This window comes from Callorhinchus milii, unplaced genomic scaffold, assembly GCF_018977255.1.
Source record: "Callorhinchus milii isolate IMCB2004 unplaced genomic scaffold, IMCB_Cmil_1.0 Scaffold1, whole genome shotgun sequence".
Lineage (NCBI taxonomy): Eukaryota > Metazoa > Chordata > Chondrichthyes > Chimaeriformes > Callorhinchidae > Callorhinchus > Callorhinchus milii.
The window spans coordinates 58,191,492-58,245,259 of NW_024704742.1; the positions used below are offsets into that span (position 1 = coordinate 58,191,492).

The 53,768-nt window shown below is 41.5% G+C and overlaps 3 protein-coding genes across 5 annotated transcripts; 1 reads left to right on the forward strand and 2 right to left on the reverse strand.

The window, feature by feature from the left end:
- The first annotated feature begins 15,074 nt into the window (after positions 1 to 15,074).
- LOC103187409 lies at positions 15,075 to 29,131 on the forward strand. Its single transcript, XM_007906897.2, has 11 exons — positions 15,075 to 15,187; positions 16,379 to 16,626; positions 17,951 to 18,119; positions 20,814 to 21,015; positions 21,673 to 21,803; positions 23,010 to 23,185; positions 24,372 to 24,526; positions 25,155 to 25,361; positions 26,113 to 26,207; positions 28,532 to 28,656; positions 28,884 to 29,131. The coding sequence occupies exons 1-11, from the start codon at positions 15,075 to 15,077 to the stop codon at positions 29,129 to 29,131; spliced, it is 1,869 nt and encodes a 622-aa protein (XP_007905088.2).
- Positions 29,132 to 30,505: 1,374 nt separating this feature from the next.
- ing2 (inhibitor of growth family, member 2) lies at positions 30,506 to 33,935 on the reverse strand. Of its 3 annotated transcripts, none has more exons than XM_007906852.2 (2): positions 33,638 to 33,935; positions 30,506 to 31,693 (listed from the first exon to the last, which is right to left on the reverse strand). In XM_007906852.2, the coding sequence occupies exon 2, from the start codon at positions 31,686 to 31,688 to the stop codon at positions 31,038 to 31,040; it is 651 nt and encodes a 216-aa protein (XP_007905043.1). In that variant the 5' UTR covers positions 31,689 to 31,693; positions 33,638 to 33,935; the 3' UTR covers positions 30,506 to 31,037. The 3 variants fall into 3 exon arrangements, with proteins under 3 accessions (XP_007905043.1, XP_042192903.1, XP_007905046.1); XM_042336969.1 differs by lacking the exon at positions 33,638 to 33,935 and adding an exon at positions 33,160 to 33,316; XM_007906855.2 differs by lacking the exon at positions 33,638 to 33,935 and adding an exon at positions 32,854 to 32,869.
- A 4,502-nt stretch (positions 33,936 to 38,437) lies between these two features.
- On the reverse strand, positions 38,438 to 52,784 carry LOC103187389 (CDKN2A-interacting protein). The gene is made up of 4 exons (XM_042342597.1): positions 52,483 to 52,784; positions 43,857 to 43,990; positions 43,593 to 43,667; positions 38,438 to 42,422 (listed from the first exon to the last, which is right to left on the reverse strand). Exons 1-4 carry the CDS (start codon positions 52,743 to 52,745, stop codon positions 40,996 to 40,998), a joined length of 1,899 nt encoding a protein of 632 aa, XP_042198531.1. The 5' UTR covers positions 52,746 to 52,784; the 3' UTR covers positions 38,438 to 40,995.
- Between the last annotated feature and the right edge of the window lie 984 nt (positions 52,785 to 53,768).

The window sequence follows — 53,768 nt, forward strand, 5'->3', positions numbered from 1 at the left end:
ATGGGGTCACAATTTCACCTTGGCTCTAGATTTGCTCTATAACATAGCATTTCAAAGTGTCCAGTATTTGGCAACTTGTTGAATTCAGTCTTAATTTCAATTAATGTAACTTTCTTCAAAGGATTCACAGAAAAAAAATCAAAATTAAAATTATATTTCATAATTTGTCAAATTCTGAACGCTCAGAAATGTTACATTCACAAAATAAACCTCGGCCCAGGTAGAATTGTATCCCTTAGTGACGAGGGCATTATTTTCGTAGAATTGTTAACATGATAAGTAAATGAGACAAAGATGTTTCCATATTTAAATCATTGCCTTTTTGTGCCAAAAGCTTTTATTTGTTATTTAGAAGTTTCATGGTTTGGAAATAATTTTCTATAATGTTCATAGTCTAAAGATGGTGCAGCCTCATTCATCAATGATGTTACAGGGTAGGTAGGGTACTTTTTAAAAGCCTGGAATTCAGAATTGAGTCAAAAGGTTCCAGTTGTGGAAGGATACTATATATATCCAGGTTGTTGTTATATGGTTTCCCTCCATGCACCCTCTCATTTTGAGAGGTAAGGGAGAGAAGGAATTTTGTATGATCTCTAAACAATGGCAGTTAAATTGCAAAGTTAGGATCTGTGTAATGGAGGTATATGTTGACAGTTTACGACAACAATAACAAGATTACATTTGTATAGAGCCTTTCATGTTGGGAGGACGTCCCAAGCGTTGGACAGAGTACAGCATTTCAGACCCGAGCTGGGTGGGGGGGGAGGGAGGGGAAGGGGGCTGGCCAATGGCATGGTTGAAGAGGAGGGTTTTAGGGTTAAATTAGGATTAAGACTTGAAGGAGGCTAAGGAGGAAACGAGGCAGAGTAACTGGGGATGGAATTCCAGAGGTTGGGGGAAGAGTGGCTAAAGGCTCTCCCACCAATGGTGGGGCGGGTGGGTCGGGGACGTGGAGTAGGCCAGAGCCGGCTGAGCGGAGGGAACGGGCGGGTTGGTAGGGGGTTAGGAGGTCGCAGAGGTAGGGTGGGGCGAGGCCATGGAGGGCTTTGTATGTGAGGACTAGGATCTTGAACTAGATCCTCTGAAGCATAGGGAGCCAATGGAGTTGGGCGAGAGTGGGGGAGATGGGGTCACGGAGTTTGGTGCGGGAGAGGACACGGGCTGCAGAGTTCTGGATTATCTGCAGCCTGTGGAGGGAGGAGTTGGGAAGGCCGACAAGCAGGGAGTTTGCATAGTCGAGCCTGGAGTTGATGAACAAGAGTTTCAGCGGCCTGAGGGGTGAGGTAGTGGCAGAGTCGGGCAATGTTACGGAGGTGAGGGAAGGCAGAGCGGGTCATGGCTTGAATGTGGGAGAGAAAAGACAGTTGAGGTTAGATGTTCATCCAAGCCTTCTACAACAATAGAAAAGGTATGAGAAAAGCAGGGAATTGGAAATAGAGTGGGTTAGTGGAAGGAGGAGCAAGCAGAAATATAAGATCAATAATTCAAATGGTCTCCTTCTAAGCTGTGATTTGTATGATTCTACACTCCAAAGCAATTAAAAAGTGATTTTTTTCTCACCTAAGCAATTTGAACCCAGCAATCACAACAACTTGCATTTATATAGCACTTTTCACACAGATAACATCTCAGAGCTCTTCACGTTATAATAATAATAATCCTTGCATTTGATATAGCGCTTTTCACGTCGGGAGGACGTCCCAAAGCGCTTCACAGAACAAACTGTAAAGTGAATTGACTGTATATTTGTGGGCGAACGCGGCAGCCAATTGCGCACAGCAATGTCCCACAAACAGTCGTAGATTGAAAATGACCAATTTATTATTATTTGGGGTTTTGGAGGGATTATTATAGAGGAAGGAAGAGGCGAAGGGGAGGTGATGATCAGCACAGATGAAGAGATTGGCTTTTAGAATAAATTTAAAGACAGATGGGGCAGAGGTGAGATGGATGATGGGTAGGATAAGGGAGTTCCCGAGGTTAGGAGCATAGTCCATGAAGGCTTGCCACCATTGGAGGGTGGAGGAGGTATGGGATGCCCGAGTTAGGTGAGAGGAAGGCCCAAGGGGAGGACACTCCACCTTACTAAGCCAATCTGGAACCTTGGCGTCTTGTTTGACCCACATCTGCGTCATGACCTGCTCTGCCTTCCCCCACCTTCTCAACATCGCCAGGCTCCACCACTGTCTCACACCCCCGAAACCTTCATACATGCTTTCATTACATCGAGGCTCGACTATGCAAACTCATCGCTTGTCGGCCTCCACAACTCCTCCCTCCATAGGCTGCAGATCATCTAGAACTCTGCAGCCCACATCCTCTCCTGCACCAGGGTCTGTGACCCTAATAACCCCATCGTAGCCCAACTCCACTGGCTTCCCATCACACAGAGGATACAGTTCAAGATCCTGCTCCTCACCTTAAAAGCCCTCCATTGTCTTGCTCCCCCCTACCTCTGCAACCTCCTAACCCCCTACCATCCTCCTCACTCCCTCTGCTCAGGGGGCTCCGGCCTGCTTCACGTCCCCCGCTTCGCTCACCCCACTATTGGTGGGTGGGCCTTCTGTCACCCTGAACTCCATTCCGCAGTCCTTCCATCTCGCCCCCTCCCTCGCCACCTTCAAGACCCACCTCAAGACCCTCCTCTTCAACCATGCTTTCGATCTTCCTGATTCCCCCCTGCCCTTCACACTCCCCAATCCCGACCCCCAGCTTGGGTCTGAAATTCTCTCTGTCCAGAGCCTTGGGATGTCCTGCCACGTGAAAGGCACTTTACAAATGTAATTTTGTTGTTGATGATGTTTTTGTTGTATTGAGGTAGGAGAAGATCAGCGAGAAAGGGAGGTGCTGGGTGGGAAGGGTTTCCAAACCTCTATTCTAAACAGAATCAGTTGACAGGATATACTTAATCATAAATAGCATTAGCTTGGTATTGTTAATCTGAGAGGTGAAAGGATCAGCTGGTGTTCCAGATCAGGTGTAGCATGTGTTAGATGCAGTTTGTTCCCTGCACAGTATCCCAATGAAAGCATTTCAGCTCCTTGGCACATCCTCCCGATATGAAAGGTGCTATACAAATGTGATTTTGTGTAGTTATTTTGTATTTGTCTTTACCACAACACTTTAACCAGAATAATACAAAATAGTACAAAAAAATATTTTCTAACTTTTATATTTAACTTTATTTAAGGTTTATCGGTTCACAGAAAGTTGAGAGTTCACCAAGTGCAAGAAGATGTGACCTGATTAAGAGCTGGGTTAAGGAAGATACATTGGAACACGTGCAGCACTGTCAGAGGCTGTGAGTCTTCTTACAGATAATCCACAAAACTCATCAGCAAATTAATAATGCTTGCATTTGATATAGCGCCTTATCACATCATTGAGACATCTCAAAACGCTTCCCAGAATATACTGTGAAGTGAATTGACTATATATTTTGTGGGTGAAACGTGGCAGCTAATTGCGCACAGCAGTATCCCACAAACGGTCGTGGATTGAGTTACCAAATTATTATTATTTTTATTTATTTACTTTTATGAAAGGATTATTACCCCTAGAAAGTGATTTGTCAATCAACAACAACTGGATTCATACTTAGTGCTAGGTAAATAGAGGTTTTTGGAGTAAGGAAACGTGCCCTACATTTTGCCCTGCCCAGGAATCAAGCCTGGGTCCTCTCGCTTGCGAGGCAAGTGCTCTAACCAATATGTTATTGTATCACCTTCATACCTAAATTGCTTTCAAATAGAACCTGTCCAGTTTCCATGTAGAGCGGATTAAAATATTCAAAGAAAGCATGAATAGACAATACAAATATAGAATTTCTTATGCTGTGTTTGTACGACTGGGAAAAAAAGCCACTTTGCTCCTATGGTTTTAGTGAGGTTAAGCTGGAAGCCCAATTTATACAGTACTTTCCACTTTATATCTTTGTGAATTGTAATACCAGCTCCTAATAACGTTAAGAGAGGTCTGTTCATACTTCCTGAACTCTCCGATGGGCCCTTGTGGTGAATGGTAATTCTGAAATGCTTGTAATTGTTACTGTTCTCTGAGTAAAACATAAACTTACCTTAAAATGTTATACCAACAATTTGTATTTCCACTTTGTTATCCAGATGAAAATCCACATTCAAAATGCTGATTCAGGAATGAATACATAGCAGAGGAAATGTTTCATTGAGAACACAGGGGGCTGAGGAGGAAGGGGTGTGTTGGAAAGGGATAGACTCTGTAAGAAGTCTGCAATGACTTCTATAATAATTAAGAGGTTTGGTTTTGTTTTGTTAAAGGGCTTCATTTTTCATGGGAAGAGAAGCTTGTTTGCTTGACCTGAAGAAATGCCTGCACCATTCAAAACAAAGGCCGATTGTACTCGTTGGGGAAGTGGGATGTGGAAAGAGTGCTCTCGTGGCTAAGACTTCCCTTCTGGCTTCCGACTGGATCTCAGGGTAGGACATATTTACATCACATAGGCTAATTGATTACACAAACAAAACACATCTTTACATTTCCAAGAATTAAAAATTCACATCTGCTTGCTGTTGTCCATTGGGTTTGTCTAAAAGTATTGATAACAACATGTTCCAGTAAAGGAAGGGAAATGAACTGACATTTGTTTTCTCCTAATCCAATTTTCCTTTCTATTTGAAAGTGTGAATTTCATTCTTCCTATTTTCAAGGGATGCCTAAATCTAAACCCAAAACATTGGTCTATTTCAATGTGTTGATATGTTTCCATGTGATATAACATTACAAGATCCAAACTTTGCAAAATTGTGTATTTTTACTGTGCTGCACTCGAGTTTTAAAACTAACATTGTAGGGGAGAAATTTCTCTTGGGTCTATATTTATTCTATTTTCTTAGTATTTCAGAGCTTCCAGAATTTAGCATTTTTAAAATTTTTTGATAACTTTGAACCTATTTTATTCTGTTATTCTTGAAAGAAACTTAAAGATAACTGGCTTAAAAATTAAAGCTATATTTAAGAATTTGCCAAATTCTCAGTGTTCTGAAATACTACGAAAATTTAATAAATCTACACCTGAGTGGAATTTTTGCCTCTGTGTGTCTGTTTCAGTGACTTGCGGCAAATCGTTCGTTTTGTTGGGATCACTGGAGAGAGTAGGGACATTCGTTTGCTTCTCCAGAGCCTGTGCTACCAACTTGCTGAAATGTACAATAAAGAAATACATTTCTCAGAGGTATTACAAATAACTGGTGAATACAGTTTGACTGGGCTAATTATAGACATTTCTTGTTAATATGTATATTAGATTGGAAATAAATTCTTATGAGATGCATATCAGACAATTGCATTCAGAATGTATTTAATGGGTATATCAAATGACTTTACGTCTATTAAATTGTTTTGGGTCTTGACATACATTCTATAAATGTGATCTGTTACTAGGACATCTGTGGGATGCTGAATGAGTTTGCTGGACTGCTTGAACTTACAACAGAAGACAAGCCCCTCTTGATCAGTTTGGATGGTTTGCAGGAATTGTCTGATCATGATGCCCGAAGCCTTTCATGGCTACCACAAAAACTGCCAAAAAATGTCTACTTCATCATTTCCACATCTACTGAGGGTAGTCAGGCAGCATTAAAGGTAATTCATTAAGTGTGCTAAACAACTGTAAATTGGTTAATGGCTTTTTTGTAGCCTTTTAAATCGATCAATCTGGACTTTGTAATGACTGCAGCTTTGTTTAAATTTCTAATAATTGGCAATAGTCACAATTCTATCAGATCAGGAAAAGAAGCAATTCATGCTTATATTTACTCTCTGGTTAAACTGCAGTTTTCCTGAATTATTCAGTTTTTAATGTTTCATCTTTTAGATGGTATCACTAATAAAAGACTTACGAGAATACTAAAAGAGCCTAATTATCAAAAGTAACTTTATTACTGTAACATTACCCTAGAAAGCTATAATATGCACATAAAATGAAGCTAAAGAAACTGAGCCTTATCCCATTTGTCTAACTACATACAATTATACAGCTATTTTCCTAATTCAAGGGTGCATATGGAGTTAATTTTAGATATAATATAGCTATCACTGAGCCCAATGTCTAGAAAGTGTGCAAAAGTCTTCTAATCCACTTCATGCTCTATATTTGCCCATTCTGCTTGGCAATTTGGTCACAATGGCAAAGCTGAGACTGATAGTTCAATATGTGGGACAAATCACCATCATTCACTCAGCACACCAATAGCCAGAGGTTATAGAATTATTCTTAAGAAATAAGCAATGGTATTAGCAAAATGTTTGTATTGAATTAACAAGAAAGTGAAGCACATTTGTAATAAACCCTTTTTAAAAAAAACACAGAAGCAGAAGGATGGGAATGTGTTTCATATCCCACCTCTTAGTTCCATTGAAGTAGAGGAAATGATCAATCGATGGCTAGAGAAAGATCAACGCAGACTTACAGCTGATCAATGGCATTTACTTCTGGAAGCTTGCTCTGCTTGTCCTATACCTCTCTACCTCCAGTGTGCATACAGCGAGTCCCTGCGCTGGTGCTCCTCTATCCCAGTCACAGATATATATCTGCCACAACATTTACATCAACTATATTCAGTAATTTTCAGCAGATTGGAAAAAGAACATGGGGAAGAGCTTGTGAAGAAAGTGGCAGCGTTAGTGACTCTGTCGAGAAATGGCATCACGCTGGATGAAATGACAGATCTCTTATCTTTGGACCAGTTGGTGATGCAGGAGCTCCACCAATATAAAAATGAATCTCTTTCCAGGGTCCCTCTGGTGATTTGCATTAAGCTACAAAGAGACTTGAGAGGACACTTGGTAGAACAGAGGACAGACAATACTTATGCATTGAACTGGGCCCATTCAGTGCTGAATCATTTCTGTATAGAAAGGTACCTGATATCCAAAGAGTCTCAACACATGGTTTTAGCAAACTATTTCCAAGGGAAACAAACAACCATCTCAGGACAGTCAAGCAACTCTGACGAGAAAGAGCTGAATACTCAACCTCTGGCTTGGGTTGTCGAAAATGATTCTAAAGTGAACTATGTATACAATCAACGCAAATTGAATGGAATTCCTTACCACCTGCTGAAGTCAAATCAGGTATCGACCCTGATAACTGACTGTCTTTTTAATTTTGAATTTCTATTACACAAAGCATGGGGCTTGTCCATTACCAGTGTGGAGGAAGACTTAAAAGTAGCAATGCTAAAGGAGAGGTAAGCTGACAATATCTTTTTGAATTCATTTGCACTCAGGATGAATGAACTTCAAGCTTACAAGTCTACAAATCTCTTCATGCCATGGCACTTCCCTACCTCTCTAATCTGCTTCCTCTCCACTCCACCACTCGCCACCTCTACTTTGCTGCCTCCAGCCACCTGCTTGTCCCTCATTCCCTCTGCTCCACCATCAGTGGCCGGGCTTTCAGACATTATGCCCGAAAACTTTGGAACTCACTCCCTCAATCCTTCTGTCTCGCCCCTTTCCTTCATCATTTTCAGATCACAGCTGAAGACCTTCCTCTTTGACTGTGCTTACAGTCACCTCCCACCTTCTCCCAGCTTAGCATCTAAGCAATTTGAGATGTTACCCGGCGTGAAAGCTGCTATATAAATGAAAATTGTTGTTGTTAATCAAATTGAGCTCATTATGAGTGGTTGTAAGCGACATAAATCATCCCAGATATCACATAGATTGACTGGTCTGCATCCATTTTCTTACCCTGTGATTTTAAAAATTCACCTATAAATATGAGATTATTACACTTTACATAAGCTGGATGTTGTTTTGAGACAATTTGATGTGATAAGGTGCTATATCAAATACAAAGCTTATTATTTTAAAAATTGTGTTTATATTCTCTAAATAATGTAATGTGAATAAAATGTTTCCTTTTTCATTTGTGATTTGTTTTTCAGAATGCATATCTGTGCAGTGGCAAGTTAATAATCAAACAGAAAAGGCTTAAATATTTTATATTTATAACACAGGAATATTAAGGACTTGAACCTGCTGAGTGAAGCTGTCCAGTTATCCAAAAGAGTCTTGCTTCGAGATCCTGGTCAGTTGGCTTCGCAGCTTTTAGGTCGTCTCCAGCAAATTATTGCAGAGGATAAACCAGTGACTCCAGGTAATAAAGAACAGTGATATACACAGACAGTACAATACAAATTTATATTGATATACTCCCTTTCAAGTCAGAAGAATGTCCCAAAGCACTTAAAAGTACTGGCTAGGTAGTATAACACGCAGCACAATCAGTTCTCTCAACAAACCCAATGAGGAAGTGAAGTTGGAATAAAATCATGGATTATGAAATGTGAAGGAATAATAAAATGAGTCAAATACAAATCTTAGATTAAAGCTTCATTCCGACATGTTCTTCTCTCTGCTGCAAGCGCTCCGATAAACACATATATTAATTATACTAATTATAAAACAAAATTTAGGAGGGCCTTTGTAAATTCTGACATGGCATATGCATTACATTCCCTGCAGATGATCCCAGAAAATATCCCTACCTCCTGAGTCTACTCAGTCAGTGCCAGTCGTCAATTCCTTTTCTTGTACCATCGTTCACCTGTCTACTGTCTCCAGGAGGCTTACTGTATGACACACTGGGAGGTAAGAGGGAATTTATTTCTCGGGCTGTACGGAATATTAAATCTTGGCCTATAAACACATTACTCCCCAGTGGACATAGTTATTTTACAAATCTGAGAGTTGCCCATATGTATGGTCATTTTCTTTTTTCTAGCAGAGGATGTGCACTCTCTCACAAAAATGACTCACCCTGCTTTTCTAAACCTGGAAAGGTTTGATACTTGTTGATAAGAACCAATATCTTGGTTACCCACGATTAGCACAACTTGCAAATTAGACTTCACAGTATTTCTCTGGCATAGAGTCTTGTATGTTAAATCTGACACACCTTACGTGTGTTTAAATGTTTATTTTTATTTAAATGCAACTTTTAAATAAGGATCAGATAATTGTACAGTTCTTGCACAATTGATTATGCAGGTCACACAGACATGATCACAGCAGTAGCAGAAACCCAGAAGAATCTACAAGCGGTCACCGCATCCAGAGATGGGACACTGAAAATATGGGATCTGAATTCCAGCAAAGTGGTACAGACCGTTTATGGAGTCGGAAAAAACATCAACTCCATCACTGTCTGCATGGATAACAGTCTGGTTGCAGTTACTAAGGACAACTTCCTACAAGTTTGGGAGATTCATTCCGGAAAAGAAATCTTTGCAGTCAACGACTCCTTAGATTCTCCAGTAGTGATATCTGCATTGGATGGGCAACTCTTGCTGGCCTTCTACGATGGAAGCCACTGTGTTAGAGTAAGTACATCTCTCAGTGATATAAAGAAGTAGCCCAGCAAAATATTTTTATAGCAATGTCTATTTCAATGTCTCAAAGTGCTTTGCAATAATTATTGTCAACAGTTGATATCAACAATTGAATGTTTTGGAAGGCAAACCCAAAAGCTTTGCAAAACAAAGGTCCCAAAAATAACCATGAGGTGAAATAACTAATTCATTTAGATCATTGGTGGCTGGGACAATAGCAGAAACTTCCTTCTGTTTTCGAACATTGTTATGAGATCTTTAACTTCGATTCTAATTATAGGCTGATGGGACCTCAGTTTAATGTCTCATCCAAAAGGCAGTGCTGGCTCTCCTTGCCCTCCATTGGAGTGTTAACTTAGAATGAGAGCTCAAGACCTTATACGAAATTTGAAGCCATTACCACTAGCAAGAGTGCTACCAAACAAGTCAAGCTGACACCCATATGAACCAAGAAGGCAAACAGTTCTGTCAGGCCACCACAACCTTCCACAAAAAGAAACAAAGTTTGCAAAGCAAAAAAAGTGTTAGAACATTTCCCCAATGTCAAGTGTTATCACTCATTTCAGTCTGGGTATGTTTTTAACATCTGAATTTTTAAACAAATAAAAAATGTCTGCATCTTCTTGTGTTCTTGTGTGAACAAGACAAGATGAGCTTCCATTCTATTTCATTTCTAAAGAAAACTTTCTTTTAATATTTCATGCAGGATTGTTTTGAGGCTCTCAATCCTGAGGCTCAGGAGTACACTCACTGCACTGGCCCAGTGACAAGTGTCAGTGTGGAGGAGATTAGCGAATCGCTTTTTGGGGGTATTAAACCCCCACAAAAAAAATGTAGTCACTTGATCCACGACTGTTTGTGGGACATTGCTGTTCACAAATGGCTGCTGCATTTCGCCCACAAAATACACAGTCGATCCACTTTACAATGTATCCTGTGAAGCACTTTGAGACAGACGTCTCAACGACGTGATAAGGCGCTATATCAAGTGCAAGGATTATTATTATTTTTGAAAACCTCTGCCTTCACTGATAACATTCCCTTCAAAAACCTATTTGAATCTCAGAGATATTTTAACGATATATTAATTTGAGGCCATTGATTTGAGGAGTCAGCCTGGACTCACTTGAAAGTGCTATATCAAATACTAAGATTACAATTATTTTATCTGACCTTGAGTATTGTTTCCTCTCTGTGTTGTACTTCCAACTGTTTACTTGCATCAAAGTAAATTTGTATTCAGTGGAGCAGTGGTGGCCAACCACTTTGGTCAATCAACCAAATAAATATTCTTGATTGAATACTATATTTCTTGATTCATGGCCACACCAGAAACATCACCACTCAGTAGCTACTGGAAACAAAGCATTAGTTGAAACAGATTCACCTAGACTAGTGCGAATATTTGGGGGGCCAATTCTTGACAGCCCCACAGGCCATGGGTTGGCCACCAATGCAGTAGAGTAACGTTACTTTACCCAAGTTCCTCTACCTACAGGACAGCAAGGAAACAATGAACCCTCCTCTCCCTGCTGATCAACTGAGTGCTGAGTGCCCAGACCTCAGATAAGATGTTAACAACTGGAAAATGCGTTACCAGTGAAATTGAGTTAAATGCTTACATAATCCAGTACAGTCAAATTGTTTGTGGTCACTAGGTTACCGGGTTACAGGGTGGTACCTGAAATAATTGATAGGCATCAAATTATGTCATTTTAACCTTCAGCACTTTAGTGCAATGGGGGGTGGATAACAATTTAAATCACAACTCAGGGGGATAAGATGTATGAATGTTACAATATTTTAAAGCTTTATTGTCCCACAGCTATGGATATTAATTTTTCTGATCTACAAGTAGGAGGTAAATAAACTAACATAGAAAATATTTCTGTGATTTTGGCAGGTGTTTGATTTGGTTAACTCCTGCAGTCTGCTGCACCAGGTGACCATAATCCCAGAGGATGACCCTATACATAAAGATCACTCCATTTTAGTGTCCCAGACTTCGGTGAAAGATTATGTTCTTTTTGCCTACAGGTGTGTTTTGGATTTATCTTTTTCTCTTTATTCTCCAGTTCAAAACTAAAGATAAGGTGTTACTTTTTGAGACAGATAATACGATAATTCTATTAATTAGATAATAAGAAGCTTATTCTGCTGTGTTCCACTTTACTGTCTATGGATGGTTCTAGCAGGCTGTTAGTTATAAATTAGCTGCTGCTAACAGCCAACACGTGACTATCCTCCTGCGTGCAAACCCTCAAGTGTTCAGTGGTTTGAGATATCCTCCTGACATGAAAGACCTATATGGTATAAATGCAATTTATTGTTGTTGTTGGATGCATGGAACTTTGGTTTGGTTGGATTGAACTTTGATAAGTTTGGTTTGGGTACTTTTAAGCATGGCAATAGGTTTCCCCGTGGGTCAGACACTTGTCTGACCACAAAAAAAACTCTAGAGAATCTATCCTGTGACTTTGAAACACTTCGCTTTATTCTCCAAACTAAAGTACATTATCATTATTGGAGACCATCTTTACCTCTGAGCTTGCTCTTTTCTTCACCACATTATATGGAGCGTTTGGTTTATTTATTCATGCACTGCAAGATTAAGGGAAGAATCTTTAATTCCATCATTGTGAACATGGCACACAGCATGGCACACACAGTTAGTGAATGATAGCAAGTCAGGTAATATATGTCCATCAATATGATCATTAGAAGGGCAGTTATCTTTGTGGAGAAGTGCACTACAGAACAAAAGAAAACCTTTGCTAGGCTGTTATAGCTATCAGTTTTCGGCCATTAGTAAGATTATCGTGGATCTCTGTATTCTGCTGTGGTAACAGAGACTGTCAGATTAGATCAGCATTGAAGATGGTATTCCATTTGTGTTATTGCTGGAGATCGAATGTGATAACTTCCTATTCACCTAACAATTTAACAGTATCCAACAGATGGTATCATATAGTCATGACATAGGGGGTGGGTTGTTGGGGTAGATCTCCAGTAATGTAGATGAACTTTCAAATTAACTAATGCTTTCTGTCAAATACACCTGCCCTCCGTTTCAGTGAGTGATGTGTAAAGTGTTTGCTGTTTGTTACTGCAACCATAGTAAACAAACTTTTAAAGGTAAAAAAAATATATAAACTGCTGCCTTATAGTCTGGTTGGAAAGGAAAGGATCTGTCACAAATCAAAATATAGGACGTAAGAATAGATGGGAAGCTGAAAGAGATCTAGGAGTATGAGTTGACTCATTAATCACTATGTCAAAACAGTGTGAGAAAGCAATAAGCAAGGCTAACAGGATGCTGTGCTACATTGAGTTGAGAACAGTTGAGTTAAGCACTCCAGACGTCATACTCAGGCTATAGAATGCTCAGGTCAAATTGCTCCTGGAATATGCAGATAGATCCAGTCACCACAGCACAAGTGGAGGGGGATGGCGCCTAAGCCCTGGAGGTGGTGTAAAAGAGAGCAACAAGGGTGATCCCCAAAGTTGGAAGAATTAACTACGAGCAACGATCAGTGGTTAGAGCGCTCACCTTGCAAGTGAGAGACCTGGGTTCAATTCTCAGCAGAGCGAAACCTTGGGCAAATTTCCTTCTTCCACATGTCTGATAATAATCCCTCAAGAAAAGCAAAACAATAAAATTGGTCACTTCAGTCCACAACTGTTTGTGGGACACTGCTGTGCGCAATTGGCTGACGCGTTTCGCCCACAAATATATAGTCAATTCACTTTACAGTATATTCTGTGAAGTGTTGTGAGACGTCTAGAAGACATGAAAAGCATTATATCAAATGCAAGGTTTACTATTATCATTAGCATCTCAAAGCGTTAAACAATGGCGTAGTTTGATGCTGAGCTGGGGAGAAAAGGGAGGTGAAAAGGAAAGTCTTCAGGTATGTTCTGAAGATGGGTAAAGAGGGACCAATGTGATAGGATAGCATCAGGGAGTTCCAGAGGTTCGGGGTGCAGTGGTTGAGGCACGACCTCCAGTGGTGGAGCAGAGGGGTCGAGAGATGTGCAGAAGGCCCAAGTCAGCCAAGTGAAAGGGATAGATAGAGGAGTGGGGGTGTGAGCAGGATGGAGGGGAACAAGGAGCCAGAAGGAGCTTTGGTCACAGAAAGAGAGAGAGAATGTTGTTTGTAACTTTGACGGGGGTGTCTCAGTGCTGCGTCCAGGGCAGAAACTAGGCTGGAGGGCTTCAAGCAGGGAGTGGAGGGAAAGGTGTGAGCACCAGAAAATTGGCCACAAAAGCTGCTGGATTTTACTAATGACAATTTCCCTGACAATCCTCAGGGAAGGAAATCTGCCTTCAATACCCAATCTGTCCTACTAGTCATTCTAGTCCAATTCTGTGGATGACTCCTAATCCTTCTGAAATGGCTCAGCAATCAATAAGTTAGAGATGGTTTTTCACGGCAACTATGGATGGTCAATAAATGCCAAAATTCTGCCAATGTCTCCCACATCCTTAGATTAGTTTTTTTTTAAAAAAAGACAAGTTTCCAAGTTTTATTTTGTTCAAAATGGAAAAAGTTTCTTTCCACAAAACACAAATGAAAAAATTGACATTTATTGATGGCTTCCACTTATACAATTAAACTAAAATGATCCGCTTACCATTAAATACAATAAGCTGAGTGTAAATTATGTATCATTTGGATTCTGTTTGTGACTCTTAAGTAACTTAAAAGTCAATGAGAGTCTGACAGTGTCCGGGGGTCATTGTCAAGTCACAAGTTATGAGTGCTGGTATAGTGTGCATATAACAACCACCTAAATAATTCATCTTTAGAGAAAACAACTCAGGCAAATGTATTCATGGTTATCTTCTGGGTTGCGTCATGCAGGCAATTGATGAAGATTAATTGGGAAATTATTGGGACTGGAATATTTTCAATAAAAAATCAATTAACTTACTTAAATTGAAATAAACATCTCTGAATTTTCTTGGATTTTCTTTGTTCATAACTTTTCCAAAACCGAGGAAAGTTGATATGAGTTCCTTAAATTTTAAAAAAATTCCTTCATTCAAGGAAAGTGGCCAAAGAAATGGATTTGAGGAAAAGTACAGAGTGGATCTAATCAGATTTGTGTCTCTGTTACAGTTAACTCTAATATGTGTCCATAGTACTGACTGATTAATGAATAAGCCCAATATAGTCCAAAATTTGCAGAAATATAAAAGGAAAACTATAAATATTGGAAATCAATCTGAAACACAAAAATATTGGTTTAGAATTCCACAGTTCATCCAATAGCTGAAAATGAAAGATAGATTAATATTTAGGTGTTGTCCTTCATCAGTACAGTACTTCTCAGTAATGCCTCTGCTTGAAGACTTCCTCCTATAAATGCTTGCTGTCTCAGGTTGTCCTGAAATAATTTTGAGTCTGGCAGCTGAAACACAAACAAGTTAGAAGCAGACAAGGAGGCTATCGAAGTGTACTGCAGTGGTAAGCAATAAGTAAGAGGGGAATGGATTTTGCATTCTGTCAGGGTAAGAAGAACCTTTAACAAATCAGACACTCATTCCTTAGAGGTTTTTTAATGGGCTGAGAATATCTCTTTAACCATCTTGGTGAACAATATGATTGTCATATGATGACCTGTTTTAGATTGTCATGCATTAATCGTTTGTTTGTTCTAAATATTATTCTCTTTGTCAGGAGCGCGAAAGAAGCAATGGTATTCAGTGCTAAAAAGGGAACAGTGGTTGCCAAGTTATCAGCCTTTGATGAAGCAGCATCCGTCCAAGGAGTGGCAGTGACTAGCCAGTATTTTGTAGTTGTCTGCAGGTATATTATTCTTCCATATCTGTAACTGAGTCTTGAGAAGTGAGGTGCAGTAATAAAAAAAAGGCATAGAATGGAAGCTCAGAAATTCCACTGAAGTCCTTTAGCTCAGTGTTTAGAGCACTCACCTCTCAAGTTAGAGGAGCTTGGTTCGATTCCCAGCCAGGGAAAAACTTTAGATAAGTTTCCTTACTCCACACACCTCTGCTTACCTAGCAATAAGTAGGAACCTGGTTGTTAGTCGATTAGCGGATCACTTTTCTGGGAGTAATAATCCCTTCAAATAAATAAATAAAATAATAATGATTTGGTCACTCAATCCATGACTGGGACACTGCTGTGCACAATTGACTGCCGGATTTCAAACAAAATATACAGTCATTTCACTTTACAGTATATTCTGTGAAGTGCTTTGAGATCTCTTGAAGACATGATAAGACGCTATATTAAATGGAAGGATTATTATTATTATTCCTATTCACCATATTACAAATGGGTAATAATTTATCGGGGAACTGTGTTTTGTTTTTACTCTCATAGTCATGATTTAAGTAGAATCTCTAGACTCAAACTGAACAATTTCAGGTTCTTTTGATACACAATACACCTTCCACTAACCAGAAGAGTTACTCAATGGTAAATGCCCAGATCTTGTTTGAAAAATGTGATATCACTGGTTATTATTATATATTATATCAATATATATATATAAGCCAATTGCTTCCCCGGGTAGTAAACACTCAAAAAAAAAACTTTTTTTTTTGGTCACTCAACCCAAGACTATTTGTAGAACACTGCTGTACATGTTTCGCCCACAAAATACACAGTCAATCCATTTTGCAATATATTCTGTGAAGATCTTTGAGACATCTCAATGATGTGATAAGGCACTATATCAAATACAAGGATTATTACTATCATTGAAAATTGTGTTCCAAAGTTGACTTTGATTACTGGTTTAGGTATGAATATCTACTCTTAAGTATGAGTGAAATCTTATGGGATGACTCTCTGTTTGATGATAAGTATACTGACCTGAGTGGAGAGCATGTATTATTCCATGTTTGCACCACACCACTTTCACTAAATTCACCAAGCAGAGGATCCTAGGTCTGTAAGTTTACCAATAGCCAAAGACTACCTGGCTACATATAGTGGATTAATATTTTGCTTTTTTGGAATGCTTTATTCCAGGTACCCCTATCTGAGAGTCCGAGAAATAATTCATATTGAGTTGTTTAGCATACAGGACTTTGCATACATCCGCACAGTGAAAGGTTGCTGCAATGATCACATCTCCATCTTATCTGTAAACCACTTGGGTTCTCATATTGTGGCTCTGTGCTCCTGTGTTAAGACAAACATCACTGAGATCATCTCATGGAACTTAGAAACAGAAGAACATAAGCATCTGGCCAAGTTCTCTTCTATAGCTATTGCAGGCAAGTGAGCTTTCATGGAGATATTCAATTGTCTATATGTGTTGCATACAGTGATTTTACTCTCCAGTACCAATGCTTGCAAAAGCCAACATCACAGATCATCAGCAGCTTATATGAGGTGAGGGAATCATTTATCCAAACCATATAGGAAGAAATGGTTAGAACTGAATACAAATTGATCTTAAGAGGTGGCAGCACATTGGTAAAGAACAATGAAGCTGCAACATCTGGTAAAACATGGAATAACTCACAAACAAATCATGAGGTTAAGGCACCAAGCAGAAGCCAGGCACTCCCGATTAAGGAAGGAAGCACTGGCAGCAGGTTGTACTTGGACACCTTGTGGGTACTTTTGATGATATTGCCTGAGATCTGGAGAGAATCGCCTGTCTACCCTGTTGCTGGAACCAACATAAATAATCGGGTGGGATGGGTGGGAGTTTGCCTGTTTTTTGTTTGCTGGAGGATTTTACATGGGTTTCTTTGAAATGCCACATTTAAACAATAAGTAGACAATCACACAGTGTGTGAGGTTAGCTCCATGAGTTGTTTATGTGTGCATCAGATAGGATCAGTATATATTCATGCAAAAGGACTTGTTTCAAATAGTTTATTTTATTAAATTAAACAAAAATAAGGATCTTCCCATTAGAATGCATCCTGGAGGAGGAGTAAAGCAACTGTGACGATTATACAGCTCTGTTACATTATGGATTGAGATAGTGTGGTACGGATAGCATGTTACATTGTAGCTTGTCAAAAGATTTTTCAATCTAGATTTAAGAGTGTTGTAAGATATTCAGGAAAGTCCATGTTTCCTTCTAGCATTGTGATAAAAGGCAGAAGGAATCACGTTTTATACTGTTTGTCCAATGAATGGACAAGAAGGGTTGGTAGATATTTTTCTGTTATTCTGAAAACTTGAAGACAATGCTGAATGTTTAATATTCAATAGTTAAAAAATGTTTCCTGCAGCAAATGTTGAAACAATTTATAAAGTTTGGTTATTTGGAGCATCCGTACTCTGTGCTTAGTTAGTTTATGCTACCAGGGCTACAACCGGTCTCCCTCTTCCTGGACTAGGAAGAGCCCTGCTTGAAGTTTGTCTGTGTGAACATTGGATGAGGACAGCTTTTGTTTGGCTATAATGCCTTCCTTGAGTATACAATATATTGACACTCACTACCAAGGTCCAACATGAAGAATGGCCTCTTGGGTTAGATTGCCAAAACACTCCTACAAAACTGTACCGCAGTACTAAATGATTACTATTAGATATGATAAATATATATGCAGTTGAATAATTGATATCCCAAAAATTTAGGTGTATGTTTTGACTTGCGGTTCTGCCTGGCTGTCTGCAAAGGAGAGAGCTTCCTGCGAGTGTGGAATCTGGCTTCTAAAATAAATGATCAATCTTTGAATGTCAACGTGACTAAGATGAAGAAAACAAAAGGGATTGAGGAAATTTTTCCTATGAAGAACTATCCCAGGTTAGTGCGGGAAAACCAATCACGGTATTGAATTAATATTAGGAAATTCTTCATTTTGCCATGAATTATCACAGCTTTGAAACTGTTTTCCTCCTCGTTGAAGTTCTGTGCACTGTATTTAACAAAAAAATTGTAGTCAGACATCCAGACATCGCTAGTAAAATAGCTTTATTAGCTCTTAGCAAAGCATTTTTGCAAAGTTTGTGCAGTAGAGGTATTATGGTTTTATGTAGAAAGCGGGAGGAGGCATTGTAATTAAAAGGTTTGTCAAGATCTAATAAACAGGCTTGGTGAGTTGAGTGGTATCCTCCAGTTCCTGTTTCCTATATTTCCTCTAATCTGCCAAAATATACCCCAATCACTCCACACAGTTGGACCGTGCTGAACCACCTATCCTATGTTGATAATGTCCTGAAGAACACCATCCCAGACCCCCACGCAATCACCGAGTGATCCATGCGGCATGTAGTCGAAACAGTTCGAAAGGGGGAGAGGGTAGACCCGATCCGGAGGTACCCTTCGGCGACAGCCAGATACGTCTGGCTAAACACCTTGTCACTGGTCCTGACCAACAACCATCAGGACATGGCCTGGCTGGCGATAAAAGGCCCCCGCCCCCACCCCAGGGCTTGCATGCACAGTTGAGATCTGGCCCAGTCAGCACATTGCCCTCAGGCCGGCTGCAGAGGCCTGGAACCGTGGACCACATCTTCCTGGAGTGTTGTTACGCAAAGGCGGTTTGGAAAAAGATGGGATGGATTCTCTTACGGTTTGTCCCTTGGGTCCCGCTGTTACGGCACTTGGTGCTGTACGGCCTGTTCCCGGGCACTCACTGCGAAACCCTCATCGAGAGTGCCTGGAGGATCATAAACTCGGTAAAGGAGGCACTTTGGCATTCCCGAAACCAGGTGTTCTTCTGGCAGAATAAGGGGACAGTGAGGGCCTGCCTCAGGCTCACACACTCTAGGATCAGGGACTATATACTGAGGGACAAGCTGAAGTTTGGCTCAACCACAGCAAATGCCAAATGGGGCCTGACTCTGGCAGGAGCCGCTCCGAAACAAGCCCGCTGAGGGCACACCCACCAGATACCCCACGAGGGCACCCAAAACTGACTGAAGTAAGTGTACAGAAGGACACTCGAGATGTAACCAAAGAGCATCACAAAAATGTATTGCACAGTAAACATGTGCACGTGGTGCACATCGGGGCACCTTCTGAAAGTGGCAAGTGCGTCTTATTAGTGCGTGTGTGGGCGCGCACATGGGGGTGGTGTACACAGGTTTTAAAGGGAGCATCCCAAAAAACGTGTGCACAACTTATGTGTGGTGAAGGAATATACCGTAAACAACGGAATGTTTTTTTGTATCGGGAAGAAGGGAAAAATTGTAACAGAAGATGTGTTTGTTTTGGATTTCTGTTTATAAATAAATATATATTTTCAAAGAAAAGTCAAAATATACCCCAATCATAGCTTATATACATATGGATGTCAATAAATTAAGATAGAATTCCTTGTTGAAAGAGTTTGTACAATAAGTATTTACCAACTCACTGCTTCTGTTAAAAATGTTTCTATAAAATTTCTGATTGTAATTATTGAGTTTAATTTGAGAAGCCTATTATAACACATTGAATGTTCAACAAGGAGACCAAATGTCCATTGTGACTGATAGTTACAGCCTGGTTTTCCTTAGAGGGTGAGTTGCTGATGGAAAAGGATGTCCTGACATCAACTAAATTTTCAACAGGGAATTTGCTGTGCAGTGTACACCGTGTGTCCTCCTGAAACCTTACCGACCTATCCACTCTCTCCATTCAGCGGGTACTGGCCTGCTCTATGTCCCCCCCCACTGCCCCCCCTGCCTGCTCCACCATTGGAGGTCAGGTCTTTAGCCTTTCTGAACTCACCCTCTGGAACTCCATCCTTGGACCCCTCTACCTTGCCCCTCCCTTGCCTCTTTCAAGGCCTGCCAAAACCTTCCTTTTTGACTGCGCCATCAGTCATCTTATAATAATAATAATCCTTGCATTTGATATAGCGCTTTTCATGTCGGGAGGACGTCCCAAAGCGCTTCACAGAACACTGTAAAGTGAATTGACTGTATATTTGTGGGCGAACGCGGCAGCCATTTGCGCACAGCAATGTCCCACAAACAGTCGTAGATTGAAAATGACCAATTTATTATTGTTTTTGGTTTTGGAGGGATTATTATTAGGCATGTGGAGTAAGGAAACTTGCCCAAGCGAGTGCTCTAACCATTGAGCTACAGGACCCACTTCCTACCACCATCCCCCTTGCCCTCCACCCCTCTTGACTCCTAGCCCACAGCTTAAGTGCAAACCCTTCACTATCCAGCACCTTGGGATGTCCTCCTGATGTGAAAGCCGCTAGATAAATGCAATTTATCTAGCAACTCGTGGCTAGTTGATCTAGGATAATGGGAGGTGAGGATTTTGTTTGCACTTTATTCGAAATTCGAAGCCCCCCTGCAGGGTTCTGTATAAAGAATACGATTAGAAACAATCACACCTAAGATTGTGCCTTTCTCTTCACCACAGCTGCGTGATCAATGGAGCCTTTATTACTAACTTCATTTTTTTTGCTAAAGAATGTTTGGGAAAAATTCTAGAAGCAAATGAAAGGGAAATGTAGGTGTTGTGTTTTTTTATTGTTTAAGATTTTTTTTGCAGCTACGTAGTGTGCAGAGGCTTGAATGCTGAAACCTTTACTGTGTGGAACATAAGAAACTCAAAGTGCGAAGGGCTTCCTGTCCGAGTAGAAAGAGGTCTGTTTGAGAGTACAGACATTGTACTGGTGAAGGATATGAAGCTGTACATCCTTTCAGACAAGGGCACAGTCACTTTCACTGGAACACATCGGCCTATCTTCCAGGTATTTAACCTAAGTATGTCTGTCCTCTTATTTCCTTTCACTGGACAATGGGGTTGAAGAGCCACTGCTGATGAAACCGGTAAAAGTTGCTGATGGAAAAATACATCCTGACATCAACTAAATTTTCAACATGCAATCTGTGGTACACCATTTTGACTTTCGATCTGATGAGATATTGGGTAAGAACTAAAGAAGTGGGGTTAGGAATGACTTTGATGGCTCAGTTGCTAGTTCTCAGTTGTTTGCTGATGGCTCAAATTATGCATCATGTTCAAATCTCTGAGAAAACTCAAAACTCAGTTTACATCAGGTGAAATGTGAGGTGAAATGCCAATAATAATTCCAACTTCATCAACCAGTACTTTTTCAACTAAATGTAGACACAGCAGTTGTATGGATACTATTGCACAGTATATTTGAACTGTAAGAGTTGACATTGATATAAGAACTACAAGAAAACAATTTTAAAGTTAAGACTGAATTCAACGATTAGCCACATCCTGGATTATCCAGAACTTTTCATAGAGTAAATCTAGACCTAAGTAGAATTTCTCCCACTTGTGTCTGACTATTGAATGCAGATTAGCTGTTTAACAATCTGGTTACTTTCTGCTTTCCAGAATGAAGTGTTCACTGTTTACCTTGTGTGTTCTTCAGACCCTGTTGGTGTATGATCTCCTTAAGAAGAAATACTTAAAGAAAATATCTTCCCTGTACATTGTGCCGAGTTTTAAACATGAATATAAGATCCTGGAAGGAGATCTGCTTCTAGGGATATCAGAAAACAGGTGGGGATACCTTTGATGAATACATAATGAATGTAATGCAGTGCAGGCTGAGAGTCATAATGAAAACTGCCAAGATCCATTATCTATGTTGATTCTAGGTCTCCGGCTAATAAAAATGCATTTTTTTTTGGATGTAAGTGTGAAACATTAGATCTTGTACAATATTCAGGCAACAGATTAGATAATAGTAATCCTTGCATTTGACGTAGCGCCTTATCACATCTTCGAGACATATCACAGTGCTTCACAGAATATACTGTAAAGTGAATTGACTGTATATTTTGTGGGCGAAACGTAGCAGCCAATTTCATACAGCAGTGTCCCATAAACAGCCATGGATTGAAGTGACAAATTTTTTTTGAAGGAATTATTATCCTCCGAAAAAGTGATCCATCAATCGACTAACAACTGAGTTCCTACTTACTGCTTGGCAAACAGGGGCGTGTGGAGTAAGGAAATTTGCCCAATATTTCACCCTGCCGGAGATCGAACCTAGATCTCTCGCTTGCGAGGCAAATGTTCTAACTGCTGAGATGGCATGTTCCATCCGATTCGTATCTTTAGAGCACTGTTTGACATGACAGATTGTTTCCACCTACAATGTCTTACAAGGTTTCATATTTTTTCCATCTGTTTGTATCAGACAATACATTTTACATCACTCTGCAAGAAATATTTGGAATAGGTATTGCAAGTATACTATGTTTAGGCTTTTTATTAAAAGAAGGCCAGAGTTAGCAACAAAAACAGTTCTCATTGATCCTGTTCATTGTATGCTATTACTATATTTCCAATATTACACACAAATAAACTATGCAGCTCTGTGCTGTGTATCTCACATGTCTGTTAGAGTCTAAGCTATACAACAACAACTTCCATTTTTTATAGCGCACTTCACGTGGGGTAGTGCCTCTCAGCGCTTGACAACAATACTTAAAAGGGTATTGAATAAATACTTGAAAATATATAATAAAGCGTATAGGAAAATAACGAGAGAATGGATTAAAGTAGCTAGCTACAGTGAGGGAACCAAGTTGAACATAGACCCTTTTGTTTTGTTATAGTAGAAGGAGCTTTATACTGCTTTAGGAGGTAGAAGAAATCCTTCTTCCATTCCCTAGCACTGATAGCCCTGATCTTCTTAATAAGCAATTGACTCTAATGTGTATATTTGTATAACAATGCTTGTGATTTGTTTGTCAAAAGAGATCACTTCATTATCTGGAACCTGAAGACTGGAATTATGGAGAATCGGATTCGTCCTGTGTACAAAGACGATATGTCCTTATCGAATAGTCTTCCTTCTCATGTGACTTCAATGGACAATCTGTACAAGGAACTCCTGTGCAAAAGAAAATCAAGAGATATAGAAGGATCAGGAGGTAAAGATGTTTCATGGAGATACACAGGCTGGAAATCTGCAGTGAAGGTCGTCAGAAAATGTTGGAACTAAATAGCATGTCAAGAAAGATAGATTATTATGACTGCAAAGATGCTTAGTATTGTATAGTGAGAATAGGCTATCCATATTGTAATAGCTATGGTATAACCTGCTACTTGATGCTGTAGACAGATATGCCATAAATGAGATTCCTAACAACCTGCTAGATATAGTGAAATATTCCCACAGATAATATTGATCATTTACGTCATGGTTGTTTGTGTGACATTGCTATGTGCAGATTGGCTGTCATATTTGCCTACAAATAAACAGTCACTAACCACACACACTTTTTTTGTGAAATGGTTTGAGAGGTCTCAATAATGTGGTACAGAAGCTATATGAAATGAAAGGATTACACACTAATACTAATTGTCATTATTATTAATATTATTATGTCTGTGCTCTACATTTCTACCAAGCTTTATGATACTCCCCTGCACCCCCTTTCTTCTTTCCCCTCTCCCAGCTTGGACTCCCAGTCAGCTGTGTGAAGCCCTTTGAAACATGCTCCCGACATGAAAGAAGCTACATAATGTAAATTATTGTTGTTGTATCATCCTAGGAGATAATCAGTAAAAAGAATTCCACAGTACACCAATTTTATTTAGACAGTTTCAAGATCTTATTAATTTGTACTTGGCTTTTGCTGTTGACTTTACTTTTTTTTAAACCAATCACACTTTATTCACGTCTTTGTAATATTCAGGAAAGAAAATAACTACTAAAGATGGAATTCAACAAGAATCAGTGATTAACATTCGAAAGGCTTAATAAGTGATTCATTTCCATCTTCTACTTCTATTTAGTTTGCAATGAGGTGAGGAGGAGGCTGAGAAATCCTCTGGCTTTAGCAGAAGAGTAGTGTCAGTGCCAATGCTTGCCCAGCTTGCCTGGTGTTCCCTTCCTTTTGGTGTGACATGATTATAAAAGTGGGGTGAAGAGTTACTCAGTACACCTGGGACTGCTAATGTTGAATACCAGGGTAGCCTGAGCCCAAAACAACAGACCTGAAGGGTAGCTGTGGAGTGAGTATTGTGCTGCTCACAGGTCAGGGTAGCTTGACTTGATTTTCCTATATATAAAAATAATAACACAATTCTGTCTGTGCATCTGTGTAATTTCAGTGTATCTCACGCCCTGGGAAAAGCGTAATGAGACAAAGACAGCTCGGAAGAGGAGGCACGAGAAGGACGTGAGGCAAGAAATAGAAAGATTGCAGCAGTTTGCTGATGAGAAAACAAACAGTATTGATCAGTACCTGCTAAGTGGGAATGAGAAGGTGAGAAACATATTACAGTAAACTCCCAGCTTCCGTTTCACCCCAGAAATGTTATGGTATGATTTTGAAAAAAGTCCAAGTAACATTATTTATATACACTAAAACCCTGGCTAACTGGACTACTGGACTAATGGAAGGAGGGATCCAGAGCTGGACATGATAAGGTGTTGTACCAAATGTAAAGATTATTATTAATTCTGATTTTTGTTGGTTAAATTAAGACGATATTGCACTAACCTGCACTCCAACTCATATGCCAGCAGTCCACTTTTGGAGTTTGTGGTCACATGCCACTGGACTAAAGGTAGATATTGCAAGATCAGAAATTCAGAGATTGAACAAAATCTAAATTTATATATTATAAAGGAATCATGCTTCAATATATCGCAGTATAATGAAAAGTATTTGACCCATTTAAGTGGTTCAGTCCTTTTTTAAACAGGGTCATGCTAAAAGTAGGTATTATATGGTGCTAAAAGGTCTAGAGTTAGCAGAGGAGGAAAGAAGAAAGCAGTATTTTACAACAACAACTTACACTTATATAGCACCCTCCATGCAGAGTAGGGTCTCAGAGCACTTAACTGTGAAGAATACCACATTCTGATTTCAACTGGAATCTTTCTTTCAGATAATTGTCTGTTCCTATTTTGCACATCACCTCACAGTCTTCAGCTTGGACACCAAGTCTCACACTCACACCCTCGAGGACAGGAGGTCAATGCTTTTCTTGCACAGTGCTGCACTGACACACAGTGGCAGCTACCTGGTGCTTTCAAATTACAATGAAGTTCAGAAAGTGAGTTATGTCACTCTATGGAACCTGCACACTGGTAAGGTAATATCAATGTATATACTGTAATACAACATTCGGCAGCGTTCTACAGAGTTTTGATATTGTAAATAGAAAATATTTTTGGCTGGTGAGGCACGTAAGGGCTGAAAAATTGCTCCTCGGGTAAGCTTTAAAGTTACTGTCTATTTACCACTTTCCTCCACTCAACCTAAAAATGCAGAACAATTGTAGACTCCCCTCACTATTCCAGCTGAGATCAACTAACTATCACAGTACAGGACAGAATCCAGGTTACCTCCCTAGTCTGTATGATTTAGTAACACACTGAATGATGGATGTTAAACTATTGATTCACTTTCCATCAATAACATGCTATTTATTTCATAAAATAACATGCTATTTTATGATTAAGTAACTTTCTCTCTCTCTCTACTCTCTTTCCATTATATTGTGTGTGTGACTGTCTCTTTATACACAAAACGTATAAAGAGATAAATTAATCCCTTTAAAAAAGATTAATATGGTCACTCAATCCACGACTGTTTGTGGGACACTGCTGTGCGCAATTGGCTGCCGCATTTCGCCCACAAAATATACAGTCAATTAACTTTACAGTATATTCTGTGAAGCGCTTTGAGACGTCTCGAAGATGTGATAAGGCGCTATGTCAAATGCAAGGAATATTATTATTATTAAGTAAATACCTGTGCATATAAATTGTGGTACTGTACACACATTTACCATTCATCTTTGGAAATTAAAAGCGATATTTTTATTGACATTCTGTGTTCAGGTCACCAAGAGGTTAAGAAATGAACCCGACGTGTGTTGCAGTGCGATCATGGATGGGGCTGATCGAATTGTGTACGGTGTCATGGAAGCAAACAGGTAATTGTGGCAACGTTTTGACAGTCCTATTGTTTCCATTATGCTTTGACAGTTCTATTGTTTCACTGCCCCAGAAAGATTCAGAGACATGACAAAAGACAGCAGCTTTAATTACACTGATCCCAACAGATAGGCTTTCCTCCAACCCACAGCCATGCCTCACCACAAACAGATAGGAAAGATACACTGTAGTGAAGCCTAGAGACGTTCTATAATAGAAAGAGGTTATGCCATATTGAAATGAGCTTCCTGCTCTCTTTAAAATCCCTCACGACCATTTGCAGACGTGAAAGGTGCTATATTAAATTAAAGGATTCTTTTATCTTTTATTTTGTGTATCCTTTTTCTCTCCTGACCACCATATGTGTTCGAGCCTTCATTACATTCCTGACTGCTGGGATTCCCTGCCTCTATTTCTCCACATTGCCACCTCTCTCTATCTTTCTTTAAATCACACCTTAAAACCTATCTCTTTGACCATGCCTATGGTTGTTTCCCCCTCCTCACTTGTTTGGCGTCCAGCCCTCCCACTGTGAATTGCTCCAAGATGTCATCCTTCATAAAGAGCGCTATATTAATGCAAGTAGTTATTGTTTATTTAACAGCCTTCTGAGGCTTGGATTGAGGCACATTGTTAGGGTAGATTAGATTTACCCTGCATCTACCTGTTCTGTATCCTAAATTTATTGGAAATTCTGAAAACATTGTTAATAAGTTTCAAGATTTTATTTTTTTCAAAAAAAATCCTTTTTTNACTGTTCTAGAGTGCGAGTCAAAGATAAGGTACCAGAAAAGCAGCTCTAGTCAAGCGACCAGCCATCTTACACTTAGCTGAACTGTTTTAATTTTGCCCAGTTTTATCTTCATTGTTCTTTCTCTATCCTGAAAGCATCAAATTTTGCTGAGATATGGATTCTGACAGCTCTGGTGTTTTCTTAAACTAGCTATTCTCTATGGTAGACAGTATATGTCAACAGACTATTCAATGCCTACCCCTCATAGACTCCTTCATCATCTCCAGGCTCGATTATTCCAATGGCCTGCACACAGGTCTCCACTGCTCTTCTCTACACAAGCTGCATCCCATCCAGAACTCTGCAGCCTGTGTCCCATCCCTCGTGAGGCTCCGCAAACCCATCAGCCCTTATTCTCACTCGGCTCCACTGGCTTCCCATCCCTCAGCAGATCATATTCAACATTCTCGATTTCAAATGCTTCCATGGTCTATGCGATCTCCTGCCCGGACATTCCCTCGTCCATCAATGATGGGCAAACTTGCAACCATTTTGACCTGCTCTCTGGAACACCACGCCAGAGTTCCTCCACCTTGTCACCTCCCTACCCACCTTCAAATTCTACCTTAAGGCCTATCCCATTGACTGCATTTTTAGCCACACTCCGCTTTCCTCAGCTCTTTTCTCCACACCCCTCCCTCCCAAGACTTGGGCTTCCAGTGAGTTGTGTGAAGTGCTTTGAAACAGCCTCCCAACGTGAAAGACCCTAAATAAATATAAATGCTGTTGTTGTATCATTTTAAAAAATGATCAGTAAAAATGTACAGGACACCAATTTTATTTCAACTGTTTCCAGATCTTATTTGTGCTTACCTTTTGTTGTTGACTTTAATTTTTGTTTTTAACCAATCAACTTTATTACTATTTATAAAATGAAATAAATATTAAAGATGTAATTCAACAAGAATCAGTGATTGACATTCAAAAGGCTTATTAAGTTATAATAATATTAATAATCCTTGCATTTAATATAGCACCTATCACGTTTATGAAGATGTCTCAAGGTGAAAATTAAGCCGTAAACGGGATGAATCAAATAAGTATTCAAAAAGTTAAAAAAAACTAATTGACTTGGATTTAGTCAGTAATGACTGCCTAAATAAAATAATAGAAACAAATTCATACAGTAAATTATAAATGAAATTCCAGTAGAGTATCTCTTGTTTGGGAGTGAATTGTCCTGTGGTGCCACCTATTGGTATTAGAATAATAATAATCCTTGCGTTGGCAATAGGACCTAATGAAGTCGTTGAGAAGTCCCAAAGTGCTTCACCGAAGATATTGTAAAGTGGATTGTGTATTTTGTGGGGGAAACACAGCAGCCAATTGCACACAGCATTGTCCCATAAAAAGTTGTGGGAGTTATAAAATATTGTGGTGTGTGTTAAAATCACAGCTCTCAATTTTTTTACAGCCGTAACAATCAGGTAGTTTGTTTCCAGATTTGTGTTTGCTTGCTATCGTGGTGATCTGTTGCTTTGAGCAAATGACAGCCTTTCAGTAGATGAGTTTTGTTTGCTTTGCTTTAAGACTGAAAGTATGGGATCCATTCAGAAAAGGCCACAAGACTATTTCAGGATATGAAAAGTTTAACCTAAATATGAATAGTAGAGTGCATCTGACAGATAATGGAACAAAGGCTGTGATTCTGGCAGGTATGTGAATTTAATTTTAATATAACATTTTACACAACTGTACATAATATTGTGGGAAAATATCAGGGTGTGAAAATATTTTGCAGGGTGTGCACTTATTCACCAGAAGTGCTACAATTGGCTTGAACACTCAGGATATCGAAGAAAAAAATAAGTGAAATTGTATTTTCCTTAACATATGAAAGTATTTTAATATTTATTATTTCCTTCTCTCGTTTTCTTCTCAGACGATGTGAGTCTATGGGATCTCGAAAAAGGCACAGTCCAGTCCATTTTTACTCCCGATAGTGTGATCCGGTGCATGTCCTTGGCCTTCGAAGATAATAATATTCTTCTTGGCATGAGCGACAACCCTGCCCTCATTGTACTTAAGCTGATGTCGAAGGACACAGTGAAACTGAGTTCAAAAGAGAACTTGTTTGGAGAAGCCAGCAGTAGTGAGGATGAGGACAATTCTAATTTTAGGTCAGGGTAATTTCTAAATAGCCACATTTTTAGTCTTCTTACATTGACTGATTGCTCCACTAAAATAGAGCAAGTCATAAAATAGTCACAAAAATTGGATATTTATTGAAAATATAGTTTAAAACTGTTGCTAGAATTTAATAGGATTGAAAAATTGTTGTATTGTTCCTTATTATTAAAAACCTTTAGTATTGCACAACTACATTTTTTGTGTTCAGCTCAATCTATTTCCCTTTTGTTTAGAACTGCAATTTAGCAATATTCTGCACTTCATACTAGACTGTTCTTAAACATGGTACCATTATCATGTTTGCATGTGTCATTAGATACCCAGCTGACCAGATAAAAATTACTTATTACCCATTTCACTGAAGTCAGCTTGGAGACTTGCTGCTCCAATGTCTTTTAGCTGAACAGGGAGTGTCCCAAAAGCAGCACAAGGTCTCTCCTGATTTTCTTTCCAGTTTGGGAAGGCAGCTGCTTGAGCATCAGTTTCCCAGCAACAGAACTTAATGAAATGGAAGATTGACCTTGGATCCAAGGCCTGTAAGGATGCAGTTCTAGTTATCTTGAACTGAACTCTTGATGGATTTTTTTGTACAAGATTTAGTTCCAGATGAGGGAGTTTAGAACAGCACCCCACCAGAGAACAAGCTGGAAATTTACACCACAGCTATAATTCAAACATTGTTTTGATTACATCACAAGTGAAGGTCATTCAGTCAGATGTCATCCTTTATAACAATATAAAAGTTATATTGAATACGTGAAAAGCGCTATATCAAATGCAATTATTATATTATTATATAGTGGTTGCACATTATTAGTCCTATCAAAATCGTGAACGGATAGTTAGTAATAGTGACAAAACAGGAAGGATTGTTTTAGGTTCTGATACATAAAAACTACAAACTAAAAAACATTTGTGGAGTCCTGTAGCTCAGTGGTTAGAGCACTCTCCTCGCAAGCAAACAGACCTGGGTTTGATTCCCAGCAGAGCGAAACCTTGGGTAAGTTTCCTTACTCCACACACCTAATAATAATTCCTCAAAAAAAACAATAATTTGGTCACTCAATCCACGACTGTTTGTGGGACGCTGCTGTGCGCAATTGGCTGCTGCGTTTCGCCCACAAATATACTGACTTCAATTTACAGTATATTCTGTGAAGCACTTTGAGACGTCCAGAAGATGTGAAAAGTGCTATATCAAATGCAAGTTTTTTTTAATTATTATTATTTCATTCACGCATCCACTGATCAAAATTGTTTTAGATCCATACCAAAACAACAATTGTTATTAGATATTGAATTATTGAGCAAACAGCTTTGTTGAAGGCAGCTTTTTAACCTTTGCAGAAACACCATTTCATAATAAAGATGCAATTTCCTGTCTGACTGTTTTATTCAAGTATTACAAAATTAGGCAACAACTAAAGTGTAAAAATATTACAAATACTGTGGTTCTATTGAAAGCACTATTATCAGACTGAGTAAGGTTATCCTTAATTACGGAATGTACCACAGCATAAAGCAGCAATGACCCATATACAACAAGCACAGAATTATTTGCAATAACTTATTGTGTCCCCCAGCCAAAGCATGATGCTGGTGACACAGAGCGTTACCATCTTTCTACATAATGTATTGTAGTTTAAAAGTTTAGGTTGATACTGTATCACTAATGCAAATCTGATTTGGGTAAACTATTTGAAATATATATATCTGTTTCTTATTTTCAATAAACACACCAGCACACATACTGCATTTTAATGCATCAATTACTTTATATTAATATTTTGCTGAATTATTGCTAAAACTATAGACAAAATATTATTGCATAGCTTTATATACGTTACAGCCCAACACTGAATTTTAAAAATTATACATGGTATTTGATTTTATTTAAAAAAAGTAATCATCTTGATCTTCTATCCTTTTTGGATTTTTCTAGGCATTTGTCCATGGTCTTTTCATTATCACCTCTACACTTTGGACAATACCAGTTTCCTTTTGGTTTATATGTTAGTCCAACACAAGAAAAATGATACCATTCAATCGGACACTCTTCATTGTCGCAGCCAATCATTTCACCATAAGACACTTGGTTACAGAGGCAGTAAGTGGGTTCATCGGGATCTATCAGAAAGTCAACAGGGGAGATTTCTCTCTCTTGTCTACCTTTGGAACGTTTCTTCTTTTTGGCAGATTTGGATTTCTTCTCTTTTGGTTGGTCCTCTCCCTCTTCAGTATCATTATTGATTTGGCACATGTCACGGTTATCTCCATTTCTCAGTCTACGTGACCGCTTGGAAGACCTTTCTGATTGGGGCAGCTCTGCTTTGAGCTTCTCTGGTTCAAGTAGGTCCTCAAAATATTCAGAATGACTTTCCATCTGCTTCGCACGATTTTCCACCTGATCCATCATTTGTGTAACTATCTGAATTTTCTCATCGCCTAGCTCTTGGTTATTGATCAATGCGCGTTGTAGATTATTCAACAATTGTTTTCTTTGACTTGTATCTGTTTCCTTCTTATATTTTTCATAAGCATTATCAACCTCTTTCATGATTTCTGAAACAGAGAGAAAGACAAGATATATTAACATACAATGGACACAGCAAGAATTATACTGAATGTTCAATATTCTAGTCTTTAAAATTAAATTATCCTGCATCTATAAAAAAATAAAAAATTCTATCTGTCAAGCTCTTAAAAAGTAACTACAGACTTATAAAATAAGCTTCCAACCACGTCCTAAATAAATAATTTAATAGGTTTTGAAATCAACTTCAGCATTTTCATCCATAGCAAAATATTAAACAGGGAGTTGCAAATAAAATGTAAAATTACCAGAGAGGATTCAAGGATATATTACACATTAGTCCTGGCTAACCAACTAATGAGGGTGGGGGGGGAAGAATTTGATCGGTATTGCAATTTTTGGCACTGTTTTAATGTGCGAATAAACTATCTTCTGCTCACATAGTCACTCACCAAAGCAGGTTTACACATGGCTACCGTGAAGGCCGGCAACGACAGTGAGGTGGGGAACAAACATCACGTGAGTTGCTCAGCATAGCTTTGGCGCACACCAGGACAGTTGGGGGTCGGGGTCGGGGTCTACCCGCAGGCCCGTGGAAATTTGGGCCTCCAGAAATATTTTTAATCTTTTGGTTTCCAGTCTGGCGAGGTTCGAATTCAGGATACCCATCATCGTGCTTAAAGAGTATCCAAACCAAACTGAGAAGTCCATGCATCCCACCTGCACATGGAGATCCCAGAGATAGTTTGCTGGAGGGAAGCATCCGGCTGCTTACCCAAGTCCAGGAAGTATTAAGCTCAGGTCGGTTGCCAAGAGCCCAGGCTTGGGGACCCCAGTGTGTGTGTTGGGGTAACTGCTGGGGTCTAACCAGCTAAAACCATATAGATTTCCATTGATACTGCTGTCCGGCAAGCTCTCCCGCGGCTTGTCCAGCAAGGACCACTCTCACGGCTTGGGCTTTGGCCGGCGGGAGGACTCCCTGCCCCCGGCGACCGGTCTGCCTTTGGGGTCCCGCCAACGAGGCAGCAGCGCCCCGGAAAACTGCGGACCCCACTGGCTCAGCACATGGACTGGAGACCACCACAGAGGGTCGGCTCCGTTCCCACATTCCGCTGCCAATCCCAATCCCAATCCCAGTCCCAACTCCAGGACAACAACAACAAATTACATTTGTACAGCACCTGCTTACCCAGAGTCTCCCAGCCCAACCCCTCCCCTCAGGGCTGAGCCCCCCACCCCCAGGGGGCCGAGCTCCTCTCTCCCCCCCGGGGCTGAGCTCCTCTCTCCCCCCCGGGGCTGAGCTCCTCTCTCTCCCCCCCCCCCCGGGGCCGAGCTCCTCTCTCCCCTCGGGGGCTGAGCTCCTCTCTCCCCCCCCCGGGGCCGAGCTCCTCTCCCCCCGGGGCCGAGCTCCTCTCCCCCCGGGGCTGAGCTCCTCTCCCCCCGGGGCTGAGCTCCTCTCCCCTCTCGGGGGCTGAGCCCCCCCCCCGGGCCTTACCTTGGTAGCGGGTGTCTATCTCCCGGAGGCGGGACACTCCGCGCTGCAGCTCGAGGGGCAGCGCCTCCACACTCTCCAGATAGTGAGACACGTACCGGGCCGTGCGGGGCTTCTCGGCCGCCGGGCAGTGAGGCAGCATAGTGCGGAGACCTGCCGCCGGGCCGCGCCGGGCCGGGCCGGGCCGGGCAAGGGGCAGGCAGAGCAGCAACCTCCCGGGGCGGGCTAGGCCGGGCTCCCGGGGCGGGCTGGGCCGGGCTCCCGGGTCGGGCTGGGTCGGGCTGGGCCGGGGAGCTGCGCTGCGCTGCACTGGGGGAGGTCGGGGCCTGAACCGCGGTCACTTCAAACTGACTGGCCCGCGCCTGTCACCACGTGATACAGTGCGGGGGGGGGGGGGGGAGAGGGGGGGAATGGTCACTGCCATCAAATAATTAAACAAAAATATACATATATTTTAAAAAAGTCGACGGGACCAACCGACCTCTCCGCTCGCACAGGTTCTCTCCGTTTTTCACCCCTTTTTAAAAAAAAAAGGTTCATTTTTTTTTCCTTCTTCTCTTCAGCCCAGAGCGGTGGGTTGCCATGGTGACCGGCCGCAGCCGCAGCCGCAGCGGCGGTTGGGGCCTAGTACTTTTTTTTCAAACAAAAAAGGCAGCGCCCTGAGAATGAGCCCCGTGCTGTTGGTGCGCTCCCCCCCTCACCGAGGAGGGAGCCACACTACCTGCGTAACTACCGGCTGTGACGGAGGCCCCCAAGTCGGCGCTCACACGCTCGGCCAACTCCCGGCGTCTTGGCGGTGATCGTGAGCTGCGGTGACGGGGGCTGTACCGCCGATGAGGCGGGAGCACTCGCTGCTCTGGGGTCCGGGGACTTTCCCCTAGGCGGGCAGTGATGGCGAGGAACCGAGTCCTCAGTCTGTAGCCTAGTGAACAGGTCTTCAGAGCGCTTCGTTATACAAGGTCGGCATCGCCCGCCTTAAATACCCCCAAAGAGAGGACCACTTCACGCTTGCGGTGCGCTGGGCTTAACTAACGTCGTCTTGTTTTTTTTTAAAAAAAGAGAGGCTTTTTACAACACAAAGCGCACCGGACTCCCTCTTCGGGATGTTTGAAAGGCTTTTTTTTTCCCCCCAAAAAAAATACTTGTGGAGGTTTCGCGCATAAATTATGCTAATTGAGATGCCCTTAAATGGACAGATTCCAGTCGGTCCCTCTGAAACGGTCACAACTCGGGACAAAACTCGTACTGTTTGGCTTTGGGGTTTTTTTTTGGGGGGAGGAGGGGGTTTTGGGGGCGAAAGTAGTGCTCTCTGCAGATTTGTGTCCGGCACCGCTTTCTTCAGCCTTATGGACACGCGGCAAAACCTCGGCTGATCGTGTCGTCAAAACGTCTCAAAATTCCTCACGGGATTTCACTGTGAAGTGTCGGAGGAAGTCTTCTCAAATAGTCCCACGGGATCTTTGACATCCACATGACATCCACATGAGCGGGCGGGCGGGCGGATTTAATCAGATTTAACGTCTAATCTGAAGAATGGCACTTCTTACAAGTGCAGAGCATCTCCTTGAGTTCAAAGTCCCGTTGTGCACCTTTTACTGACGCCCCCCCCCCCCCCCCCCCCCCACTTACTTGAGACGAAAATATCACGAGGCTGAGAACGGACACAATAAAGATGAGAATTGATGAGATGAAGCTGTATTCCCTTTGGATCACCGTGCAAACACACACATCATATTCAAATGTCTCACGAGTTGAGTTGGCCTGCAATAAAACATTCATTTTAGCGCTCTGGGACGTCTTTAAGCGTCCTGTGAGGTCTTTAAGCGCTCTACCCTGCGTAAGGGACGCTATATAAATGCAAATTATTGTTGTTGAAGGGTGCTATACAAGTGTGATTTGTTGTTCTTTATACATTTTATTTGTAAAGCATTTTAGCTTTGAGGCTTTTATTTTATATGAAAGGTGCTATGTAAATGCAAGCTGTTGTTATCGCGATTAGTTACTACAGATAAATTTTGTACTATGCCACGATGGAAATGAGTAGAAAAATACAGTTTAGTATTTTTCTATAATAACGCTGAGCAAATAGATGCAGACAACCACGTTGTCTTCAAATATGAATTTGTGATTTGGCTACCATGTCTTGAATTTTTTTGTTAGCTGGGTATATGATTGGAGAAATCCAATCACTTTGCTCGGTAGTATCTGAATCAAACAGATAGTTCCTTTCAAATGTGTAATATTCCTGTGTTGGGAATGGAATATATACTCTCTCCTAGAGGTCTCCTAGAGTCTTGAGGGACTCACTCTGCTTACTTAATTCTAGAGACTATTAGGCAGAAGTTGGCAAGAGCCAAGATTTGGGAACCTGAAAGTGTATCTGAGGTACTGCTGGAGTTTAACCTACATGAGAATAAAAATAACCATCTAAAGTACTAATTGTACATATTTTTCCAAAAGTGTACAATTTTTGGATGGAACAGACTTTGATCGATTGCATTTCTAACTTAAAGAACCCCCACAGCAATCAAAGTTTCATTTCCACATTGATTTGGAAAACATATAATCACCTATAGTCTCTCTCCCAATTGTACCCTCTGCCCTCTTCCTTCACTATCCAATTCCTAATTCCTCTCGCTCTGCCACTCCACCCTATCGTACCCCTCTTCTCCCACCCACCAAAACAGTTTAATCAACTAAAACAGCAGTCTCATTGCGAGCATTGACTGACAAGATTTCCACTACCTGTCCATTAGTGTAGGGATATTCCTAAAATAAATCAGACTTAGCATTTCTGAAGAGCATCCAGTACCTGATGAAAACTACATACAGTGAGAGGATGAGTTTACCTGGAAGTGATGCCCACCTACACCTATAGTTGAAATGCTTTGTGCTCGGACATGAGGAGTGGCTGGTCATTGCCAGAAATTGCATCCCAACAAAAGTTACCATCTTCAGGGGAGGGGTGAAATTGCCGCCAAAAATTAAGGTACAAAATACATTTTCCGAAAAGTGTACAATTCTTGGCTTAAACAGACTTAGTTAATTTGCACGTCTACAAAAGAACCCCAACTGCAATCAGTTCCATTTCAACATTGTTTGGGATTCACTGAGTTCATTTTGAGCTTTTTAAAAATAAATATTTTGAAAGTCATGCGTTCCAAGTTGCTGATTTGTAGGTTAGCACTGATATTGAAATGCAGTGAAGGGATTTGAAGATTACTTTCATACACAAGAGAGCTCTTTCAACATTTGTACAAATCCTTCTCTTTTGAGCTCCATGATTTTAATCTCAGGCCAACCATTGATAATCTTTACATTTGATGAAAAGCTCTTTACAGAGAATTACTGAAAAGTGACTACACTTCTAGGCAAATAATGCATGCAGAAATGCTCCAGAAACAACCATGAAATAGGTGTTGTTGACCCTGGGACAGAACCCGAGAGCTCAAACGCTTGACGTAGGTCTTGAATCCACAACCTTCTATAAAATAATAATAATCTTTGCATGATACAGTAGTCCTGTAGCGTATTGTTTAGACAGTTGCAAGTGAGAGGACCTGGGTTTGATTCCTAGGCAGGGAAAACATTTTGATTCCCTAACGTTTCACCTCGGCCGGTAATTGAACCCGTGTCTTTCGCTTGCGAGGCGAGTGTTCGAATTTTTAGCTCATTGTAGGATGACACTCCCATACAATGCTGGGGGAATGCTGAATTGTCAAGTGGTGCCGTCCATCAGATGAGACATTAAGCCAAGTCTTATCTGCCTGTTCATGTGGCTCTTAAAAGAACCCTCTACTGGAAAAAAGAAGGCAGTTTCTCCCTGTGTCCATGCCAACAATTGTCCAGATAAAATTGGTCATTCTCTTCATGGTTGTTTGTGGGACACTGCTATGCACAATCTTGCTCAGCAGTGTTGTATTGTGTTTGCCTACAAAATACATGGTCACTACAATGTACAGTAAATCATGTGAAGCACTTTGAGACACTTTGATTATGTGATAAGGTATATCAAATGCAAAAATTAATTTGAAGTTAAGATTATAACAGCTAAAAGGGAATTGAATAAGTACTTAAAGAGCAACAACATTAAAGGGTATAGGGCATTGGGAATGAAGTTGATAGCTCCAGCATAGAGTACTTTAAGTACTTAAATTCTATGCTTCAATGTGCTTCTAAGCAACACATTTACATTTATATAGTGCTTTTTATGTTGGGTTGAAATTGAAACTGCTTTCTTCTGTTAGAACTTCAGTGATCTGGAAACTACGACACACAATATAATCTGATTGGACATTTTGCTTGGCATAAGGAATCCTTTAGGGGAGTATAATAATTAGCAATTTAACAGTAACTGTCACTAAGTTTGGGATTCTTTTCCTATTTGGTTTTGCAGGTCATTTTTTAAGTGATAGATTATTAGTTAAGAGCTCAAAATTGGTTTGTTGAATGAGTAGGTCATAGTGAGTTGAATAAGCTGAAAAGAGTTTAATGTTTACACACTAAAGTGACTGATCAAGCATTTCAATGTTTGCACATTTTGTTTCTCCCTCCCTCTCTTATCCAGTCCGACTACTTAAATTACTTAATGTGTATTTTTTATTCTCAGCATAAAATTACGATAAGAAAAATGGGAAGTAGAAACTAAAAGACAGAAGTCTGTGTCAAACACAAGGAAGATATAGGGAAGAGATAGAGATGACTGAGTGTATAAGAGAAGAGTGAAAGACAGTGAGTGACACAAAATGTGAAGGAATCAAAGAAAGGGAAAAATTTACAAAGACTGACGACGCATGGGAGGGAATTTCTGAGGTTATAGGTATTCTTACTAGAAGTTCTGCCACTAATACCCTGTTGAACCCTTCACTATCTGGATTAATACATGAACAGCTATTTTATATAATATATAATAATAATCCTTGCATTTGATATAGTGCTTTCCACGTCTTATAGATGTCTCAAAGTGCTTCACAGAATATACTATAAAGTGAATTTGTGGGCGAAACGCAACAGCCAATTGCACACAGCAGTGTCCCACAAACAGTCGTGGATTGAAAATGACCAATTTATTACTTTTTTTTGGAGGGATTATTATTTTGTATATTTTGGTGCAATACCACAGGGTGTGGGGAACCTTACCCCAGCATGTGTATTAGAAGAGAAAAATTAGTCATGTAATGCAAATGCAAATACTAAGTTATTCAGTGCAGTACACATAAAAATATTCAGACAGTCCGAATATTCATCACACATTCAGATGTTCAGAAACTAGATTAAATTGTGTTGAATTTATTTTCAATTTCATTGTACAGGTAACAAATATAATCTTTCACCATTTCAATAACATCTATTGCTTGCAGGTTACAATTACCATTTCTGCCGTTTCCTCACCGCAAAGCAGTAAAAACAAATTAAATTATGCACTATTCTTCTGTGTATACTTTTGCTACCATCTGAAACTAGTCACTATTTTCTTAAGTGCATCAGTAGGCATTCAAAACATTAATCCCTACCACTGACAATTTCTGAACAATTGTGTTCTAGGTAGAGACATTTTACAAATCTGGTTCCTGGTGGAAGGCACAACACTTCTGTGCATAGTCTTGATCCAACATAGTAAAATGGACTCATTTAATACTTGTATTTGCTGTCTACTGAATCTTGTCGCTAGAATATCCTTCTAGTAAATGATCCATAAAATTATCTGGATTACATCAAACATATAGAAACAGAACACTGTCACACGAAATATATTACCTGGAGGTTAAATCACAATTCACTTGAAAGCAGAAATCAAACTGTGTGAACGGCATCTCCAAATTCTAAATGAAGATTTGGTAAGACTGTACTTACACCTGAATGAAATGGAAAGGGGGCAGGTGCATCATCAACTATTCAGAATTTGATAAGAACAGTTCTTAAAAAAGGAACTGAAACACAAACATTTTCAGTGTGATAATTAGCAACAATGGAAATATTTGAGGAAATACATTGCCTCAATTTGTTAATAGAGTACAGGCTACCTGCACAGCTTGGGGTTTACTTACAAGCAGAAGCAATCCAGAGTAAAACCCAAAAATGTATATTATCCCCACTGAAATCGCATATAAATCTTGCAGGGTTAAATTCTGGAGTTTTGCTTTATCTTCTAAATAAGGTACTAAGAGACTTTAGCTCATCAATTCAACTGCCAGGATTTCATCAGATTTTGTCAATACCTCTCAAGTGCCTCCCTATTTAAGCTCAACTGTTGATTTTTATAGTATAACTTATAATAATTCTTGCATTTGATATGGCGCTTTATCATAGTTGAGATGTCTCAAAGCGCTTCACAGGATATATTGTAGATTGGATTGACTATGTATTTTGTGGGCGAAACGTGGAAGCCAGTTGTGCACAGTAAGGTCCAACACGGAATGAGTGACCAATTTTATTTGAGGGATTGTTGGCCAGGACAGAGAGAAGCTCCCTTCTCTTTTCGAATAGTGCCATGGGATCTTTAACATCCACCTGAACAGGCAGATGGGACCTCAATTTAATGTCTCATCCAAAGGACCGTAAGTTCCTTGTTGTGTAATATTCAACTGTATATAGCCTTGTTCATATGTTCTGTTATTGCACAGCTTGCTTGGATGCTGCCAAATATGTCATTAAGTGATTAAAAGTTTACCCGGTGTCAAATATCCTGCAGGACAATAGTCCGAGCATGTCTTGTTTCAGGGCCTGAAGAGTTTGCTTAGAGTTTCCATGGAATTCATTTATAACCAGGATTTCAATACACTAAACAAAATCAAAATTCAATAGACACCAGAAGAAAAAATGAAATATTAGAATGAAAGCACGAGGAAGGATGTTAAAGGAGCTTTATTTTCGTACAACTGGCATCAAACTGACAGCAGAATCAGAAAAGTCAATTTTGTATCAAAAAGGAATGCAATTGAAAGATTAGCAGATGAGAAGCTACTAATACCTTACCAGCTTGAGGGAATAGGCCGAGCAGGCAAACTAATGGATTCCCATTAGTTCTGTCATTCTTACTTAACTAAAGGGAGGCAAATTCAAATACATCAAGATAAATACAACATAATTCCTTTTTGGATGATGGGGGGGGGGGGGGGGGAAGAGGTAAATGTTTGTGTTCAAAGTGAAGAATGCCAGTGACGGGTTATGGAATGCCCTTCCATTTTAAGAAGCATCAAGCACTCAGCCATGGGGCAACCAGATTCAAATTAAAGCTCCCTCTTATTCAACAATGCGCCTTATAATAAATCTCTGAAACACACCTTCACTGAAAAATTGTGATTTGATTCCTCCTACATATTCTATCCTATCCTTATGTCCTGAATGTGAATGCCAACTTTGAACAATTTTCTCACAGGTTGTGAGGTCACACACCAAAGATTACAGGTTTAAGTTGCATAACCTTATTTCAATTAGGAAAGAAAAAAACATTCTGTATATCAATTGTTTGAAAATATAAGTTAACACATACAGCCCCTTCAAGATAATGTTGTAATTCAAATGACTACCAGGAAATTTTTGGTACCGTATTTGAACGAGTACTTTTTTCAGAAAAGACCAGACGTTAATTTTCATATTAAACTTGGGCCAGGTATCCAAAAAAAGTTTTAACTTTTTTTAAAAAAACAGTACTTTTAGAAACTACAGGAAGTTATTTCTATCTCACCTTTGAGACAAACTTGTAACCAATAGCTGTAAAATACTTCTTAAACTCATAATAACTCCACAATTATCAATTTCCTGTATTCTTACAAGTGCATTTTTTTTAAATGTTCTATTTTCTTGATCAGAAAAAAAAACATTTACAAGGTTGTTTTTTTACCTTGCACAGGACTCTAAGGGATTTATTAATGCAGGAGCAAGATTTAGCCGATGCAAGTCTTCACATAAAAGTACTAAGTCTTCAATTTCATTTCCTTTAAATCTTCTTTTACATATCTTTACTGTAACTTTGTGTTTCAAGAACAATTTAATAGCTTCCTTAGCAGCCATTTCTGTGGCGCTCACTTTGCATTTTCCGTAGCCTGTAGCCAAATAAACAGATTTACATCTTAGTTCGCAAACAATTCCTTCACGGGCAGAGCTTTGTGGCAGGTGCAGTTCAGATATGTCTTTCAAAGGAACGTACACAGAATCCAAGGTACTCTTCGCCGCCTCAATGCAGTTGTTCAACATCTCAAAGTGTTTAATGTCATTACTGAAACCACCAGCTGAGACAAGTTTCCACGCTATAGCCTTGTAGAGTTTATTGTAGAATGTTTGTTTTTCTTTCATAACTTCAGGAGTTAGATTAACAGTTGTTAAGGAAGTCTTGCAGCTTTGTGAGGTGGGAGTCTGGACAGCTCTCTGTGGGATAGAAGCCTGAGCAGATCTTTGTGGGATTAAAGCCTGAAGATCTCTTAGCGGGACGGAGGCCTGAACAGCTTTTTTGGGGATGGAAGTCTGAACTAGTTTTTGCAAGAGAGGAGTCTGAACAGGTTTTTGTGGAATAGTGGGAACAGATTTTTGTGGGATAATAGTGGGAACAGGTTTTTGTGGGATAATAATGGGAACAGGTTTTTGTGGGATAATAGTGGGAACAGGTTTTTGTGGGATAACAATGGGAACAGGTTTTTGTGAGATAGGAGTCTGTACAGATTTTTGTGGAATGGAAGTCAGAACAGGTTTTTGTGGGGCAGGAGTCTGAACAGGTTTTTGTGGGGCAGGAATCTGAACAGGTTTTTGCGAGATAATAGTGGGAACCATTTTTTGTGAGATAGGAAGAGTCTGTACAGATTTTTGTGGGATGGAAATCGGAACAAGTTTTTGTGGGGCAGGAGTCAGAACAGCTTTCTGGGAACTCTCCACAGATCTGCTGCCATTTTGAATATTTGGTTGAACTTTGGACTTGACTTCTCCAGATGGACCAGGCATGGTCTGTGCTGAAGCCCCAGGCTGACTTGGCACTGCCTGCTGATGACAGACGGGATCTGACTCTTGAGTGACAATTAGTTTTCCTTCACTTTCTCTTGAGGCATCTGTTTGGTTTGAGTTGTTAGTTGGTGCTGAAGCGATCTGGTCATCCTCTTGGGGCTTTGACAAAGCTTCTGATGATCCACTAGGGGAAAAACCATCCAGACCTGGGATTCTGTTCAGACAAACATCATGGTCACTATTTCCGGCGCCTTCAGAGGTCAAAGCAAATCCTCCAGGTGCATCTTCTTTGACTAGTTGTTTCTTTGGGCAAGGTTGTTCTCCTATTCCTTCTGTTGAAATAAACAATCATGTATGGAATCTACATTATAGAATACATTTCAGTTTGAAGCTATAATAATAATAATATAATAATAATCCTTGCATTTGATATAGCGCTTTTCACATCGGGAGGACGTCCCAATGCGCTTCACAGAATATACTGTAAAGTGAATTGACTGTATATTTGTGGGCGAACGCGGCAGCCAATTGCGCTCAGCAATGTCCCACAAACAGTCGTGGATTGAAAATGACCAATTTATTATTGTTTTTGGTTTTGGAGGGATTATTATTAGGCTCTGTGTGGAGTAAGGAAACTTGCCCAAGGTTTCGCCCTCTGCCTGGAATTGAACTCAGGTCTCTCACTTGCAAAGCGAGTGCTCTAACCACTGAGCTACAGGACTCTACTTAGCTATTCACTGTTTAACAGGATTCACATTTTTGCATCTGAAACATTTCAAAGCACTAGTGACACGATATGAGGATATTGAGTGTCAGATGAGCACTGCATTTATAACAACAATAATCCTTACATTTGGTATAGCGCCTTTCACATCGGGAGGATTTCCCAAAAGCATTACACAGAATATACTGTAAAATGCAGGGACTTATTTTGTGGGTGACGTGGAGGCCAATTTGTACACATTAATCACTGACAAGCAGCCATGAAGTGAATGAGCAATTTGATTTGATTCAGAATTATAATTTTTCTTATAATAATTTCATAATTTTAGTTCTCCTCAAAATACTAAAAAGTTACACACGGTATGGTTAAGACAGCTATCATTGGTTTTACAATATTTTTATCATTCATTAATCTGTGCTAAATTTACAAACTGTAACTCATTCAAAACCTGGCAACCAAGTATAGTCTTGAGCTGCCCTGGCTGTTCACTTTGCTCAGATAACACTGGCATGTTTCATGTCTCCCACACAATCTGCCCCACAATAATAGACAGGTTTTCAGCCATTCTACCTCAGGCTACTGGAACTGCTTCCTTCCGTCCCACCTTTAAAGCCCACCTCAAGATCTATCTTTTCAACCTTGCTTTCGGTCACCTTTCCTTCCTCCTCACCTTCCTTAGCCCCGACCTACACACAAACAACTCAACAGTGAAACGTTTTGAGATGTACTCCTGACATGAAAGGATGTGCAATATTGTTTTATATAGCTAATCGCTAACCTTTGCTGTCGGAAAGCTCCCTTTTCTTCACCTTATTGGCAACCTGCTCATCTTTTGTTGTAGCAACTGGAATATCTGTAACAAATATTTAGAAACTATAACAACAAGAAATCAATTATAACTGTCAGAATTCAACCACAAAAATAGTTAGCAACTATATATTTGATAGATGCTGTTCTACCACAAGTGAATAAAATGTAATTAATAATCTGAAATAGCTAAGAAAGATTGGAATAACCTTTAAAGTATAGTTAATCTGCTAACCTTTGCTGGTTGAAACCTCTGTTTTCTTCACTTTATTGCCAACCAATTCACTTCTCAATGTGTGGCTAGGAGCATCTTTAATTTTTATGTCCTCTCCCATTTCCAGCACTTTATCCATCACCTCCTTTGTGTACCTAAGTTACAAACAACAAACAGTGTCAACTGGTTATCGGGTATACAACAAACTCTACAGTGTAGACTGTAACAAGTAGCTGATTGAATCAGGCTGGAATAAAAAGATATAGCCATTGTAAATCATCTGATTCAGTTCTACACATTCTTGACCCCTCTTCTTTGAAAAGTACATCTGGTTACAGCCTGATTCAATTGGTGGCATTCTCACTTATGAGCTGGGCCAATAAACCCTAAGATATTTTTAAAATCTTGATGATGACACTGCCAACTAGATAGAGTTTAGAATTGTGATCTATTGTTTATTGTATAGTTTTGTATACTTCCACTGTGTATATTAGATTTCTGAATAAGTAAATGGGTTTCAGTAAAGTTCACGACTCTACATCTGGATGTAAAAGATGCAAGTATCATTTTTTTTGCAATCTTGGAAAAAGGTTATGTCCTTGCACATTTGTGTTGAATTCACCTGTAACTATTGCACTGTTTAAAATGCTAAAATTACGTTGATACTCTACATGAAAGGTGATTTACAAGTGGAAGTTGTTGTTACATGGACTTGTCAAAAGTAAGATTACAGCCATCTTTGGTGAAATCAGGATTCCACATCCTGCAAATCAGTGTTATGAAGACTCCCTGGTCAATCATGAGCCATGGTAATAAAATAATCGTGCGCCCGTTTTGGTGGAATCAATTGGTTTTCGCCGCCAGAACAGCTTAGAACCTTCAGCAACTAATTCTTCCCTTTACTCCAATTTAGCAGCCCGTCCTGCCCGCAGCTGTGTCACCGTTTCAGTTAGTACAGGGCCATTAGTATAATAATAATAATCCTTGCATTTGATATAGCGCTTTTCACGTCTTCTTGACGTCCCAAAGCGCTTCGCGGAATATACTGTAAAGTGAATTGACTGTATATTTGTGGGCGAACGCGGCAGCCAATTGCGCACAGCAATGTCCCACAAACAGTCGTGGATTGAAAATGACCAATTTATTATTGTTTTGTTTTTTTGGAGGGATTATTATTAGGCGTGTGGAGTAAAGAAACTTGCCCAAGGTTTTGTACTACAGTTAATAGTTCCTGTAACTAACACCTTTGTTACTGGCATCTGTTCATTTCAAAAACAAGCCGAGCGTGCCAGCATATCTGCCAGCTCGTTGCCATTTGTATGTAACCCATATTTATGATGCTCTGAAGTGTGCCAAATGTGCATCACAGGTGTTTCCATTTTTTCGCCCCAAATATCTTTGTATTCTAAGGGTTTTCCCTTATGGTTTGTCCAATTTTCAGTAGCTCAATTAACCAGGTCATCTAAATATGCTTTGCAAACAAAACAGAGTCGGAAAAATAATCACTGCTTTTGTACCCAATGGGAGAAGCTTTAAAGCCTCCAGCAGGGAAATGGCTTCAGCTACATGTGCCAACAAACTTCTGCATGGAATCGCATATTTTCCCAATTCTTCCCACCCGCTGCAGTCCACTTACCCATGGCATTGCCTATCCCTGCCTGTCTCTTTTGGTCTATTTCTTGGGCAGACCCGTCATAGTAAATAAGTCAATCCCTCAACCAGTTCCCAATGCTCAATCTCCACTGGGGGTTTAATCTCCGGTAACAAACACTCCAGTTTAATGGAGAGTTTGCCACTTTTAACTCTTCCTCCTACTCGCACTCTGACCTCTCCATCCATGGTCTCCTACGCTGTTCTGATGAGCCACAGGACAAGCTCAAGGAACAGTACCTCATCTATCTGCTGGGGACCTTACAGTCCTCTGGCTTCAATATTGATTTCAACAATTTCAGACCGTAACAGCTCACCTTCCCCCTCCCCCTCTTCTGTGACCATTACCACATCATCTGGGTCCCAGACACACCTTTTCTCTCTCCTATTTTGTTGCAATTTTCTCCCCCTTTGTTTTGCATTAACAACACCTCTTTTCCCCTGTTTTATTGCATTCCTTCCTTTGTTTTGCATCATTACCATCTTTGTAACCCATCATCCCCTGTCCTCTAGCCCATTTTCCAACTTTATTTTCACCATAGATGCTGCCTACCTGCTGAGTGATCTGAGTGACTTCTGTTTTTACTCCAGTTTAATGTCAGGTTCCTCTTTAGTTTTAAATTCCACTGTGGGTTCTTGCAAGAGACTCTCCCACAGTGCCTACCGCTGTTTCAGTGCTTTTTTTGTCTTACTCTTATACGAGCTGTAGAACGAATCCCCACACATCGAGTAAAAATAATAGTTTTCTCGCAAGGCTGTGCTGGGTTTCTGACTTTAGCTACACGGTAGTAGACGCTGCTAATGTTCTTCCAGGTCAAATGTTTTCGCTGCTTAGGAGAACTCGAATAGTTTTTTTTATCCTGTCCGATTTTTCCAATGGCGTTTTTTTCCCCATTTGAAAAATTTCTATCAAATCCGTACCTCTTACTCTAACGGCTAAAGGGCACCCTTGCAAAACTGCCTTTTGCAATTCCCCAATTTCCACGGGAAACTGGGCAGAAATTTTTACACTCTCAACACCTCACAATTATGTTAGCCTCTGGTAAAGAGGTCACACCATGATAATAATAATAATAATAATCCTTGCATTTGATATAGCGTTTTTCACGTCGGGAGGACGTCCCAAAGCGCTTCACAGAACACACTGTAAAGTGAATTGACTGTATATTTGTGGGCGAACGCGGCAGCCAATTGCGCACAGCAATGTCCCACAAACAGTCGTAGATTGAAAATGACCAATTTATTATTGTTTTTGGTTTTGGAGGGATTATTATTAGGCTCTGTGTGGAGTAAGGAAACTTGCCCAAGGTTTCGCCCTCTGCCTGGAATTGAACTCAGGTCTTTCACTTGCAAAGCGAGTGCTCGAACCACTGAGCTACAGGACTCCACAATGATGGTGTAATTAAGAACATAGTCGTCACGAGTTTAATTGCACAATCCTTAAATCCCTTGGAGTTGGCTCCGATTTTTGAGTGTTTTTAATTTTCTAATTTTCTCCAGATATCCCTCGAAGAGTCCCACTCTGTCATCTGACACAATATGCCCCAGGAATTCTACTTAGAATCTTCCTTTTTGGCTTTTACGTAAATTTATTTTAAAGCCTGCAGTGGTCAGCGGCTGCAGCACTTGTTTTAATTTGTCCATATGCGCGATAGGGTCGTCATCTTTTAAAAAAAACTTAACATTTTTTTTAAAAAATCCCTAAAATCCAGAATGAGAGAGAGAGGAGGATGGCATGGCAGGTGATGTGCGAGGACTGCGGTATGTGGGAGCTGATGGAGGGCAGCCTGAGCCCGGGCGACTTCATCTACAGCAAGTGTCTGCAACTGAGGAAGCTCCGCTGAGCAGAGTAGCTGAGCTGGAATCTGAGGTGCAGACATTGCGCAGTATTAGGGAAAGGGGGAGCTTCCTCGACAGTTTCATCCTGGAGCCAGTCACTCCCCTGAGGCTCAGGGAACGTATAGATTACGTTACTAGTCAGGGACAGGACAGAGTAACTGATAATCAGGCAGGTAAGGGGACCCCAGAGAGAGTAGCGGGGAAGCCCCAAATAGAAACAAACGGGTATGATCTAGTACCCATTACTGAGACGTGGTTACAGGGAGATCAAGGGTGGGAGCTAAATATTCCGGAGTATTCGGCATATACGAAAGATAGGCAATGTGTAAAACGAGGTGGGGGGGGGGGGGGGGGGTAGCCCCGCTAATAAAGGATGGGATAAAAACGGTAGAGAGGAAGGATTTTAAATCAGAAAATCAGGATGTGTATGACTACATACACGTATGGAATTACGAAATATCAAGGGGTAGAAATAACAAGGGAGTAGTTTATAAACCCCCGAACAACAGTCACAGTATTGCGCAGAGTATTAACTAGGAAATTATTGGAGCATGTAGAAAAGGAAATACACTAATAGTGGGTGATTTTAATCTTCATATAGATTGGGAAAACCAAATTGGCAAACGTTACAGGAGGAGCTTATAGAATGCATTAGAGATAGTTTTCTCTATCAATATGATGAGGAACCAACCAGGGAACAGGCGATCCTAGATCTTGTTTTGTGTAATGAAATAGGGCTAATGAGCAATCTGGAAGTCAAGGCTCCTCTGGGGCAGAGTGACCATAACATGATGGAATTTAACATTAAGTTAGAGAGTGATGTAGTTAAGTCTGAAGCAAAGGTCTTAAATTTAAATAGAGTCAACTTTGCAGGTATGAGAGAAGATTTAGCTAAAATACACTGGGGAATTAGATTAAAGGATATGACAGTAGACCAGTAATGGCAAACCTTTAGAGATATAGTACATAATTCCCAGTGATCACATATTCCCTTGTGGAATAAAAATATCACGGGAAAAATGGTTCAACCATGGCTAACTAGAGCAGTTAGGGAAGGTATAAAATTAAAAGAGACCTTTAGTACTGCGAAAAATAGCAGTAAACCCGAGGATTGGGAGGGCTTCAGAGACCAACAAAGAAAAACTAAGAAAATGATTAGGAGGGAGAAAATGGATTATGAGGGCAAACTAGCGAGGAACATAAAGACAGACTGCAAGAATTTTTACAAATACATAAAGAGGAAGAGACTAGCAAAAGTGAATGTGAGTCCATTACAGGCAGAGACAGGAGGAATTATAATGGGGGACAAAGATATGGCATTAAACAAATACTTTGCTTCTGTCTTCACATTAGAAGACACGGAAAACTTACCAAAAATAGAGAGAAACCAAGAAGCTAATGTTAGTGAGCAACTTCGGGAAATTAACATCAGTAAAGAATTAGTACGAGGGAAACTGTTGGGATTGAAAAATGACAAATCCCCTGGACCTGATGGCCTACATCATAGGGTTTTAAATGGCTGCTGAGATAGTGGATACCTCATTTTTGATCTTCCAAAATTCTCTGGATTCTGGAACGGTTCCCATTGAGTGGAAGATCGCAAACATAACACCACTATTTAAGAAGGGTGGGAGAGAGAAGATGGGGAACTGTAGACCAGTCAGTCTGACATCGGTGGTAGGGAAAATTCTATAATAATAATCCTTGCATTTGATAAGCACTTTTCACGTTGGGAGGACGTCCCAAAGCGCTTCACAGAACACACTGTAAAGTGAATTGACTGTATATTTGTGGGCGAACGCGGCAGCCAATTGCGCACAGCAATGTCCCACAAACAGTCGTAGATTCAAAATGACCAATTTATTATTGGTTTTGGAGGGATTATTATTAGGCTCTGTGTGGAGTAAGGAAACTTGCCCAAGGTTTCGCCCTCTGCCTGGAATTGAACTCAGGTCTCTCACTTGCAAAGCGAGTGCTCTAACCACTGAGCTACAGGTCTCCACAAAGGATCCTTAATTAGGGACGTTGTGGGGTACTTAGAGGACCATAACACGATTAAGCAGAGCCAACATGGCTTTACAAAAGGGAAGTCATGCTTAACAAATCTTTCAGAGTTTTTTTGAGGATGTAACTAATAGGTTAGATTGGGGGGAACCAGTAGATGTAGTATATTAAGATTTTCAGAAGGCGTTAGACAAGGTGCCACATATAAGGTGCTATACAAGATTAGGGCCCATGGAATTAAAGGCAATATATTAGCATGGATCGAAGAGTGGCTAACGGGAAGAAAACAGAGAGTAGGGATAAACGGGTCCTCAGATTGGCGGGATGTGACTAGTGGAGTGCCACAAGGATCAGTGCTTGGGCCTCAACTATTCACAATCTATATCAATGATCTGGACGAGGACATAGAACTTAAAATATCTAAATTCACGGATGATACTAAGCTAGGTGGGAGAGTAAGCTCTGAGGATGACACAAAAAGATTGCAAAGAGATATAGATAGGCTAGGTGAGTAGACAGGAAGGTGGCAGATGGAATATAATGTGGGGAATTGTGAAGTTATTCACCTAGGTAGTAAAAGCAGAAAAGCAGATTATTTTCTAGAAGGGGAAAGACTAGTTAGTGTTAGTGTTCAGAGGGATTTGGGTGTCCTTGTACACCAGTCACAAAAAGTTAATATGCAGGTACAGCAAGCAACTAGGAAGGCTAATGGCATGTTGGCGTTTATTGCAAAAGGGTTAGAATACAAGAGCTGGGAATTCTTGCTGCGACTGTATAGGGCCTTGGTGAGACCGGGCCTAGAATATTGTGTGCAGTTTTGGTCTCCTTATTTAAGAACATACTCGCCTTAGAGGGGGTGCAGTGTAGATTCACTAGATTAGTTCCTGGGATGAGGGGGTTGACCTATGAGGATAGGTTGAGTAAACTGGCCTATATTCTCTAGAATATAGAAGAATTAGGGTTGATCTTATAGTAACATATAAGATTCTTATGGGGCTTGACAGAGTAGACAATGTGAGACTGTTTCCCTGGTAGGAGAATCTAGAACTAGGGGTCACAGTCTTAAGATTAAGGGACAGCCCTTTCCAAGAGTTGAGGAAACACTTCTTCACTCAGAGGGTAGTGAATTTATGGAATTCTCTACCCCAGAAGGCTGTAGATGCTCAGTTCTTGAATATATTCAAGACTGAGATTGATAGGTTTCTAAAGGATAGAGGGATTAAGGGATATGGGGATAAGGCGGCAGATGGAGTTAGGTTAGAAGATCAGCCATGATCTTATTGAATGGCGGGGCAGGCTCGAGGGTCCGAATCGCCTCCTAATTCCTCTGTTCCTATCTGCCAAGAATATATCCCCAACGTAACAATTTATCCCTGGTATCCCTATTACCGTTTACAAAACAGAAAATAGGTGTGACCGAACACCCGACATCTGGACTTTCACTCGCTCTGCTTTCCCTCACCTCAGAAACAGTGCCCACCTTTACCACTACTTTTCTCTTGTGATGCTTAGCTGAGATGATGAATTGCTCATCGCCTCAGTATTTGATTACTCCAAACCCTTGCTTACCAACCTCCCCCGCTGCAGACCATCCAGAACACTGCAGCCTCTGTCTCAGACCAGTTTCTGAATGCGCTTGGCTCCACTGGCTCTCCATCTCCCAACAGACCAAATGAAACATCCAAGAACAAATTATTCAACCCTCCAACTGGTGGAACCATCGCTCAATGGAGGATGTGTCCGAGCTGTGGACAAGAATACGGTAGCAATGCTCTCATGCCTTTCATGTTGAGATGTGTTGCCCACCGGGAAGGTTGCAGGGAGTTCCTTGGGGTGGGGAGAGGTAAGCGCTGTCTCCTTGGAGGTGAAGTGGCTCCAAGGTGACTTGCCTGGCAACGGAGTGTCAGAATTGAGCCAACTCTCTGTAGTCCAGTTCCTGAGCCAGGCAGGTCCACTGTATTCCAGGGCATTACTGATGACAGCACAACCAGTCTGGCTCATTGGTAGGACCTGGAAGGGCAGACCAGTCACTGGGGGCAGTCATCCCATTCAGCTCTGTTAACTCTACAAGCCAAGGCCCTAATGGGTAGAGTGGTCATAGCTGCACAAGCAGTGGCGAGGTACGTGGTTTTAGCTACTCAGAACTCAGCAGTACCCCAACACACACACTGGCGGCCCCAAGTCTTGGCTCTTGCCAACCTGCGGAAAATAATTTCCAGAATTAGGTAAGCGGGATGTGTTCCAACAATGTATCTCTGGGATTGTAGATTCCGTGTGTAGATGGGATGCGTGGAAATCTCGGCTGGGTTTGGATACTCTTAAGCACGGTGATGGGTTTCTGCGCGTGGCAGACACGCGGCCGACGACAACAACAACAACAAAATTGCAGACCATCACAATCTGTTACTCCGGGCGACCGTGTTACAAGGAGCTTTGGTGTAGTGCGGTTCCGCTTATGACGTGGGTGGGATCGTGGTGGTCCCAATCCCGGCTCCAACCGGTCCCGCTCTGTGTGTTGGGTGCACGGGTGGGATTCACCACCGTCACCGCGCAAGTGACATCTGCAGCGGTTATCCATCCTCACTCCCTCTCCACCCTCACCGCTAATCTCCTCTCTGCACACTGACTTACTCGCTCTCCCGACCCTCCCTCTTGTCACCCCGCCCCCCCGCCCCCCTCCCCGCCCCCCTCCCCCCCCCTCCCCCCCGCCCACCCGCCCACCCTCCCCCCCCGCCCTCCCACCCTCCCCCCCGCCCTCCCCCCCACCCTCCCCGCCCACCCTCCCTCCCTCCCTCCCCCCCCCCCCTCCCCCCCCCTCTCTCTCCCCCCCCCTCTCCCCTCCCCCCCTCCCCTCTCTCCCCCCCCTCCCCCCCCTCCCCTCTCTCCCCCCCCCTCTCCCTCCCCCCCCTCTCCCCTCCCCCCCTCCCCCCTCTCTCCCCCTCCCCCCCCTCCCTCCCCCCCCCCCTCCCCCCCCCTCTCCCCCCACCCCTCCCCCCCACCCCTCCCCCCACCCCTCCCCCCCCTCTCCCCCCACCCCTCCCCCCCCTCTCTCCCCCCACCCCTACCCCCCCCCTCCCCCCCCTCTCCCCCCCACCCCTCCCCCCCCCTCTCTCCCCCCCCTCCCCTCCCCCCCCCCCTCCCCCCCCTCTCTTACCGGCAGCCCATGAAGACATGGTTGACCCACACCATGGAGAGTGACAGGAGACGGTCCAGGCCTGTGCTGGCGGCCGCCGGGCCTGGTTGGCTTCTGCTGATGTTAAAGTCCTCCATGTTGCGGAGGATGAACTGCCGCCGCAGCCTCCACTGCTTCTCGGTCTCGTGGTGGCTCCTCAGCCCCTCGGCCCAGGCCGCCAGGCCCTGGTTCTGCTGCAGGAACTCGCACACCGTCTCGTCGTCCTCCTCCACAGGCGCCGCCATGATCCGCTCCCACCCCACACAGCGCCCCCCTCCCGCGGCCCAGTCAGGTACTGCACACAGCGCCCCCCGCGGCCCAGTCAGGTACTGCACACAGCGCCCCCCGCGGCCCAGTCAGGTACTGCACACAGCGCCCCCCCCCCCGCGGCCCAGTCAGGTACTGCACACAGCGCCCCCCCGCGGTCCTTTCAGGTACTGCACACAGCGCCCCCCGCGGCCCATTCAGGTACTGCACACAGCGCCGCCCCACGGACCAATTCGGGACAACAACAACAAATGCCACTGGTGTGAGGGGCGGGGCCGGCAGTGTCCCTGCTCCGAGCCCCCGCACATTCCTGGCCGCTCCGCGTTGCCCCGGAGACCACAAAACCAGACCATGTCTAACCGGTCCCTTCAGATAACTGGTCACTGAGCCCTTCTCCCTCCGAATCCAGGGCACTGCTGGTGACAGCGCCAGTCCGGCTCACCGGCAGCACCTGGAGGAGCAGACCAGTCACCGGGGGCAGGAAGTCATCCCACGCAGCTCCTGTTGACCCTGCAAGCCCAAGCTCTAAGGGGCAGGGCGGTCCTCGCACCCTCCGCTCCACCACTGGAGGTTGCGCTTTCAGTCACTACGCCCCCAAACTTTGGAACACGCTCCCTCGATCCCTCCACCCTGCCCCCTCTTACCCCTTTTTCAAGTCCCGCCTTAAAACCCGCGCCTACGATCACCTCCATCCCCCCCACCCCAGCTCAGAGTCAGGCTCCGGTTACTGTTTAAGCGCTCTGGGATGCTGCCCTGCGTGGAGGGCACTATATAAGTGCAAGTTGCTGTTGTTGTCAGACAGTGCTCTGAATGGCAAGCTATGCGGGTTTCATTGGTTAGGACTCCAGCAACACCCCAATGCACAGTCTGGGGTCCCCAAGATTTGGCTCTTGCTAAACTGAGCCTAATAATCCATGAATGTTCTCTCTCTACTCTTTCCATTATATTGTGTGTGTCCCTTTAAAAAAGATTAATATGGTCACTCAATCCACGACTGTCGG

Bases quoted from the DNA above. Each gene is read 5' to 3' on its own strand.
- LOC103187409 (XM_007906897.2), top strand. From the start codon at position 15,075: ATGGTATTCAGTGCTAAAAAGGGAACAGTGGTTGCCAAGTTATCAGCC. The intron at 16,627-17,950 runs GCAAGTGAGCTT...CCAAAAATTTAG, and splicing joins CTCTTCTATAGCTATTGCAG to GTGTATGTTTTGACTTGCGG. The intron at 21,016-21,672 runs GTATTTAACCTA...TGTGTTCTTCAG, and splicing joins CACATCGGCCTATCTTCCAG to ACCCTGTTGGTGTATGATCT.
- ing2 (XM_042336969.1), bottom strand. From the start codon at position 33,298: ATGCTGCCTCACTGCCCGGCGGCCGAGAAGCCCCGCACGGCCCGGTAC. The intron at 31,694-33,159 runs GTAAGGCCCGGG...TCTCTGTTTCAG, and splicing joins GATAGACACCCGCTACCAAG to AAATCATGAAAGAGGTTGAT.
- LOC103187389 (XM_042342597.1), bottom strand. From the start codon at position 52,745: ATGGCGGCGCCTGTGGAGGAGGACGACGAGACGGTGTGCGAGTTCCTG. The intron at 43,991-52,482 runs GTAAGAGAGGGG...TTTGTAACTTAG, and splicing joins CATGTCTTCATGGGCTGCCG to GTACACAAAGGAGGTGATGG. The intron at 42,423-43,592 runs GTTAGCGATTAG...TTATTTCAACAG, and splicing joins GGAGCTTTCCGACAGCAAAG to AAGGAATAGGAGAACAACCT.